This window comes from Bidens hawaiensis, unplaced genomic scaffold, assembly GCF_021521415.1.
Source record: "Bidens hawaiensis isolate Kalapana, Puna unplaced genomic scaffold, B.hawaiensis_p1.1 tig00039694_1, whole genome shotgun sequence".
Taxonomy (NCBI): Eukaryota; Viridiplantae; Streptophyta; class Magnoliopsida; order Asterales; family Asteraceae; genus Bidens; species Bidens hawaiensis.
The window spans coordinates 1-72,089 of NW_027497000.1; the positions used below are offsets into that span (position 1 = coordinate 1).

At 37.9% G+C, this 72,089-nt stretch overlaps 5 protein-coding genes and 2 pseudogenes across 6 annotated transcripts; 3 read left to right on the forward strand and 4 right to left on the reverse strand.

Annotated features, from left to right (window-relative positions):
* The first annotated feature begins 1,489 nt into the window (after positions 1-1,489).
* Positions 1,490-2,661, forward strand: LOC143591477 (non-specific lipid-transfer protein Lac s 1-like). Its single transcript, XM_077071671.1, has 2 exons — positions 1,490-1,897; positions 2,525-2,661. Exons 1-2 carry the CDS (start codon positions 1,551-1,553, stop codon positions 2,532-2,534), a joined length of 357 nt encoding a protein of 118 aa, XP_076927786.1. The 5' UTR covers positions 1,490-1,550; the 3' UTR covers positions 2,535-2,661.
* Positions 2,662-4,577: 1,916 nt separating this feature from the next.
* Positions 4,578-5,970, reverse strand: LOC143591478 (non-specific lipid-transfer protein 1-like). The gene is made up of 2 exons (XM_077071672.1): positions 5,594-5,970; positions 4,578-4,839 (listed from the first exon to the last, which is right to left on the reverse strand). Exons 1-2 carry the CDS (start codon positions 5,941-5,943, stop codon positions 4,830-4,832), a joined length of 360 nt encoding a protein of 119 aa, XP_076927787.1. The 5' UTR covers positions 5,944-5,970; the 3' UTR covers positions 4,578-4,829.
* An 8,899-nt stretch (positions 5,971-14,869) lies between these two features.
* LOC143591479 (RING-H2 finger protein ATL74 pseudogene) lies at positions 14,870-15,969 on the forward strand (annotated as a pseudogene).
* A 2,280-nt stretch (positions 15,970-18,249) lies between these two features.
* LOC143591481 (uncharacterized) lies at positions 18,250-21,768 on the forward strand (annotated as a pseudogene). Its single transcript, XR_013145694.1, has 6 exons — positions 18,250-18,379; positions 18,505-18,574; positions 20,549-20,655; positions 20,911-20,988; positions 21,082-21,265; positions 21,376-21,768. The product of XR_013145694.1 is annotated as an uncharacterized LOC143591481 (transcript).
* Positions 21,769-22,305: 537 nt separating this feature from the next.
* LOC143591482 (uncharacterized) lies at positions 22,306-23,867 on the reverse strand. Its single transcript, XM_077071673.1, has one exon. The coding sequence runs from the start codon at positions 23,770-23,772 to the stop codon at positions 22,411-22,413; it is 1,362 nt and encodes a 453-aa protein (XP_076927788.1). The 5' UTR covers positions 23,773-23,867; the 3' UTR covers positions 22,306-22,410.
* A 12,655-nt stretch (positions 23,868-36,522) lies between these two features.
* LOC143591476 (leucine-rich repeat receptor-like protein kinase PXC2) lies at positions 36,523-41,361 on the reverse strand. The gene is made up of 2 exons (XM_077071670.1): positions 39,484-41,361; positions 36,523-38,256 (listed from the first exon to the last, which is right to left on the reverse strand). Exons 1-2 carry the CDS (start codon positions 40,968-40,970, stop codon positions 36,807-36,809), a joined length of 2,937 nt encoding a protein of 978 aa, XP_076927785.1. The 5' UTR covers positions 40,971-41,361; the 3' UTR covers positions 36,523-36,806.
* A 16,950-nt stretch (positions 41,362-58,311) lies between these two features.
* On the reverse strand, positions 58,312-71,381 carry LOC143591483 (vacuolar-sorting receptor 1-like). The gene is made up of 12 exons (XM_077071674.1): positions 71,081-71,381; positions 69,340-70,023; positions 69,145-69,233; positions 68,562-68,631; positions 68,389-68,472; positions 68,205-68,281; positions 68,023-68,104; positions 67,867-67,949; positions 67,710-67,776; positions 67,453-67,581; positions 67,193-67,302; positions 58,312-58,430 (listed from the first exon to the last, which is right to left on the reverse strand). Exons 1-12 carry the CDS (start codon positions 71,379-71,381, stop codon positions 58,332-58,334), a joined length of 1,875 nt encoding a protein of 624 aa, XP_076927789.1. The 3' UTR covers positions 58,312-58,331.
* Between the last annotated feature and the right edge of the window lie 708 nt (positions 71,382-72,089).

A 72,089-nucleotide genomic window follows, 5' to 3' on the forward strand; every position in this document is an offset into this window, starting at 1 on the left:
CTTGGTGATTTCACACAAATTCGCTTGTTTGATGACAAATTAATATGTAACTGCTTGGTAATTGATCTTGTTAACATATTACAGTATTCCAAAGCACATCATTTTATTTTAGCGTTTTTAAGCTACCGTGAATGGGATGGAGAAAAGATGTGATTGATTTAAAAGAAAGAGAGGAGGTGGATGACTTTTTTTTTTCATTTTATCTTAAAGTGTAAAAAGGCGAAAGAGGAAGACGGGGGGGGGGGGGGGGGGGGGGGGCTAGACGTTTTGTAGGTTTCTTTTGTTGAGGTAGTGGGCAAAGCCCGGACACATGTGGCATGGTTATGGCGACACTTTTTAAACTTTTCCATTGAAGATATCTTTATCGGTTGAATAAGAAATTATAAACTAAATTCGGCTAAAATAAGTGATTATCAACAAGATACATGCAATAAGAAATGTATAAACTAAATTCTACTAGAACACGTGATTATCAACAAATACATGAGGGTGGAAGGGGCGTATTAGGGTAATGTATGTTAAGAGGGTAGAGGGATGGGGGTGGTTGTGAGGGATTTTTCTTCTCTTTTAACTTTTACCTAAAAAGAGGAAGATAATGGGCATTTTTAAGACATTTAATAGGCGTCTTTTGTTGAGGTAGCTAGCAGATCCCAGACATATTTCATGTGGCATGGGTATGGTGATGTTTTTTTTAACTTTTCCATTGTAGATGTTCTTGTCATTTGAATTAGAAATTATAAACTAAATTAAGGTAAAATAAGTGATTATCAACAAATACATGCAATAAGAAATGTATAAACTAAATTCTACTAAAATAATTGATTATCAACAAATACATAAGGGTGAGAGGAGTGTATAGGGTGGTGGTGATTGGGTAAGATACCCTTAGAGGGTACATGGTGCCCCCTTGTTAGGGTAGTGATTTTCTAGTTGTAGTCATATACTATACACTCCCGTAGACGTCTTGTATAGGGCGTATACGGGGACCCAATACATCACGTATAACCTTATACGGGGCGCATAGGGGGTTTTTTAGAAAAAAGGTTGGTGTCCGTAGAAAACCCTTTTTCTAGTTATAGTCATATATTAGGGAAATGGAGAGAGAGAGAGAGAGAGAGAGAGAGAGAATGTGTTGAGGGTCTTAATCTTTATAATCTTCACTTACCCAATTATCTGTTATTTTTATAATTAATTTTTTTCTAAATAAAAATGATTTTAGAGTATTTTAGAGAAGTATTATCAATTAAAAGGTTTTATGGTAGTTAATGGTATAAATAATATGACAGTTAGTATGAGTGAAACTCATGATAGCATATAGAACCACCCCTCCCATTCTAAGACTCAAGATTTTGTACTTTTATCTTTATTGCAAATACAATTTTTTTCAAAAATCTCTATGTATCGTTTATCAAGAATAATGAATAGCAAGCGGCGATTGTCAGGATTAATAAGTTTTGGCTCTATATAAACACCATATGCTCAACACCTTTCTCCTCACCCAAACACAACTCAAACCCTCTCAAGTACCTAAACCAAAACTTAACACAACAATGGCTAGCATGTTGATGAAGATGGCTTGTATGGTTGTGGCTTGCATGGTGGTGTTTGCAGCCCATGCAGAAGCAGCCATCACATGTGGTAAGGTGGCTTCCAGCTTGCTTCCTTGCCTAAATTACCTAAAGGGCCCTGGTGGGATGCCCCCTCCAGCCTGTTGTGCTGGTGTTAAAGGACTTAGTTCGGCCGCTAGTAACACCGCTGACAGGAAGACCGCGTGTGACTGCCTCAAGAAGTCCTACAACGCCAGCCCCGGGATTGTTGCAAGCACTGCTGCTAGCCTTCCCTCTAAGTGTGGTGTCAATATTCCTTACAAGATCAGCCCTAACACCGACTGCACCAAGTATGTCTACATAGCTTCATCAAAATTATGCACATGCTCGGCTTGTTTTGAAATACAAGAGCTCGAGCTCACTCACTTGACTCGTTTTGAGCTCTTTTTTTATTCAAGTTTGAGCTCATGACGAGTCATGAGTTGCCTTTTAAACTCGGTCGTTCATTATTTATTAACTAATTTATATATATTTTAATTACTGTTATATATATATATATATATATATATATAAGTTTAATTAAATATAAGATCATATATATAATAACTTTGTATATAATAAATATTATTATATAAATAATTTAATATATTATATTAAAGTTATATAAATAACAATCTTGTTTGGCTCGAGAACGAGCTTGAACTCAATAAGTAAAGCTCAGACTCGTTTATTATACAAGTTGATTTTTTTAACACTAGAGCTCAGGCTCGTTCACGAGACGGTTTGGTTCGTTTACACCCCTAAATTCAAAACACGTACGCCATACACACATCATAACAGTAACAGTAATAATAATAAAATTAGGATCACATCTTCATAATTTAACGTTTGTGAAAGAAAAACATTTTTTTGATTATAGAAAGTTATAAAGTTGTTGATAATTTAATGTTTAATAATCATTAATTTGGGAATTGCAGGATTCATTAAGTTATGAAGAACAAAGAGCATGTCTAAATAATGAAGGGAGATGAGAATCCATGTGTGTTGTAGTTTAAGTTTTGGTTTTAGCAATAAAAGATAAGAGTTCCATTCAGTTATGGCTCTTTCCATGATGTATCCTTTTAGTTTCTTGTACGTGTATTTGGATTCAAGGGTTTTTTTCCTGTTCTAAAACTAAGAGTTATATGAAAACTATATCATGTTAATAAGTTAAATAGTTTCTCGCTAGTTACTTAACTATGTTTAAAGTGATTTCCAAAATTGACGACATTAAATATGCAACGGAACAAAAATAAAACATGTTGCGTTAATATACAGTCAAATTGTCTATCAATAACTTCGTCAAGTGATACGGTGCATTGTAAAGTGTAAACTATGGATTTTAGTTTTCTATTGCATAGAAATGGAGAAATATGAATTTAATTAAGACCTGGAACATTCCAAATGAAAACGAGAGGGAAATGGTGAGTTGGTTACGGTAAAAAGATATAAATATAAGACCACAGTCACTATATATGTTAAACAAAAATAATGTATAAATGATAGGTCGACCTACAAATGTCTATATTTAAAAACAACTACCGGAAGGTGCCACGGGCGCGTTGCCAGTTTGCCACGGCTGCACGTTGTTGTAGTGACGTTGACGTGGCTAACTATGTAAGAGAGCATTCACATGGATCTCCTTATAATTAAACTACAATACAAATTTATGTTCTTTTCAAAACGGGTATTTGAATCACTGACAGACCATTACCCTACCTTCATCCCACCCTTAGAGAATCCACAACACACTCGCTTGTGATGGACTAATGATGTTAAAGAAAATTTCATAATTCATACGTGAATTCTCTTCTTTACTTTAAGGATTGCATTCTCCCAACAATGCCGAAGTTTGGGCAAGAACGTTAGGAGGCGGACTCAAAATGTATTAAAAAATACATCAATGAGAGGGGCTGAGGTCAAATTTTCGGTCGAAAACGAGTAAAATTTACACTCCACGGAAAAAAGGGGGACTAAGCTTCGCCTATGCTCCTTAACGAACTAGATGGCTAAGATTGAGGTTCTTAAGACACAAAGTCATCACAAGTGAACCATACAGTCCGTATTGCAAGCTATCAACGCTTAAGTCAAATTCAGAGTTGGAAGCCAGTGGTTCTCTCGATACGGATCGTATAGAAGGTCATAAGTTTGTATTAATTAATACAATATCATTTCTGCCAATTTTTTGTCACGGGTTAGCTAGGTGTGCACCCCTCCTTTAACGCCTTTGTCATGTACATAAAAACTAAAAATAAAATAAGCTAGTTATAAGAGTAGAAACAAGAACCCCAAATAGGAGTTTATTTTTATGATAATGGGTTCAATGTTCCGGGCCAAGTGGCGACTACGACAGCCCACAGTCCTTTTGTCTTTTGATGTCATTTGTGACCATGTGGGCTTTGTTTAGATTAAAAAAATATAAAAAAAATATATATTTCATGCGTGAGGTTTATTTGGAGGTTTGGATGAAATTAACCAAAATATTGATTTATATTGATGATGCTAATTATGTAAGTTTTTTACATTAAGAGATTACACATTAACCATTTTAGAAAATTCTAATCAACTTTGTGTCTTTATTATATCCTCTATCATATTCATTAACCAAACTTTTATTTTCATGAGCCATCTTTTGTGTTCAATCTCATATAACTTTATATACGATTGTTTATATGATTTTTATTTACTTATTTATTTATTGTTTTAATTATTTGAGCTATCAAATAAACTAAAGTTTTGATCGAATACATATTATAAATTCGAATCGGTTATCAAAATGACAAATTTAGTTAGAAAATTTAGTTTCTTGATTTCCAAATTGGAATCACTCAATTTACAAGCAATTTTTGTTTTCTTTGCTCTGACTAGTATTTGATTCTTTTTAATTTTGCGTCCACTCAAATTAAATCCTAGATTCATCACTTCTTATAATTTTATATGTCCATCTTTGTATTCAGTACCTGTTAATAATATTTGTATGCTGACCGGCTTGACAAATCAACAAATAAAGAACTCTATTTCTCATAATTTATTACTCAAATACGTAGTCCGTTAATATCACATGGTACAACATTTCAAAGATTGAAATCATGCTAGTTAACTTATAGGTGGCAAATACACCAAAAATAATAAGAAACTGGTTGTTTTTGGTCTTAGTTCACAAGTGGAGAACTATGACTTTATTGACATAAGGCATAATAATCATCACTGCTACATTTATGTTTTATCTTCAACATCTCCACTTCACTGGATCCTGTAAAACAAAATTCATAATAATAAGAATTAGGAGTTAGGACATTAAAATTAACAGTAACATTACTTTTTTTTTTCTAAAAACAAATAAATTAATTTTAACTTTATATTAAAATATCATATCAGCACCAACAACTACATAAAAAAATACTCACGTTAGCATAATATTTTAGTAAATATGAAAAAGGTTTTATTTTTGTAAATTATATATTAATAAAAAAAATAGCAAAAGCAACAAAATTAGTTGTATTGCGCGCATTTAACGACCATGAAACATGATCAAATATATTTTATTCCTAACATGAAAATAGTGGGAATTTGATGTTATTATTAGGTTTATTTTTATCGGTATTTGCTAATTTTCGATTATGAGACGTTAAAAGTATTTGTTGATTTATATTTTGTTGTTATTTTTAGATTTTTTTTCTTTTGTTTTTATAAGTATTTGCTGGTATTATTTTGCTTTTGATTTTGATTCTTTTGATATAATTTTTAAGTTTTTTTCTTTGTTATTATAAATAATTGTTTATGTAGATTGCTATTGTAGTTAGTATTGTTTCTTACATTCTCATTTTTTTTAAATTGGTATTGGTTTCTACGTTCTCATGTTAATATTAAAATGTACATGAACCTTCCCCTATCGATCATATAACATATTAACGTCTGTAATCAAATAAATGGACGCAAAATTAAAGATCAAAACAAAATCGGTCCCAAACATAATTAACGTAATAATTTTATTTCATGATTTATACCTGTTGCAGTCTGTTGAGGGGCTGATCTTATATGGCAAGTTAATACCACATTTTCCAGGGAGACTAGCAGCATTATTGCCACTAACGCCACGGTAAGACGACGAAGCACTCTTCAGACAATTGCAAACGGTCTTACGGTCAGCAGTAGTTCTTGCCTGATTCCTAAGCCCTCTAAGCCCGTTACAACAAGCGGGCGGCGGGTTCCCGCCATTCCTTAGGTACCCAAGGCATGGTGCCACAGAGCCCACAACCTGACCACATGTCACGGCCTCCGTCTTGGGCACGGTCACTGCTAGTAACACAACTAGCAATACCATCATGCAAGACATCTTGATAAACATAGTTGCCATTGCTAAAGGTTAGTAGGAAAGTAAATGCTTTGAATGTGCAATCAGAAGCATGTGATTGTGGGGTTTATATAGAAGCCTAGGTAGAAAGATCTTGGATTTTTACAATTATTGAAACTCTGTTACTTTCCTTATTTTATTTTTGATATATTATTTTGCTATTGATATTTAAAAATCATATTTATGTTAAGATCAGAAACTATATTGAAAGTTAATTACAAGTAAGACAAAATCAGAAACTAATAATTTTCCTTTTCCATATGTTTTATATATTAACAATACGTTTAGGCCATATGGGATATATATCTAGAAGGGTCATTCGTGAGTGGTGGGGTTGTATGATAGAGGAAAAATTGAGATGACGTTCACATGAAAAATGGTAAAAATAGGATAATGGTGTAGAGAACACATAGCCTTATAACTAAGTGATACACGAATACTTCATCACTACATGCATTTGTTTGAGGGGTTGTTGCGATTTGTGTACAAAATTTCAGATGGTTTACAAAAAAGTTTAATAAATGTATAAAATACATGCTGATATGAAATATATAATTAAAATAAAATAAGACGTGTCTTGACAACCAACACGTATTTGTATCGCATTTGATGCTTTTGGTTTTCTAGTGGCTGAGGTTGTGGTCCTTGTGGAGCTACTTAGTCGTGTCAGACGAGTCATGTAAAGTAGACCCCTCAAACTGTGAATGTTGTTATAAACGACTTTATTTTGCTATCCAATAAGAGCTAGTGTCGCAACTTGTTGACCATTTGCCTTTTGGTGTCACATAAACAGTATCTTTTAAATTTTAATGAATGAAATCGTTTAAGTGTTTTATTAAAATTAGGAAAAAAAATATTGTAAATCACTTCTTCAACTTTCATGTTATTAACTGTAATGTTTTTTGTTAAGCAATTATTTAAATTGTTTTATCATATTAGAGTTTGGTCTTAACTTTTACGTGATTAGTGGGTTGTTGGGGTTTAATTGATGTTAGTGATTTCAAGTTGACTTGAAGTCAATCAGATTTTGTAATTTTGTGGAATTAAGTTTTTTTTTATATGTATTTATTAGTTTATTAATTTTTATTTATTTTTGTTAAGCTTCATTGTGTAGAGGGGAAAAAAACTATACAGGTTGTGTTTATGTTTTTTTGGCGATTTTGTAGCGCTTTAATTTATGTTATTAACTTTCCAAACAGTTTCCTCTTCAGTTATGTATAAATTTATAATATAAATATTTCTATACAATATATATACGATATAATTTATTAATTATACAATGATTGAATATTTCATAATTTTAAGTTATGAAATATAAAACTAAAAGAAAATAATAAAGATATGACTCATAAACTTATACAAATTTCGGATATTTTTATATATGAGATGCTACTCTACTAAACCTTACAAAATCTTTGATGTTTTGATTACCATTTATTGCTCTTCTAGACGTAATCAAAAGTCGAAGATCGTTATGGTATTGGTGATTGCTTGTCGAAGCTAATCTAAAAGTGTTTATCGATTTGATAAATTTCTATAAGGGATTAGTTTGGTATAAACTATAGAAATAAAAAAAAAACTTGCTATTTTGGATATTGAGAAAGCTAGTTTGTTGTTGTCAGGTTATGAGGTGGTTAAGATGTGAAATATGAAGTCAAAGTTCAATCTCCGTAGAATAACAATTGTTCAAAAATAAAAGTAGTTCGTTGTATTGATCGTTAACCATTGATTGTGGACAGCTGAACATGTGTTGATTCAAGCTCATTATAATTAGTAAGTTCTATAAATCCAGCATTTAGCAAAGTATAAAATATTAATGCGCAAACACATTACAATTATAATAATAATAATGATATTAATATAATAATAACAATAAAAGAATACTCAATCATAATAGAGGTAATATTTGTCAGTGTTAAGTTATTCTACAAAGAGGAGCAAACATGAGAAGGATGAGAAGTCATAATTAGTTGATATGTGTCATGTAAGGACCAAATAAAAAAGGGTATAAAGGTAATATTACACATTTTCTCTTTCCACATGCAAGTTACATGTTAATTCCCTCATTATTTTTAAACGTCTATAACTTTTTCATATGATATTTTTTTAAAAAATAAAATTCACCATAATAACAAGCGTTTTTTTACCTTTAATATGAGTATAATTTTGTTATATAAGAATAAAAAATAATTTACGTCATTGTGTATTTTTGCTTACCATTGTGTCTTTTTTCGTCATTGTGTCTTTTTGTTTGTTATTGTGTTTTTTCGTCATTGTGTCTTCCATCTGATCATTGTGTTTTTTTATAATACTAATAACACTGTTGTGCAATAGTATATATATATATAATGAAAAATACTAACAAATTATCTAATGCATAAAACACAATGATGAATGCATATTACCCAATAACCTGAAACGTAAAACACAATAATGAATACATATAACAACACAATGGCCTGAAACGTAAGACACAATGGTAAATGCATATAACACAATGGCCTGAAACGTAAGACACAATGAAACGTAAAACACAATAATGAATACATATAACAACACAATTGCCTGAAACGTAAGACACAATGGTAAATGCATATAACACAATGGCCTGAAACGTAAGACACAATGATATATGCATATAACACAATGGCCTGAAACGTAAGACACAATGGTAAATATGTATAACACATTGGCCTGAAACGTAAGACACAATGGTAAATGCATATAACACAATGGCCTGAAACGTAAGACACAATGGTAAATGCATATAACACAATGGCCTGAAACGTAAGACACAATGGTAAATGCGTATAACACAATGGCCTGAAACGTAAGACACAATGGTAAATGCGTATAACACAATGGCCTGAAACGTAAGACACAATGGTAAATGCGTATAACACAACGGCCTGAAACGTAAGACACAACGGTAAATACGTATAACACAACGGCCTGAAACGTAAGACACAATGGTAAATGCGTATAACACAATGGTTGAAACGAAAGACACAATGGAATCTATATATTATGCAATGCCTTGAACGTAATACACAAACAACATAATACTATTTTTCTCAAATTAAGTGAATATTGATCACAATGACTAAAACACAAAGATTGAAAAATGTTGAGCACAAAGACACAATGACGCTCGAAAGACACAATGACGTAATCTTTGTGTTAATTTTTATCTTTCATGCGAGTATCAATTGAAAAACACAATGACCGAAATATATAACACAATGCATAGAAAAACCCAATTAAAAACACAATGAACAACCAAATAACACAATATAAAAAAACCCACCAACTTTTTTTTTATTTTTATATAACAATATGATATTCATATTAAAGATAAAAAAAACGTTTGTTATTATGGTAAAAAAATTTCTAAAAAAAATGTCGTATGAAAAAGTTATAGACGTTTTAAAATAATGAAGGAATTGACATGTGCCTTGCATGTGGAGAGAGAATGTCTTCATAAGTGGATTATTACCTTCATGTCCTTTTCATCTATTTTTATTCAATTTTTAATCTTCACCATCCAAATCTAAGATCAATGAATTAGATTCCTCTCATCCTTCTCATTTTTGTTGTCCTTTGTATTTTAACTTTACCCATATTTGTCAATAGTAACAGAATTACGATTATTATTATTATTATTATTATTATTATTTAAGACTTGCATTAGAAAAGTTTTAAACAAAAAAACAAAAATACAGTGACCGTGTACGACTCGCTAGCATCTTCCTAGGCGCTATACGTAGGTGAGTGGTTTTCTTCCTATCGTTGTAACTAAACGTGACTTTGCTTCTAAATTGTATGACTCAATGACCACAACATTTAAGTAAATTAAAGACTTAGGTGGCCAAGACTTTGTGGTTCTTTTGCACCCATCTTTAAGTTGCAAAGACTAGGCCCAACTTGTATTTATTATTCAAATAAAATCATGTCTATGGCAACTACACACAATTGCATATTTATAAAATTAAATAATTGCAAAAGAAATTGTTTCATGCCTTATACAATTCTTGCTTATAACTTTCACAAGTCTAAGTTGGAAACTTAGGTTTTTGAAACGATAACAATATGTGTTAGATATATAACACGAACCCAATCACCTAAGGTTAGATTATTTTTGTCAAAATTAGACATGCTAACTAGGTTTTTAATATAATAATAGTGTAATGAAGAGTTTGGCATGCTAAGAGAATTGATGGGAAATACAGTTCTTTATATAACAGATTTTTGGCATGGGTATCTAGGAAAACCTTATTCGACATGCATAATAAGAAAACCTTATTTGACACACATAACATGAAAAACTTTATCCTGCAAGAAAAATCTAGTATGGCACACATTCCAGTTTCAGGTCAAACATAAAGGCACATATACATCAATACGGGTTGTATGAGTGATAGAATATACAGGTCGTGTGGCCCCCATATGTGTCGTAATTGAATGATCAGTCAATAGCAATGAGATGTAGGAATGATTAAAGTGATACAACCTTTTTGGTAGCATATATATTGTGGCAACCGTCTTGTGTCTAAAAAGAGGTGGTGTACCAATATCACAACCCATGAGGAAATCCATCTAATGATCGGAAGCTTTCACTCTGGCAGTATCACCATTGTCGCCACCATTGTCGTCACTATGACCCCGCCAATACCCCACTACTTATATCGTCACCTCCCTTAACTCCTCACCCAACGAACACTACCACCACTGAGTAGGCATGCCTATATCTTACTTCAACCATATATATACATAATAATGTTATCCTTCGTTTGTATAATATTGTATTTTTTTACACTTTTATCAATTTGGCAAGTTCAGTTAACTGTTAACATATATCATGAGATGTCATTTAGCATTTTCAGTGTGTAATATTCAGAAATTTTAAATGTGTGAAAGTGTTAAATGAAATTATCTAGGTTTATAGTGGAGATGTATTTGATGACAATTTTTCTCCACATTTTTATTTTTTTTATTTCTGTTTTTGAGTCAGTTTTGCTCCACAATTCCATCTTTCAAATCTAATCTATTTTGTACCTGCAACAGATTCTCAACGAAAGAGGCTTGGTACCCGGTGTCCTAATGGTTCGGAATTATTAGCATCAATATTCCCATTGTTCAGCAAACAATATTTAATGTTAAAAATATTCCTTACTTTTGATAATGACTAATTAAGTTTGACCTCACATATAATTACTTGTTCATCAATGATGATTCTATGTCTAACACATTGTTAATCATCTTAAGTCATATAATTAGATCTGTTAAAAGACATCAAAGTGTTGATTGAAGGAATGAATCAAGAGTTTCACAAAATGGTTACGGAGTGAAACAACAGGGTTAAAACATAATACAAGATACCACTTATGTATTAGATCAATACTTTTGAAAAATCATTATTTCTATATTTTAATAATGATAGAATAAGTAAATGCTAAAGTTGAATCATTAAACTAATTAAAGTAAATTTAAAATTTGTTATATGTAATTCTAAATGAAGCTAATTATAAAAATGTTTACATATCATGATTCTTTATCGATCCAGGCTAGCTATAGCTACGCGGGATAGCATGTTTACATATATAACATGATTCTAAATGAAGCTAAGTTATTAACCATATTGTTGTTATAGGTTTGGTCCTTATGTGCATTAAGATAATACATATGCATAGATTATAGATATTTCTGTTTTAGTTTATATAGGTTTCCAGTTTCCTACTTTCCTTTTAGATTTACTCCAAGTATATTTATGACGGATTCATGGGATTGCATTGCGTCAATTTTGACCCTTAACTGGTCTAACGGGTCAAAATTTGCCCAAACTGCATAGATATTCATTTGTCATATCGCAAGCTTCTTCCGTTCACTGAAATATTGTAAAAAGTAAACAAAGTCCAGAATGATGGATGCGTATAAAATTTAATTCTTTTCATTTCTTACTAATTTATGCTTATTACTTAATAACCTTTTACTCAAAATGCTACTCTTAGACACTATTAGACATATGATAGCAATGTGGAAATTTTAACCCTTCAGCTGGTCAAACAATTCAAAAAGTCAAAACTTGCCCAAAGTGATAGATATTCATTAGTACATATGGCAGTCTTGAACCATAAACAATCAAATGGATCAAAAATTCAAAAATGTGCGTGTTTGATGCATTTTCATTTTAGCAGGTGTTTTTAGATAAGCTTTTTGTTTATCGACTTTACTCTGCTAATCATGAGCTTTTGTTGATATTTTTTTATTTATATTTATGCATTTTTAAAATTGCTATTTCTATGTTTTTTTTCCTAATACCTATAACTCTTCACAGGAAATCTATAGCTAGAGTTGACATCGGCAACCACCGGTAACATAAACCCGCCACTACCAGATACGATGTTTGAATCAACATGCAACTAACATTGTCAACATACATTAAAAGTCATGTTTAAGTACTAATAATGCAATATAATTGATAAACCGTATCCTAAGCCAGATATAGATTATAATGTTTTCATTATTCGACCTTGTACAATACACGAGTAACTAACCAATGACATTTGTTTGTGTCTTATAATAATTTGAAGATGATAACCAAATAATATTTGGGCACTATAAATTAATAAATTGATAAAACTATTATGTCTATAAACTACTTTAGTTAATATTATAATACTTATTTAAGCATAAATACCTTGATTCATATATTTAACCTAGCTTGTAAATATATGTAAATACTTAACCACATAGTTCAATTAAAAAAGATCTAAATACTCAAGGGAGTCCTAAACTCATTGGTCAACTTGGAAGTTTAACTATATATATGAATATATAATACACCTCCATATCTCTAGAGTTGCCAATCCCTTGCCCTAAGCTGATATCCCTAATTAACCTCATATCACTAGATATTGCCCCTCTCTCCCTCTTTGATTCGGTTATTATCAATGGAAGAAGGAAAACATGGTTCAGGTTGAATCGAACTAGCACCTTGATCCTTAAAATCGTGTGGATACGAATAGAGACAAAGATCCGTATATCTTCCAGCATACATCAAATTAGGCTTCAACCTAAGGTAAACGATTCTAAAAAGTCGTATTTATACGTGTTCGATCTTGTCGTGATTAGCAACGGTTGGATCAATTTGGGGTTTTTTTTTGGTAAGACCTACTTAATGTAGTTATTCTAATGTGTTTTTAACTAATAAGTGATTAGTTATTTTAGTTTTGAGTTTTGAACTAATTTATAGACCTTACATGAATAAGTTGCATGATAATATTACATTATGAACCAAATCAATCATATATTGTTTTTTAATTATTACAGTTATTCATAGTTTATCTAGCAAAATTTATTTTTATGTAGAACCTTTATGTTGGATGATAATAATAATAATAATAATAATAATAATAATAATAAGTGTAAAAAAATCTATAAAATATCGGTTCGCATTTACTTCATATTTATATGCCATTATGCCCTCAACGACCTCTTCATTTTGACTCTTCTCAGCAATTGTCGGCAACAAAAATCTGAAAAAAAAAACTAATATATTACATCACATTGACGCCTAAAATCATTTTTTTAGTCTCTTATTCTTAATTAACAAAATGACTTCATAACACTAAAATCGCCAGCATTGTCTTCTTAATCACAATATTCTGATATGTTGTTATTTGTTAATAAGCTTTCGTGACTGATACCTTGCTTGTTGCTAAAAACGTATGAACTGCTTTTTCTAACGGGCTTCTAGTAAATTGATGCTTTTAGGTGTTTTTGGATGAACATTTTAGACATTTTGCATATCTAAAAGGCAAAAAGCATTTTAAAGAAACAATCCTAAACACCACGTAAATACTTCATGGGCTGGTGTCAATTTCACAAACCAAAAGTTTATTAGTGTAAGTATTTACCAGGCTAGTGAATGTGGGCCATTTAAAGATTGGGTTGAGGTCACCTTTTAACAATTGGACAAATCCAAAGTTTTTCATGGCCTAAAGCGTCTGACCAGTGACCACCGATATGATATTAAACTATATAATATATGCCCGAATGTCTGATTAGCCCAAATCTATCCCATACTTGTTTAACCATGTTGGAAATGAACATATATAGTAGTTTACAGTTATTTTAGACCTGAAACTAATAACAATATACAATTGTAGCATTTTGGACTTCGAAATAAATCCAAATAAATTTTAACTACATAATATCATAAAAGAGTATGTCCAACAGACCGTTGGACATTGGCTTATCATTGATTACAAGATTAGGGTTTTCAATCTATTACCACTTCTAGTTGTTATGTATCATTACATCTTGTAAAAGCTAGCTCCTCTTGAAATATTCTTCTAACATTGTCATCAGAAAGTTGGCTTGTGGGTTTTAATGCTTTCTGCTTTCGTCGAACCAAAAATTTGGCCACCATATATTTTCTACAAAAGGTAAAGAAACATGTTTTGGAATCTAAAGTACACTTTTTTTACTTTCTTTTATTGGTTTAGAGTTACAATGATGGAATCCCAACCATGTTAAGTATTAAGTTTACTCTTGATATACATAGTCAGATCCACATCAAATTTCACCTAACTAATTATATATTAAGCGAATTAAACGTAACACTATGAAATTTGATCATTATATAGTGATTAAAAAATAACAAAAACTCACTTTTTATATAAACTTGAAAAATTACCAAATAGTATTAAGTTTACTCTGATTACTTAAATTAAAAAGTTATAAAAGTTTCATAACGGATCAATATATATAAAACTCTAGCTAACACTATCGAACTTATGATTAAACCTTGTATTTTTAAATGGTCATTTGGATCATCGAGATTAAACTTTGTTACCATTATTCTTAAAATATTAAAATTTGTGTTAATTGGAAAAAATGATTGCATTTATCATTTGGAAGTGAACCCAAACCACTAAACGTAATAAATTTGCTTGCCTAACCCTAACAACTTCAACAATCATTAGGAAAACCTCACACCCTTTACCTAATCTCCTTCTACAAACCCTAACCCATTGACTTTGCTACATTACATGGATCCCATAATAAAAAATAAATAAATACATTTTATGATTTTAAATATTATATTAAAACAAAAGTTATATTTATTTTCAATATAATTTAAAAAAGTGAGTTAAAATGCATGGAAACCCTAAACAAATTCACAAAAGGTGGTATTGGATTTGGTAGTGATTATTAGGTAACCAGAACAAAGATCATCCTATGCTTATATACATATAAACCTTATAAGTTATAACATCTTTAAAACAAAATACATCTCTAGTTCTTGATCATCTAACCATGGTTGAGTCTAACCATCGTCTTCTTTTGTCATCTTACCCCATGAACGGGGATATCACAGATGATTCTTCCCAGTCCGAGGAAACCAGTTTCGATGCCGACATGGTGGTGATGTTAGCGGCTTTATTATGCGCGTTAGTGGCCGCGCTTTTGTTAAATTCGGTGATACACATAATATTAAAACGTAGGCGTGAGTCCATGGAGGCAACAACAAGTGTGCAACCTGTTGGGCTAGAGAAACGTGCACTAAGAAAGATTCCGGTGGCGGTGTTTAGGTTGCGGACAAGTGGTGGCTCCGCCACCGAGTGCTCAATATGTCTTGGAGATTTTGTGGATGGGGAGAAGGTGAGAGTGTTGCCGGAATGTAACCATGAGTTTCATGTCAAGTGTGTAGATAAGTGGCTAAAGGAACATGCCTCGTGCCCAAATTGTAGACGGTCTTTGGTTCCGGCTAAGGTTGTTGATGGCGGAGACCGAGCAACGGGTAGGGTGGAGCACGGTAATGCAGCCATGGTTTAGCATTTGAAGGATGATCAAAATGTTTGGTTAGGTGTTGATTAGGTGTACTTTCTAGTGAACCATTTGTAAATATGCTAGTTTGCTGAAAAAGGAGTCATACTTACCTTTTAACTTTGGTTTTGATATTGAACCGTTAAAAGATGTATGAAGTTGGAAGAAAAAAAAAGGTCGATTTAAGATATTTTAGTGGAAATGAAACAAAAGCTTTTTTTCTGTTCACTTTTGTTTTATAATTAAAACAATTGCTACATACAGTAAAAAAAAAGTCAGGATAAACGTATTTCCCCTCTCCTTTCTATTTTTATTTGTCATACTCCACTCTCTGTAAAATCAAATCAAAGCTTGTCTTATTTCATCCTTTGAAGTTTCTTAAATGGTTTTCTTTTTAGAAAAAAAAAAGTTTCAAAAATACTTTATTTAAAAAAAAAGTTTAATTTATAAGAACTTAATATGCTTTATTAAAAAAAATCATTTTAATAACATGCCTCTAGCAATTATTTTATTTTTTATAAAATGCATTTAAATTATAATGATATTACATATTCATAAAAACGATTAAATCTTTTTTGTTAGATTCGGGTGCATAATATTAATGTCACATGAGAAAAAAATCAAAGTTGTTGATCAAGTCATATATTATTTAATCTTTTTTATTTATTAAACAACAATACAATTTTTTAATGTAAACAATCACTGAAAATATCTTTAAAAAACATTCTGCAAATAAATTAAAACATTTATAAAAACTTTTTTTAAATTTAAGAAAAAAATGTTTTTTAATAAGAGGAAACTTTCTTTTTAACAAGAAAAAAAAGTATTTGATTACTTATAAAAGAAATAAAAACATTTTGTAGTAAGTATAAAAAAGAAAAAATAGTAGAAAGACATTTTTAAAAAAATATAATATAAAGCATTTTTGAAATATAATAATGATAATAAAAGATAACATAAAAAAATGAAAATGTTTATTTTGTATTAATGTATAAATTGAATGAATTAATATGTTTAGTCAAAATATAAAAGGAGAAATGTATATGTAGCCACTATAACCTAGAACAACACAAGTGTAACATGTTTTTAACACTACCCGATTTCACTTTACCACTTGTGCCTATCTCCCCCCCCCCCCCCCCCAATATCGATCTATTTAGTTTCGGGTTTTTGTATTCGCTAATGAGTTGGTTATGGAATAGTAATGGAGAGACCAGATTCAAGTTTGATTTTTGTCCCCAACATTTAGTTTCGACGACACCAGGTGATGATGGAAGACCAGACGAGTTGGTGGCGTTCGCTATTTGGATCATTGAACTGAATGGGCGAGTATTCACGGTTGTAAGCCTTAGGTGAGGATTTTCCCAGATCGAAAGACGAGTGTATCCCGATGTGATGACTTTTGTTAGTAGTTCATTTGAAAAAAAAAATTGGCCGTTAAAAAATCTATAAGCAAGGCAGTTGTTATTTCCAAACTCATACCCGGTTTTTATAACTAATCATAAATCCTTATGGTATTTATCAAGTATTGGGTACCCTGGCCGGGGTTTTAACAATTTATAACTAGTGATTCACATTGAGCCAATAAATACTAACCAATAAAAAAATAACATAAATTATTATCATCCACTAGTTTAGTCTACTGACAAAAGTGCATGGATGACAATGAAACCTGAACTCGATGGGAAAATCCGAAACCTGATATAAATAGGACGGGTAATACCCGACCCGTTAGGGTTTGGGACGAGTTTGGGATTAGTTTTTAAATTTTTCGCGGGTTTGGGACGGGATTGGGATTTCTAATATACCCAATTACCCGACCCGATGTACCCGATATAGCTTATTATATTATATATATTCCAAATATATTATTTGTCAAAAAATTGTTAATGTTAATTATTTGAGATATTTTATCTTTATTGTAACCATCTTGTAATCAGTTAGTTATATTTTGTCAAAATCCGACGGGTTTTGAGCCGGGTATACCCAATGAGTATTTTATCAAAACCCGATAGGAAACCCAAAACCCGACGGGTTATTATGCTATTAAAACCCGACGGGTTTGTTACGGGTTTGAGATGGACTTTAATAATTGGGTATGGTTTGAAAATACCTAAACATGACTCATTATCATCCCAATAAAATACATGTTTTTCAATTAACTAGTCACTTAAAACATAAATATAGATAACATAGATAAAACAAAAAAATAACTATTAAAATAATATATTATCAAAAACTGATCAAATGTCTAGAGCATTTACATTCTGTTCTATATTTATAAAATTACATTTAAAATCATTATAATTTTTTCTAACTTTATAATAAAACATATATCTTTTATACATTTATCATTAATTACATTTTCTATCACAATAGTTTCTAAATATATTGAAAAATATCTCTATCCCCCACCAATTACAACAATCTAAACCAGTTATAGGATCATTTGTCATCCCTAGTTTCAAGTACCAAACCATGACTAGTTTGATGTCATCGTTGAGGTTGTCTTCTGTCTCATCCTCCTCCTGTCTTCTACCAGTTTCATTTTCATCAAACAAAGCATTTCATTCTGTCAAGTTTTCTCCACGCCGTTGGACATTCCCACGTATAATTTCTTCTTTCTTTCTTTCGCTCTGAGAAGTATCTATCTCTCTGTATGTAAATTAATAATTAGTGTTCCTATTGTTTTTATAAAAGTAAAACCCCTGTTTTTGTTTTGGGAAATGGCAGGAATACATGCGTATTCAAGTAATGATATAAAGGAACATTCAGGTTGATGGTGCTCCTTGGAAAGTTCTAGGTACATACTTCTATTCCCATTTTGTTTACAGTTGATTCATCTTTTAAGTTTATTTATGCCTATGCTTTGCTTATTAGCCTCATCCAAATTAATCCATCGGTTTTCTGTTCTGTTCGGTTAATAGCCATAATCAAATTTAGGATAAAATTTGAACTTAGAAATACACGAAATGGATGCATAAATACATGAAATGAAGGTATAAATCCATAAATTGGATATTTGGATGCATAAATGCTTGAAATGAAGATATGAATGTATGAAATTGGGGTATAAAAGCTAGAAATATATGAAAAGGAATAGTTTGGTTCGGTTAATTTCTGTTAACCGGGTTACAAAAAATAACCAATAACCACTTTTTGATTAATTCAGTTTTCGGTTGATTTTGGTTCAGTTTGACCGGTCTTGTGTTCGGTTATTGATCACCCCTATGTTCTGTACTTATATTATTGGATTCTGTGTTTAATCTGTTTAGCAAGTGATTTGACTCCGAAATAAAATGTATTATATGTTGTCGTATTTATAGTATCAAATACTATTGAATTATACAATAACTCTTTGTAGAAATGTTTATCAACAACCTTAGATAAATCATCCTGTGACAAAATGATGATCGTCTCATGACAAGTATGTATTCGGCGTCGATTGTTCGTATAACACCCTTTAGTGTCACATAATCCAATTATACTATTCACACAGAGTACTAGAATGATTTATGAGCTTACATGATATTTTATGAACACAAAATAGTCTGCTAGTCATGCGAGACTTTTAAGGAACATTAAATAATCACCCAAACAATGCTTTACGGGATTCCTAGAGATCATATGATGTACATCACAAGTAAGATAATCTAAATGCCTAATCGTTGATAATAAAGTGAGGTAGTTGCTCACTGTATACCTTTTCGTCATGGTTATAACCAATTGAATTTTCGCAATGAGGAGCACCAGGTTATGGTTAGGTGGTATTTGGTTGCTCAGGCGCACACACACACACACACACACACACTAGGGTTAGGCATTAGGATAAGGTCCGACGATATGGAATGAGAGTAGCCATAACGATGACCACATCATCCCTCTCGTCACACTTTTACAAACACCACCCGCAGAAGTGTACATCAGTGTGTCTGTCACATCATATGGGCCGTATGATATGGCGGAAAATAGTCATATGGCTGCATGACTGTTAGTGGTCACATTAGTCATTTTTTTGTCTTAAAATACATCATATGAGCCGTATGATTTGCTCCTCATAAGACCCATATTAGCATTTGTGGCCCCTCATTGGGCTTATATGACCTATTTTGGCCTGTCGTATGGGCCTTGCGACCATTTTCTCTTGTCATACGGCCCGCATAGCATGTTTGTGGTGTCTGGATGGCGTGTTAGTGGTCTTCTTTATCAGGCGTGATGCTGTGGAGGCTTGATCAAGGGAGGACGCCCTTGATTTCATTCGACTCACTTTACTATAGCCGGCCCTAAGTTAACCTTAAAATTAGTCTTTAAATACATAATGATGTACATCCTTGAGCACCTAAATAATATTAAACCATTAGTTACAGTCGTGGACGTAGGTCATACTGATCGGTAAATCTTGTGTTCCGTTTCTCCGTTTGATTTATGTCTTTTTTTGTTGTTGTGATTTGCGATCCGAAGATACATAACGTTCCTTTAGACGCAACCTATAAAAATAGTTAAGCTTTCAATGTTTGCTACTGCCTAAATGTTTTAGGGGTGTTATAACCAGTTACATAATATTTGACACGCTTCATTGTTTGTAACCGAATTGGGTATGTATAGAACTTGGTTGCTAAGTTGCTATTTAATGGTACCACCCTTAAAATATCCTCAAATACACACATTAATGTATTGAATTCTTTTACTACAAATTGCACTATACCGAATTCGGTCTCTTCATTCCCTTTTATCTCATTCTATTTCATTTTTTATGTGTTTTTTATTTGATGTTCAGAGTTTCTTCATGTGAAGCCTGGTAAAGGAGCTGCTTATGTGAGGACTACACTACGGAATCATATAACAGGAAACTCTGTTGAGAAAACTTTCCGAGCTGGAAGCAAGGTATATAGAAATGTTTTGACGTTTTGAAGTCATGTCTTTTTTTCTTTTAATTCCACAATTGATGTAGTACTGTCACTAGTTTTACAACAGAAAAAAAGTTCTTTATGCAATATTTGTTATAAGAATTGATGGCTATTTAAGACTTTCCCCAAAACTTCAAAAAGAATCTGTCATTTTGCGGTCAAAATTGATTCGTTTGACCTGAAAAGTCAAAATGTTCATTCTACTTTATTTCATCTTTGATGATATTGTCAGATTGAACAAGCTGAGATCTCTAAGGAAATGAAACAATTCACATACAAGGACGGTTCACAATTTGTTTTCATGGATCTGGTATCTTTAACTTCTTTTACTTATGAATTTTCTTTAATCGTCATTTCCTTTTTTTTTTTAAAAAAAGCTTAATATTGGTGTGCTATATTGCAGTCTTCATACGAGGAAGTTCGTCTTAACGAGTCGGATATGGGAGATAAGACGAAATGGCTAAAAGAAGGGATGGAGTGCAGTTTGCTATTTTGGAAGGGAAAAGTTATCGATTTTGAGCTGCCGATACAGGTTAAAGTGAAAATAGTTGATGTTGATCCCGGTGTGAAAGGTGACGCGGCTCAAGGTAGTATAAATGTTACTAATAATTACTATCTGTATATCCTATTAATCAAATGTCTAAAATACCCTTCATGTATGGTTTTAGAGGTTTTTAATGATTATTATTTTTGGCAGGTGGGTCGAAGCCAGCGACTGTGGAAACAGGTGCAGTTGTTTATGTTCCTTTGTTTGTGGACAGAGATCAAGAGATTATTGTGGATACAAGAACAGGGCAGTACGTGAGTCGTGTATGATTCGTTCCTCAACGGGTTATTTTTGAAGAAGATTTTTGTTCAATCATGTTTGCAGGAGTTTCTATTACAGCTTTAGATTCTTGAATAGCATGTTGGTAAATTTGTTGTGAAAGTTACTTGCATATGAATGAATCTTTAATGTACTCTTTAAAGTGATTACTTATGGGTAACTAGTATTGTTTATCTACCTCTAATTATATAACCTTCCTTGAGATATATAGAGCGTATTTGTAACACTCTATGCGTATTTCATATTGGTCATGAACATGTTTGAGTTTTGTTTTTGGTCGAGCCGTTTATTGTTCACTTATAACAGTTCTAACTTGGGCAAAGACTTGTAATATTGGTTTATAGTACGATTAAAAATTTGTTGGTCAAGTAAATTTTATTTCTTTTCAAAATTTAACCTTTTTTTTAAATAATCTCTTTGAATATAAATTGTATTTGTTTTAAACCCTTAAGCATAAACTGGTAACTAATATATTATAGTCGATCCAAAACTTTAACTACTTTCGTGTCATGTCAAGAATTGTAGCTTGTATTTATAGAAACGTTCGACCTCAAATGTTTTTTATTCGACCTCAAATGGTTTTAAGCACGTTGTTTGTGGACGTAGGTCTTAGCTGTTACGAACTTATAATTGACGAGATATCTTAAACTTTACAGAGCTTTACAAATATGTCGTGTTATAGCATTTCATCACCCCAAAACCCTTATCACTAAGATACTTGGAGCGCGGTCTAGTTACAACATTTATACGCATTCAAAACACCCCTTACTAGTTCTATGAACACTTTTATCCGCTTGAGCTCAAAATAATCCGTAAAGCACCTTGTATTACAAAAAAACTATCTCATACTACATCTGAAATTAACAAGGGTCGAACTTTTTAAGTGACAGATCATACGACAACTCATCAACTAGGCTTCTTAAGCGGGATCACTCCATTTTCTAACGCAACACAATACACGCAAGTGGCATGCGTAACCATCCCTCGTCGATTCAACTCACTAATCAAAACATCAAAGGTAACTCCCTCAAACATTTCACTTTCACCTCTACACACCAAAACCAAAATCCACATTGCTTGTTCAATCTTCCCCTCAGCACAAAGCCCTCTAACCACAATGTCCAAAGTAAATGTCCGTGGAACCAAACCCATCTTCATCATCTCACACAAATTCACAAAAGCCTTGTCCACTTCATTCCCGTTACAAAACGCCTCAATCATGAGCTCATACCCACATGGGTCAAACCCACAACCTTGTTTAGACATTTCATCGAACACCTGGTACGCAACTTTCAACAACTCCTTTTCCTTTCTCGATTTCCTACACACCCCTCTTAACAAAGTATTCATCATCCTCTCGTCAACCTCGAGTCCCAAATCCAACATCTGGTTATAAACCTTAACACCCGCCCGAACCTCACCCCATTGCAACAACCCGTGTAACAACGTGCTATAACTAACGCAATCCGGCCTGCAACCCCTCTCCTTCATTTTCTCCAACAAACCGAACCCCTCCAACGGCCTTCCTTCCTTAAAATACCCGTTAAAAACCGTGTTATAAGTCACTATACTCGGAACCAACCCGATACCAATCGCTTCATCAAGCAACTCCAACGTCTCGTCCGACCTCCCGACTTTACAAAACCCGTCCATAACCGCAGTAAAACTATAAACATCAGGCTTCAATTCACCATCTTTCAAAATCTTTAACAACAACTCATTAGCCTCTTCAACTCTACCCACATAACACAACCCTTTGAGCAAACAATTATACGTGTTAATATTCGGCGAGCATTCTCTCTGACGCATTTCATCGAACACCTTGAGTGCATGTGTTAACTTACCCTTTTTACAAAAACAATTGATCACTTGGGTGAACGTTTTAACATTAGGTGAACCAAACCCATTATTAATAAAATGTTGTAAGACCTTATTAGCTTCAATTGGGTCATTTCGTTTGCAGTGACAGTTGATGAGAATAGAATAGGTTAAGTCATTTGGGGATAAGTTGTAATTTGGCAAATTGGAGTAGAATTTGAAGGCGAGATCAGTTTCGTTAGCTGAAACCATGGTCATGAAGAGGTGATTGAACTCTGTTAGGGTTTGGATTTTATTACCGTGTTTGATTTTACCGGCGAGTTTTTGGGCGATTTGGGTTTTGGGTGGTGGGTGATGGGTGGGTTTTGGATAATGTTTTGGTGGGTTTGCAGGGGTGAAGAAGGATGGAGGTTGCAGGTGTAGTGGAGGTCTTACTGCCGGAGAATTCATGGTGGTCGGAGTAAGGTGGACTGAGGGTTGAAGATATGTTTTAAGGGAAACTGATACATGTTTTGATTTGAACAAGAAAACATTAAAACGAGTATCGGTACGGTACCGGTTCTGATAATGTTGATATCGGATTATCGGTATTGGTGTTGTCTAAACGCTACTGGTTCTTTACGGCACATGGTTCTTTACGGCACATTAGGGATGAGCAAATGATACTAATAACGGTATTTAGCGAATGTTAGTCTATGGTGCCGGCATCGAACAGAGTATTTTCGGTACCGATATCAAGTTTTTGGGAAATTGAGATTGGAATTTTCAGGATCGGTATTCGATATCTAGCTCATCCTACGGTACATGCACTTGTTATAGCGTACGACACAAAAGGTTATAGAACTTACATCAGGACATAGAAAAAAATAAATATGTTGTGACAATTAAAATATTTTAAAGGTGCTATAATTGTATGATTTTAAATATTGAAAAGGTTTATAGTTTTTCACAATGTTCTATAAAAGATTATGTAAGTAATTGTTTTAAACTATAACTAAAATGATGACTCTTGTTTTGCTAGAATTCCGTGTATCTAACTTGTGCACAATCGTGTATGAAGATTATGTAACTAATTGTTAACTATAACTAAAATGATGACTCTTGTTTTGCTAGAATTCCGTGTATCTAACTTGTACACAATAGTGTATGATTAAGTGGTATAAAAGCATAACTTAATAACGTCTTACAATCTCAAATAATAATGTAGAAATACTATCCTAGTTGAACCAAAACCCAATACATTAGACGATTAGACCTATAAGGGTTAAGTTCGTATCCCTCTGAATAGAGGACTCTCGAAGAATAGGGGGATCGAAGGAGGTTTCCATTTAACAAAACTCGGATTGAATAGCTCATCCTTATATAAAAAATTGACTCAATGTTTCTTCAATTACGTATTGTGTAAAGAGCAAAGTCTCATTATGAGGCTAAGGGTTTCAACGAGTAGTTGACCTTGACAAGCATTATATAACATACAAGAGAGGTCATGGTCAATGATAGAATTGAGTTCGGATTTTCTCAACCTATATATGCGTGTAAGGATTTTCTCTTGAGTTGTTTCTCAGTGTTGGCCTTTCTTGTCTAGGAACTATATGGTTGTATCATTTAGCTTTATGTCGATATTGTGTGCATATACGTTTATCGTTTTCAAGAAACTATTTTTTTTTTCCAAAGGATGTGTAACGATAGCTAGAACTGAATAAATTGGCAATAAAGCCTTTTGGCCAAGTTATCAAACAATTTGAGATTAGTTGAGAGTGTGGTGTTATAAAATGTTAAGACGATTTAGTATTATCTGAAATGAGAAACGATTTAATTTATGAACTATTGATAAAAAAAAGTGTACTATTTTGTTTGGTAGCTGTTATTAAATGAAAAACGGAAAAGTGGATTTTAATTATTTCAACTTAATGTCATTGGCGATAATAACCCCAACTAAGAATATTCATGTTGGTGATCTCAAATTTAAAAAAAAAATCTACTCTCATTAGACATTCGTTAAAAATAACTTAATAATGTTAACCTTTTTTTTTTTGAATTTCAACTGACGTTTTAGTGTTTTTGGTTAGAAGGAGAATACCAGTCGATTGATGTAAACTTTCTCGAAATGGTGCTCTAAATGACGACACAGTACTTAGTGTTAACTTTCAATTGGCAAAAATCAAGCCGTTTGGATCACCGTTTCTATATGAGTTTTACATCATTCGACTCGTATCCTTTTTCCGATCAAAAGCCCTAAAACTTTAGTTTCAAATTTGGAAAAAACTTAATGCCGTTAATTTTTTTAACGTAGGCCCAATGAGAGTAGATTTTCTAAAATTTGGGACCACCTGCCGGTATATTTTCAATTTGGATTATTATCAGTGAATAACATTAAGCTGGTATTATAAAAATCCAATTGGTAAATGGAAAACTAAATGAAATGATTAATGTTGTATGGGGTACAAACTCTAAAAATAGATTACTTGTAGGTAGAGCCATTGATTGTTAGTGAGGACATAAAGGCATTTCAAGCAACATTGAATAATAACCATCATTATAATCTTAAGAATTCCAAGTAGTGATTATGATGTTTGAACAAATGTTTTCATTAGAAGTAAACATAAAGAATTGCCCTTTCCAACATAAACATAATAAGAATCAATTTTCTAACTAAATGATAATTTTAAGTTTCATTATTTATAAATTATTAGAGTTGTATAAGTTTATCAATACTTTTGACAAATAGACACATATATGTAATGTCTAATTCCTCTATTAAGTGTTTTCAATGTATGAAATGTATTCTATTACCAACATGCAACACATGTATTTTGATATACATATTGATGTTTTAAATAAAATATAACTAATTATGAGGTTTGGGATCTGATTTTACTCTCATAGGCTTGGTTCACACATTGAAATGCTTGAAATTATCACGATTACCAGACTCACAAGTCACAAGGGCGTTAACATGGGAGGCTCCAAAAGCAAAAATCAACTTTAATGCCACTAAACATCAAAATGAGAGGTTAAAGAAGGATGTTAGCCCTTTGGGCGGTGTCCCCTTGGCGCCCACTCACCAAAAAAGTGGGTAGGGTCCACTTCTCTCCATTGATCACATGCAAACAAGCATATATTTATTGTTTTTTTATTAAATACTAGTTAAGTTATAATGTGTTTGTTAAATATAAGTTACTTAAAACCAAATGTCTACATTACAAGAAGTTATACTAAAAATTAGAAAACTAATATGAACACACCTATACTTTAGTGTTAGAATAAATAAACATATTTATCATGTGAAATGGTCTTGTGCATGTTTTATTCATTAGGCCCCTTTCCATTTAAAGCTTCCAATACCATTTGATCGTACCAATGACTTCAAATTCAAGCAACAATTATTACACCAATTAAAATACTACCCAAATTTAAGAGTACTATTGTTAATTAACACGTCATATAATTCTAAATAAAACTTTAAGCTACTCCACGCCACCTTATAACATCCTCAACCTATATTCCATCCTCATCCTTAAAATATATGGAACTCATATAAAAACACTAGTCTATCTCATATAGCAGGGGTGTATTTTTAACCGTACCTGAATAACAAACCCGAACCGAAGCGACTCAAGACCAGAATAAACCGACCCGAAACCGATTAAACTTCTTACCCGTATTTGGGTTGAAATACCCAAATTTGGATCGACTCGAATAACCCAAAGTATAATACATCGATGCATGTATCCCTAATTTTTATATGGTAGTTTAGCGGTGAAGTAACAATGTGACATTATATATTTTTGTTCGGTTGTTCTCAAAACTCCAATTAATATTAGATCTACCACATTTGATCTCAATTATTAATTACCATAAAGAATGTTGAGAATGTACCTTCAGTTCAAAAACTAAAATAGTATAGTATTTAAACAAATATGTATTGAAAGTTTTTTCAATCTACACAATGACTGATCCACATGCTACAACACTCCATCCCGTCTAATGCATTCTTGTATGATAATTTTCATGTTTTGCTAAATAATATATGTTATTGTTGAATATGGTTGTACATTATGGTTTTATAACAGCTTGGAATATGTTTTTTTTTAATTTATGATATTGTTAAAGGTGGATAATTTTTTTAATTTGTTAAACCCGACCCGAATTTACTCGACCCGTTTAACCTGAAACCCGAACAAACAGAACTTATTTGAGTCGTTTCTTGGGTCAATTTGTTTTAAGCTCAAACCCGAACAACCCGACCTGAACAACCAGAAACCTGAATAAATAACCCGAAGAACACCTCTACCATATAGGAAACCACTATTCACTCTTTATATTTATTCCTCATATTTTTCTTTTTATGAATGATAGTGTGACTGAGTAGTGAGTATGGAAATATAAAAAAAAATAGAGAAAAATATTACATCTGAATAGAGATATATATGAAAAATCTGATGTGAGGCCTTTTAAAATGTGAACAAATTTTTAATTGAAAGTTCATTTTACTTATATTTAACGATAGGGATGAAGATACAAATGTGAATGCTCTTGGCGACGGGATCGTAACATGAAAATATCCAAAAACTAGCGGAATGCATATCATGGTCAGATAGTATTATCCAAATTCCAAAGTAACTAAGTTATAAGTGTACACTATTTATCTCGCTATTATCCAAGTAACTCAATTGTACACTATTTATCTCACTTATCTCAACAATTATTATTTTTAACCATGTATACTGTTTCACATTTGATTTATATTTTTATTATGCTGATTTGCATTGCTCAAATATGTATACCATGACTATATATATAAAAATTAGTGTATAGGTAAATAGTATATCATTTTTTTTAAGTAAAAGATTTTTTTTTTCTGATCTTGATTTTTTATATAGAAACAAAGATATTACATCAACATAGCAGGTAGGCGGGCAACAAGCTGCGCCGCCACCCCTTTCTGAATTGCAAACCCTAACCTGCTAAAGACATACCACTGCCCCTTTGGAGTCGACACATTGCTATGCACAACCCGTTGGACCCTGGTTAGGAAACGGATAGCTTCCAGTGCCAAGGAGCCAAAGGTATCAAAAGCCAGATGGACAAAAACATGTTGGTTCTCTTCGCAGGCTTTAGCATGTTTTTCCACCTTCTTTGTTTCAGCCCTTTCCATTGCTTGCCCAGCTACAAACCCATTATCCCTCAAACCAGCTAAAGGAGATACCCCTGTGAGATCAACACAAGCGTGTTTTCCCCCGGCCCAACCAAAGACGAGCAAATCTGCCGGTTGTAGAGTAGATCTCCCTTCCGTGGGTCTATAAAGAAGTTTACGGGGGCTTCCTTTTTAGCTGATATCCCAGTCCGCCTTAAGATGTCCCAAAGAACGTCCCGCACCCAATCATGTCGGTATTTGAACCTAGGAATCTCCTTGCAATGAAACGCATGCTCTCCGAATTTATCCAGGCAAGCCTTACGGCAGATCGGACATGTTTCGTCTTCTGGGTACATTGGGACCATCAAACGGTACTTAAGAATGGCCCTATACTCGAGCGCAGACATGCTTTGGCCCAAGCCATCAATCATGTGACACTCGTCAATTTCAGGTTAACTCCGTTAATCCAAACTCCGTCAATTCAAACTTAAGATCACTTGATCTATAACGCACATCTCATTACATTTAAACTAGGGTTTTAAATGACGCTTGACAATCACTACACATGTAGTCCTTCGGGATTGCACCGAAACGCAAACGAGTTGACGCAAACCATTGGTGAATAAACGACAAACATTAAAACAATAACTATTTGATAATTATGTGTTAGGCTTATATGTTATTTGATAATATTGTGTAGAACATTAACTCAAGATGCGAAAAGCTACTTTATGCTAGAAAAGTAATAACTAAAAGTTGAGGGGCCATTGTGTAACATATTATTATTTAATAATAACAAAAACCCTAACCTCCTATCTCCCTCTCAAACCCGATCGGCCCCCCTCCTCTTCTCCCTTGGCTGCCGTCACACTACACACACATACACACAAGGATTTTTCAAGTTTGGTTGAAGAATTAAGGTGCTAGGAAGGTATTAACAACTACTCTATGCATTCTTTGTGTTTAATTTTGATATTGAATGGGTTAATCAAAACCCTAGACTCTTGAAAGTGATGATTAAGATGAGTTAGGGTTTGATCATATACTTGATGATGATTTGCTAATGAAATTGATAACTAATTGTGTTATTGTTGTTGTTAATCATAGTTCTTTGATTTTAAACTTTCAAGAAAAACCCTAACTAGGTGTGAATGTGAGATTGATATGCATGGTTGGTAAATATTGTGTCTAGAGTGTTATATGCATGGATTATGGTTCATAGATTATTGTTATGTTGAGTTTTGATGTAAACTGGTACTGGACAGATTGTTAAGTTTATGTTTAGACGACTGTAACTGAATGTTAATTTGATAATTGGTCGAAATTATTAACACTACAGTGTACTAGGTTGAGTCTAGTTTCTATAAAGTCCAAGTTTGTAATTTTTGGACGCGTAGAAGTTAACTTTTATTATTTTACAAAACTGAAGTGCGAGTCTGAATTGTGAGGTCTGCTGTTAGGCTGTTTTGTAATTATCATATCTCATAAACTACAAGACCAAATGGGTTGGTTCCACTTCTGGAAGTTAACATGTTGAGTTAAGAACCTAACCCAATTGGTCTTGCATTAATTGAATTTTTCATTTAACGGGAATAACAAATAAAATTCTGTTGCGCATGATTTTGACTGCTGTGAGTTTACTGTAATGTTTTGGTCTTTGTGAGAAAACTATGTGGAATAAAAATACAATAAAAATAGTTCTGGAAACCTAACTCATGTGTGCTTTTGTGACGATTTTTAGTGAATTAATTGATATGTTATGATGTGTTGAATAGAGAAATCTTTCAAGTAGAAATCTGTCTTGATAAAACTAGCTGCTGAACTATGTGAAAATACATAAAACGTACTTGTTGTTAGATAATTGCCATGTTTTTGACTAAATTACCCTTGTGAGGAATAATTGCTAGTAATGTACAATATTAATACTTGACACGTAAGTAGTTGTTCACACATGTAACGTATCACCAATGTGTTTGTTGAGTCACGCACAATTCACAAACGAAACACGAAACGTATCTTATGCATAGGTATTATGTGCCGAGTCTAGAGACTCAATAATAGTTCCAACACTTAGAAAATCTCATTCTTGTTTTAGAACGCTAGTGAGGATTTTCTGTGACGCGCATCTCTTGGTTGACTTGTTTTTGAATTCTTCGCAAACAATGAGTTTCACGTTCCCCTTTTTCTCTTTTAAACGCTTTACACTTGGGGGAGATAACATACTCCAAAACGCTTTAGATTTTGTTATTAGTTATATATCACTTGTAAAGGCTAAGTGGCAAACGAACCAACTAAATTCCTTCATAACATCGAACCGTTTAGTATTTGTATAATAGCGAGTCATTGTTGAGTAGTACTACTGGGTTTGGCAAACCCCACCCAACGCTAAACTCGACTGGAGGTCGAGTGGGTGTAATCTTAGCTAACACATTTTCCATGGTCGTGGTAAACATGGTGGCAAGGCAATTGATAAACAGTCAGCTTCGGTGTCGAACACTTAGTAATACTTGTTTTATAGGCTAGCTACCTATGGATATATAATTGATTTAACATTATCTGGTAACGCAAACGCAAAACGTAAACGCAAACGCAAACGCTTTATTTATATAAACTTGTGAACTCACCAACCCCGTGTTGACACTTTTAGTATGTTATTCTCAGGTAGCCGATGCGGGTGCGCAGTATAGGAACATGCATTACATTGAAATCTATCGTTTTTGCAAACTTATTTTTAAACTGTTATTAATTGGGTTTTAAGTCGTCCTGCGTGACGCAACACTTGGTTTATGATTTTACGCTTCCGCACTTATTTACACTTAAATGTTTCGTGGTTTGAAAACTCTACTTATGGTTTGATTATAACTAATGATTCCGATCCTGTTAGTTCACACCCTCTGACGGTAAAACTCCGTTAGTGGATTTTGAGGGTGTAACAAATCGGGATAACGGTCAGAAAATCTTGGGCATGAGGACCTTGTAAGCATTTAATAACTGCCTTCTGTCGGGGGGACAATCCAAAAACTTCTCCCAGGCGCTGAGCGATTTTGCCAAAAAGGGCATTCGCCCAAGTTTTTTGAGGCTTTGGTGGGGCGGTGTCCTTATTAGAGAAACCGCAAATGTCAAAGTCTGGGAGAGCGCCATTTAGGCGTTCCAGGGCCTGCACGTAGTCTGAGTCCAGGTCGACAACTCCGCTATTCCTTAAGATGTGATTCTGTAACTTCCAAGACTGAGCCCTCGACGCTACAAAAGCGTAAACCCCAACATCATGAGCCGAAAGAAGGCCTAAACCCCCAAGCGCATCGGTAAAGATGCAAGTCGCCACTGAAGATCACCAAAGAATGGGCCTCCACATACAACTATGTCTTCGATGGCTTCTCGAAGCCCCTTATCAAAACATGATACCGCATCATCCATCATATGGGGGTGGCATGTTCGTAACCCAAAAAGCAACTTAGCAACCCCCATGCAAGACCTAAGAAAGAGGAGTTCGCTCTGGGGATCCCTAAGGCAAGGTAAGAGTTTCATAAGATCAACCGCACGAGATGCTCTCCGCCTTGCCAACTCCTTAATAAAGTAGGGATCTCGACTAACAGCCCCTCCAAGGAGCTTAACCCCTCTCTCTGGTCTACTAATCCCACAAGGAAAAAAAGCCCATCTTTAACTTTCACTCCATTACACGTTGGCCAAAAAACCTCGGTTTTCTTAATATTAAGGTGAAGCCCCAATGATGGCCCTTCCAAGCTGATAATGTGTAGGGCTTTGGAGACTTCGTTGGCACCACCAATGATAGTCCCATCATCCAAGTACCAAGCATGAAATGAGAGGTTACAGTCATTTTATACCCGGAGAACAAGAGGGTGTAAGGCTAAGGCAAAGAGGAAGGGCCCAAGGGGGTCTCCCTGCTGAACCCCAGCAGTAGCCCCTATACAGTCATCACCAACGTACAACCTAGCCGGCTGGGCATAAAGGAACTGGACCCATAGATAGATAGACGGGCAATGATGATGAACCTCCCGGAGAATGTTTGTGCGGTCGACCATATTGAAGGCGTTGGACAAGTCCACGGTAAGCATAGCTAAAGAACCGTCCGCGTGAAAGGAGTTAAGAAACCGGTTCGTGCTGTGAAGCACCGCCTCTGCCCCATCAGGGGACCCCAAACTGAAAGTCCCCTAAATACTAAGTCATTTCCTTCCCAACCATCTTCATTGCCACTTTAGAAACCAACCTACGCCAGATAGCCCCCACAGCAATGGGCCGAATTCCATTATCCGGCTTTAATAAAGGGGTAAGGGGGTTGAAGCAATAAACTCAGCGAGCACCTTGGGGCACAGACCCCCTAGCCATAAGTTGACGACTTCAGTGATGGCTGAGAGCAGACCCATGGAAGTCACTGATCCCTCACCGCTAAGAGCGTCCAACAAGTGTTGCGTCCGCATCCCGTCTCTCCCGCATGAGGTCCCTTTAGGAAATGATCGGATACATCTAAGCACACAGTCCCCATCCACGGAGAGAGTAGGCAGGGTGACAGAACTAGAAGGCAAGGACGGAGGCGGCACCACTGGGTGTTTATCAATGAGGGCTTTCATGGTTGAATATCCGAGAGGGGCAACCCCACTTGAGCATAATATCTTGACTGCAGCTGTGAAATGACCATCCCTGACTTTCCTAATACATTGTTTAATATTGAGGCTTTTTTCAGAACCCTCCTCCCCTCCCACCTCTCTTTTAGAAAAAGTGTTTCCCCCACCTTATCAAAGAGAGAAAGAACCATGTCAGCAAAACCAGATCCATCTTTTCACACCGCAAGTGCTTGCTGAATGCTACTAAATTGCAAAGACTTTCGATTCCCTGACCTGCGTTCCTGCCTAGTGGAAGGTTTCACCACCCTTAAAGTACAACGCGGCAACAATAGTAATTTGACCCAATTCTCAATCGAGCCTGGTGAATCCACTACCCTGCGTAAAGCACATGCCAAAGTCTGAGCAAACGCCAAACGAAAACTTGGGGGGATGCTCTTAACCGTTTGAATGGGAAGGGAGAAAACCCGTTCCAAAATGGATACATCACCAACCACTCCTACAGATGGACATGGGTCCCTATCCACAGGCACACGATTAGGTTCTGGATCCCAACGATGAATTCTCCAACATCTCCAGAATCCACAGAAAAAGAATAGACACCATCAACATGCTTGCACCCCCTGCTAAGGGCATTCAACGTCATGCACCTCCCACATAACCATTTATCCCCCGCCCAAAGGGCTTCCCCAACATCTATAAAAAGGTCCAAATCCTTGGAGATAGCATCTTTTAAAAGGTTCTTCCAAGTATCCGTTTTGAAATGAGTACTTTGCATGTGCTCAAGTAGGCGGAAAAACCCCGAGGACACAGGTTTACCATCCTTACACTCGTGGAAATGCTTAAAGGGGCATGGCCTTAAACCGTAAGTGGAGCTAGAACCAAGCCCTCCTGTATTAACATTTCGAAATCTTTTTATGGTAGCCATGTACACACGAGAACAGAAAACAAACAAATCACAAAAGACAACGGACCCCTAAAGACCCCGACTCGAGATGAGTTAGAGCAAGAATCAAAGACCAAACCCTTCACACTCGAAGGAGATGAGCAACAACGGGTTGCTCACCCCCCATCTAGCACCCCACAACAACCGATAAGGCATAAGAGGAGGAATGTATAACTCCAAAATAAAGCAAATTGGGTAGAATTCCAACTCAAAATACCCCCTTAAGCACCCAAATGCAAGTAAACAACCTTTAACTTATCCGAACCTAAGTCGTAATTTCGTCGAACACCTGGCGTGCAATACGTATTAACCACCAAAATAGATAATCTGAATAGAAACCAAAGAATCTAGTGGCTGATGTTGAGATGTTTGAGGATGAATCAGTAATCGATTCGAGGATATGATAGCAGTGAATTTGCACAGCAGTGAGTTTGTTGAATTAGGTTTGAATGAAAGAGTGTTTACCGGTTAGAGAGAGCAAAGGCGATTTGGTTGTTTCGCCGATTAACCTGTAAACGGCTCCGATAGAGAAGGTGTGGACTTGTGCGAGAAGATGGAAGGTTCGTGATTGGCAGGGCTATAAACTACTCACCAAGGCCCGGGTGGATGGAAGTAAAAGATAATTGTAAATATCAAATGTTTGAAAAAAAAAATAGAAAATGTTGGTTAATACGCATTGCACGTTGTTATTACATATGTTTATGTACTTAGTTGCTTTCTTACGTATAGAAAAAGTAAAGTAATTTTCTTAACGACGACTCACACACTTATCTAGTTCCTACTCCTAAACAACTACAAGAAAACAATGTACACCAATGTTAGGATTTAAATCACAGTCTTCTCCCAAAGATAAGAATCATATAACTCCCTCAAAGATGGCAAGAAAAGTAAATATATTAACAAAAATATATAAGTAAAAGTAAAATTGTTTATAAACATTTATTATAATAAAAAATAGTTACTCAAAAGACGCAATGAGGGATGTAAGAAAGATGTGAGTATGCATTTAAAGTTCTCTAATTGCGATGTGCAATGACAAAAGATATCCCTCACTTCCAACAAATTAAGGTTAGAGTTGCTTGTGTTCAAATTCAAAATACATTCATCCACTATCAAAATTATGGGACCAATATTAAAGTTAAGTGGTTAAATTTCATATAAAATTAGATTTTTTTAAAGCAATTTTTTTTTTCATATAAAATCTACCTAACATTGTAATTGCAAGGATTTTAACCAATCAACTTATTTTTCAAAGGCAAACATCATACTACTTGACCACGTGGTCATGCATGGGTATCAAAACAGTATGTCCGTTGTAAGTTATTAATTTATGGTTTGAAATATTTTGTTATATTTAACTTGTGTTTTTTGCAAAACTTTTCAAAAACATGTATTAGTATGTACTTGGAACCTGAATATTAGAGGGCATGATTATATTCTCTTCCCAAACCAAGAAAATATAATAAAAATATAACGATATATTTTTTTGATTATTATCTCTCATTTTGTGACAAACCTACTCTCAAAAAATCTATAATATATATAAATGAAAACATAAAAATCCTATGTGTCGTGATGTGGTAGCTCCCCCCTTTTATGGAGTCACCAGATTTGTTTGATTTATAAATGGAGGCTTCTCATGCATTTGACCCGAATTAATGGGTATGGGTCTTACCAAACCCAGATATTCCTTAAACGGGTTATAACATTTCATTAAATTAAAAATTATTCTCATCAAATTATTGATGTAAAAATCCTATAAAATAGGATATACTAAAAATTAATATCTTATTTATTTTAAAAAAGATATACATATATTATTTAAATTAAAAAACCAATTTTATAGTAAAAAAATAAACGGGTCTTAGGTATCATCAAACCATAAGTATATTATTAACTTTCATAAATATTATTTATAATTAAAAACCAATTTTATAGTAAAAAAAATAAACGGATCTTGAGTCTCATCAAAACCATATAGCTTTTAAACCGGGTTATAACATCTTATTTATTTGTGAAACAATTTATCAAACCATAAGTATATTATTAACTTTCATATAATAAAAATATATAAATTCAAAAAATAAATAAATATTCGAACAAACAATATAAAACAGCCCCGTAATACGAGGGATAAAAACTAGTATCACTTATATATAAATAAAATACATGAAATTATGACATTACCTTGATCTTATATGTGTGTGTATTTTATTGCTTGGTATTTCCATATTAGTAAGTGATTTAGAAAATTGATAAACATAATATTTTCTTAGAATTTCACCGTATATATCTTCCCTTTTTGTTCTCTACTTCTTTATCCTTTAACCAGGTCCCAGTAGTGAGTCAATAAAGAATATAAGTGAGTCAATAAAGAAGAGAGTATAGCAAAAGACGATTTTGCCCTTGTGATTTTTAAACAAAAAAGAATAAAAAAACGGATAGTATTAATAAAAGACGAATTAGCCCTTTAAGTTTGTAACCTAGAACAAATATCCAAAAAAGGAGTTAAATGGGAACAATTATAACCCGACCAAAAGATTTTCTTTTTTCACCAATACAAATCACATAAAACATTAATTTAGAACCAAAAAAACAACCTTAAACAACACAAGTATGATCCTAACCTATATCAAACAAAATCTACCACCTTGCCTTCAAAGCACAAAGGCAAAATGCTCTCACCAAAGACCCCATGTCATGTGTACCCTTTTAAGATCATATACAACATCATACCGCGCATTGCAGTGTTGTACTCTCCGCGTTAACAATCAAACCCGAGATGGATCATCTTTGCCAGCAGCATTTTACCAATTTACCCTTCTCATTCTATCTCCTCTTGACCTTCAGAAGGACACTGAATCAACTCCAAAATCTTCACCACTTCTTCCATGTCGGGTCGGTTTGACGGGACCTGCGATGCACAAACCAACCCGAGCTTGATTACCGAAATAGCCTCCTTAGTCGAGAATTCACCTTTCAACTTTCTATCAATACATTCATCGGCCCGACCGTTATCCAACGCTCCCCGAACCATATCGCACAAAATTACCACGTCGTCTTCCATATACTCCACCGGTTTCTTCCCCGTAACGACCTCGAGCACCAATATCCCGAACCCGTAAACGTCACACTTTTCGGTTATTTTAACCGTTTGGCACGCGAACTCAGGCGCCATGTACCCGAGAGCACTCTGAATCTTCCCGCTTAGCACGTGTCGGTCTAACGATGGTAGAAGTCCCGCCAACCCGTAGTCTCCGACTTTCGCTTCACCCGAGCAATCGATTAAAACATTTGTCGATTTAATATTATAATGAATGACCTTCATTTGATGCAAATGAGCCAAACCCTTCGCGGTCCCTAGTATGATCTCGAACCGTTCTCTCCACGAGAGGGTATTTTCATCATTTCCTTCGTGCAAATGCTTATACAAGCTCCCACTCGACACATACTCGTTAATCAACAATTGTAACGTAGGAGTCCAATAATACCCTTCAAGCAACACGAGATTCGCGTGTCGAATCGTCCCGAGTTTCTTAACTTCCCGATCGAAATCCTCTTGGCATTTTGACATGCTCGAGACGTTTAACTTTTTTATCGCAACCGACCGCCCATTCCTGAGAGCAGTCCAGTACACCACCCCAAACCCACCCCGCCCAAGCTCGCATTCCTTATTAAGCAACGCATTGGTCCCAGACACAAACTCGGCATCACCAGTAAACATAACAAGTTTTCCATAATCCGAGCTCGGTGAGCGTGTGTGACTGAACTCATCTCCACCGGAAAACGTGAGCGCTACCGCAGCGGATCGGGACATCGAGTTCCTAACATGGAGGTTAAGAATTGTGACCACAATTACACCCAAAGCTATAAACACTGCAGCTGCAATAGCTATAATGGCAGATATGCTAAGAATGATTCTTTTGTGACTCATGTTTAATGCTGTTGACCCGTGGTTTGACCGAGACGGGTTCGGGTTCAGGACTATTGGCTTTGGGTGTGCGCCGGGGCACGATTGGTTGACTATTGACCCGCATAGAGACGGGTTATCGCAAACCGCAGAAAGTGGGATCGTGTTGAAGAAACCACCGAGCGGAAGCTCGCCTTCAAAGTTGTTATGCGAGACGTTAAATGTCACGAGGCTTGAGAGGTTTGTTAGTTCTTTTGGTAAAGTTCCCGAGAGGCGGTTGAATGATAAATCAACGTACTCGAGCTCGGTTAATTTCGCGATAGATATCGGGATAGTCCCCGTAATGTTGTTTTGAGACAATATCCTGCATGCGAAAATTTAAAAAATGAGTAAATTAAATTTCAGCTCGCTTTCAGATCAGAGGTTTACATGAAACCGAAGTAATCGAACTGTAGCAGGAATAACTGAGGTGACCGAACAGAAATAACCAAAGTATTACCAGAATTACGGACGAAAGCAAATAGAAATAACCGAACCTAATAAAAAACTGATGGTTTTGTTTTATTTTCTTTTTAGACCGACTTTTCGGTTCGGTTTGGTACAACTAAAAATTGAAAAAAACTGCAAGGAAAAATCAATAAAAATCCAACAGTTTGGTTTTATCTATAATATATATAAAGCATGAGTTAGGGACCTCTTAAATTTTAAGAGGTACCAAACTCGTTGCTTTATAAACAACACCTAATGCACCAAAATTTAAAAAACTAGGGGTAATTAAGTCTTTACTTACAAATCAACTTTCATTCTTTCAAAATATACTTACAATTTTGGTCCCTCAACTTCACTACCTTTTTTGTAAAGTTTAATAATAGTTACACATATGCCCTCTAATTCAAAACCAACTACCCCACGACTTTTTAACGGGCATAACTTCTTCACACGTTAATATTTTTTCAAAAAAATTACGTCATAAAAACGAGCATTTTATTCTCTTTAATTTGGGTATAATATTGTTATGGTTTTTAGTTTTAAAAATTTAGCATGTTACGCGCTTACCATTTAGAACCGGGTAACAAGTCAAGTCGGGCGAGTTCGGGTCATTTATAAAAGTACAATAGGGTCGGAATGAGTCGATACAAAAAAATGGTTATGGTTCGGGTTCGAGTAGAAATGGGCCAGATCAGAACGTTGTCGAGTCAGAACGGGTTTGGGGCCAAAATGAGTTCAGGTAATTTATTTCAAGTTACCGTATATTGGTTAAGCATGTTTTAATGTCGGCAACGTGCATTCCCGTCCGGTTACACGTGTTCAATCTTCGATTACACGCAACTGGCTTTGCACGAGTTACACGCCCAATTTTAGGCTATGTGCTCACAGTCATCAGGTGACGTATGTACCGACACAGACTATGCGTTAAATATTGAGTTGCGCGTGCACCCCGCTGCATTGCGCGGGCACCATGCTAGTATTTATAAAAATAACACTTTTTTTACCAAAAGATTCAACCCCAGATGGTAAAACTAAAACCGATCCCATTGTAAAAAACGAACAAAGCTAAACAGAATCATATCCAGTAATGATCAAGACTTACAGAGTGGTTAAACCCGAGCAATTTTGGATCTGGTCCGGGATCGAGCCAGTCAAGTAGTTACTCTCGAGCCATAATTCTTCCAACGAACCCGCACCACCGATCTCATTAGGAATGCCGCCATTTAGCCAATTATGGCTTAAATCAATCACACTCACACCTTTCAATCCACCCAAACTCCCCGGAAGCGAACCGATCAAACTGTTTCTCGACATGTTCAAAACCACCAACCGACTAAACTCACCAATCGACGACGGGATCGGACCCGACAACGAGTTCGAAGACAAATCCAAAACTTCAAGACTGTCAAAACCCGCACCAGTTTGACCAAAGTCAACATTCCCAGCAAGCTGATTACCCGAAAGAAACACGCCCTTTAACCTTAAACCAAAAACCCAACTCGGAACATCTCCTGTGAACAAGTTAAAACTAACATCTATAACCGAAAGGTTAACACATTTCGCTAACGAATCGGGTAAGCTGCCGGTGAACCGATTCAACGAAAGATTCAAACTTTTCAACGATTCAAGATCACCCAACGCGTTCGGAACCAAACCCGTGAAATTATTAACCGAAAGATCCAAATTTTCCAAACTTTTCAAACTTCTAACCCACTCGGGTACGTCACCCGCGAAGTAATTCCCCCTTAAATTAACCACATTGCACAAACTAAGCTTCTGTAAAGACTCAGGCAATGTACCCACCAAATAATTATTACTAAAATCAACAGATTTCAATAACAAACACTCACCAATTTTATCAGGCAACTCACCACTGAAATTATTACTGCTTAGATTAAAAACCCTTAAATCAAATAAAGTTCCAATCTTTTCATGTGGGATTTCACCATCAAGAAAGTTATTAGAAACATCAAGTGATCTTAACGAAGTTAACGACCAAATGTCACTGGGTAACCCACCTGACAACTGATTTGACGAAAAGTCAACGTTTTGCAAAGTCAAACATGACGAAATTGAACTGGGTATTTGACCGGTCAACTTATTATTCGCCAAATTAACGGATCTAATTGACCCGCATTGGACGAACAGTTGTTCGGGTATTGACCCGGAAAACCCGTTTTCACTCAAATTAACAAACTGGGTGTTTTTAATTACTTGAATTAAAATCGGGTTATTGATTTGGCCCGTGAAATTGTTTCTAGAGAGAGAAAGTGTTTGAAGATATTGCAACCTTAACAAACCCTTGCTGACGTGGCCGGAGAGTGAGAACCCCTCTAACCGGAGCTCCGTGACCCGGTTGGAATACGGGTCGCACATGACTCCGACCCAGTTACACGGGTTGTCGTCTTCTTCTTTCCATGTGGAGAGTTTACTGTACGGGTCTTGGACATCGGCTTTGAACACCATTAACCCCAAAACGTCGTCGTTTAACGCTATGTTTAGTGAGTTTGTGAGAACAGTTGGTGTATCCGGTGAGAGTAATAGCAGGATGGTGATGAGTATTTGAAACGGCGTCGTGTGGGTCCGCATTTTGTGGGGTTGGGTGGTGGGTTTGGTGTGGGAGTTTGTGGATCTATTTGTGCAGGCCAGGTGTTCGACGAAAAGCGTGAGTGAAGGTTGGGTGCTTCATTGGGAAAACGAAGAAGTGGGTTTTGATGGGTTTTGGATGAAGATGGTGAAATGGTGAAGGTTGTGGGTTTTGGCCGGAAAATGAGGTGGGAAATTGGAAAGAAGAAGTGTGAAAGTGAAGAGAATAATATAAGAGGTGTGTGGGAGTGTGCCGTCTTTAAGGCTGGTGTTGGTGTTGGTGATGATGGTTGCCGGAGAGAGAAGAAGAAGAAGAGAGAGTGGAGACATGTCTTTTTCTTTTTTACCTTTTTCTGTTTTTATTTCTTCTCATAGGGGTCTCCTTTATTTTTACTCTTCTTTACAAAAAAATTATTATGTTGTTTTTCTAATTAGTAGTCTGGTTCGGTTTGGATTAACGGTTTTTATCCTTAACCATAACCATAATCGCTAGATTCGGTTATGAGATTCTCTTAAGCATAACCATAACTGAACTTTGGTTTTGGTTATTTGGTTATGTTGCTCGGTTATAGTTTGGTTTCGGTTTTATGTGGTTAACTAACCAAGCAAAGTTTGAAAAAATTAAAAATTAAATGAGCATGAAAAAATAATGGATGATATTAAACGAGAGTTGAATTAAGGTTAATATATGCATATACTCAAGGTGTTTTGTAATAACATTAACACATAGAACCAATTCACATAAATACATATAAATATATTTTCATCTCATCAACAACGTAACAATGTTTGAATTTCTTCAGTTCAATTCGGTTAACATTCTGTTATTAGGCGTACTTAATCATAACCATAAGCCATCAATAGGTTAAAATGTCTCTTTCTTTACTTATTTCATTCCATATATAAATATTGTTTCCTCATTTATTCATTTACATGATTAAAGTTTAAGAACTTATTACTTTTTGTTGATAATAGTTAGAAGAAAACAGCATTAATAATATGACAAATTGATACGTTTATTGAACTTTATCGTAAGCATGAAAATGATGTGTATTTTTTTTTTCTTTTGTTGTGTATTATATGGCTTTAACTTATAACTAAAAAATATTGTATTTTATAACTTTAACTTATAACTAAAAGAACTAACATGCGGACCATAATTTAAAAATAAAGTGGGAATTTGATTTTGAATTCATTTAGAAAAAGGGTTGGAAAAAGTGAAGAGGGAGTAATGAGCAATGAGCGTGTCTGGTGGGACTGCATTAACTCCACCCCATTAAAACTTTAAACTTTACTCAACCTCGTTATCTTTTTTAAATTATTTTGTTTTTTTATTATTTTATTTACTCAAACCAAAGAAATACAACATGATTATATTTTTGGTTCTTTACACCCTCATGCCATGCCTATTTCATTATGTTGTCAAAATATTCGACATAACATGCTTTCTATGTTTTATAATCCAAAAGTTACATTTTGTTTTCTATTTATAATTTAAAAAAAAAAAACAAAACCAGGGAGACAATCTTATCCTGTGAAAGCAAGGTGTTAAATGAATGAGTTATATGTTGTGACGGATTGCCAGTTTTTAATGTTGTCACTTTTAATACATATTCGATTTTTTTGTGCCACTTGTGACTTGTGTATGATGCAACACATCAAAGAGGTTATTATTCAAACGAGTTATAAGTTTATTTTAAAATTGTATAAAAGGTTTACAATGAATTTGTTCGTTCTTTTGTAACTTTTTTTATAAATATTAGATTTACCAATTTGGCATTTAAATAATACATAACTCCTTACTTGAAGAAACACTAATCGACCCCGGACAGATTACGAATAATCTGGGGGTTAAATAGATGTTTCCCACGAGGGTTAGTTCCGGCAAAGATGGTTGTTCTTCTGATGACCTGCAAAACAGACACCGTGAGCTCGTCACTGAGAAGGGGGGTACCTCCTTGTGACCACCCTCCGGCGTGAGAATCAGACTAGATTGCTCTTGAATATAAGTGTATATTAAGAGAAATGACTAGAGCAGATATCAGATAATATATGAAGATATAAGATGATGATACCGTTCCAAGGTGTTGGAGTATTTATAGCCGAATGTAGGTTTCCAAGCAGGTACAGCCGGCTGAATAGTATTCCTGTTCTACCAACTGTGGGCTACGCACGTGCCATGCTGATGGTTGGTGGGTAGGCAGCGGCTGATAGTGACCAGGCCGGCTGTGTACTATTCCTTTTCCACCAACTGCAGGCTATGCACGTGCTACGACAGGTTGGTGAGTAGGCAGCGGCTGATAGTGACATTAAGTAGTAGAGCGTGCTGCTCGTCGTACTATTGTCAGTGAGCTGTCGCAGCTTTGGTCAGATCTTTTGTCCATACCTTGGCAGGTACAGTACAAAAGATCCTCCAGTAGCGTACGGACTGGCTTATTTGGGTGGGAGTTTTCCCGGCTTTGGGCGGGAGTATTCCCGGCTTGCTCACTCCTTCTTCAGGTAACATTGCTGAATTATTTAAGAGTTAGTGCCTTGTGCGTGTAGCCGTGCTGCGCGGGTAGCCTTCCCTGATGGCTAGTATCCGTTGTTGCGGGAACAGGCGGAGTACGTCGACCATTGGGAGGCTTTTCCTGCGGGAACAGCTTGCGTACTGCGCGTAAGAACGTCACGTCTCTGAGCATGGTGGGTCCTGCGGATCCAGTTGGTTTTTGCGCAGACGTCTCTCTTCAAGGTGAATCTTGCGAGTTTAGTCTTTGCGCAGACGTCCCTCTTGAAGGTGAGTCTTGCGGGTTCAACTGCGCAGACGTCCCTCTTTGAGGTGAGTCTTTCAGGTCCAACTGGGCTCTACTGGGACCTACCTCTTCAAGTCCCCCCAGTCCAATGTTCTTCTCATGAATTGTTAATAAGTGAGGTGAACTTTTGGACTTAAGCAAGGGGTTTTGAAAAGGGTTTAGTTTTAAGGTTTTCCATGGGGATTCTTCCCGCGGAAGTCCTAATGTCACGTGCAGAAATTCCCGACTTTTCTGCTTGATCTTTGGGTATGATGCGGGTAGGTCTGTAACCTCCTCGCAAGTCAGGAGCGTTGAGTTCCACTTGTGTAGATTCTCCATGAGGTTTTGGTAGTTTTAAACATAGTGATCAATTATGTTAAACCACCAATTCCATCTTGGAGCTTCAAACAATCTAGTTCTCAACGTTCCCGCTATGCGGGGATGTTATTTCCGTTTCCGCAAGCATGGCCCAGAAGATCCTTCTTGGTTTCAATTCCCCGCGGAGTGCTAAGTATGTGAAGGGTTTTGCCTTGACACTGTACCCGCACTCGTCTTATAGTTACTTTACTTCCAAGGTATTCCTGGCGTCAATTCCCTGCAGGTGCTAAGTATGTGAAGGGTTTTGCCTTGACACTGTACCCGCACCCGTCTTATAGTTACTTGGTTGTCGATGTATTCTTGGCTTCAATTCCCTGCATGTGCTAAGTATGTGAAGGGTTTTGCCTTGACACTGTACCCGCACCTGTCTTATAGTTACTTGGTTGCCAAGGTAAGGTGGTAAAGTCCCGCTTACTTTTGAATCTTTTTGAATCTTTTTGAAATTCGAAGAGTTGGTGAAAGGATAAGAACAATTCAACTGTTGAAGGGACGTCAGCGTGGTCTGACGGTTTCTTCTGACAGTTTCAGGACGTGCATGAAGTTATGGCGACGTGACAGTATATGGTCATTCCAGACGCTTTTTCAGGCGCGTGGGCGCGAGTTTTCGGGCGCGTGGTCGCGAAGTTTACGGCGCGCGTCCTGTCGACAGTTGTTGCCAGCTTGCATATTCCACGTGTCATGGTTTCATTGCACCTGCGCTTTTCCGTCTTTCCTGCATTAAATTCATCGCATTCATTGCGATGAGTATATAAAGGGAGGAGAGGATGCATCTCAACTCATAGTTTCACTTCTTCTTCTAAGCGATTTCCGGCGAATACTCAACTTTTGTCGAGCATTATCCTGAAATCGTTCTTTCCATCTTCCAAAACATGTCTTCCATTCGTGATCCTGAGGCTATTGCCGAGGAGTCCGAAGTATACACCGAGAATCCGATGTCCGCGTCTGATAAGGATGATAAGAGTACTGATGGCGAGTGCCAGTGTGCTCTTTCCGTCGACCTGTACCAGTACATCGTCAAGAAGTTCATGCTCGAGCCTTTCGAGCCTGAGTTTCCTGAGTCTCACCAGACGGTGTATGATGCCCCCAAGGGCAAGATAGGGGTGTATGCTGCATTCTTCGTCTATGGGAATCTGAGGTTCCCATTGACGAAGTTTGTGTACCGTGTTTTGGAGAGACACGGTGTACACCTAACGGAGGTGCACCCGATGGCGATCGCAAAGGTTCGCCATTTTGAATGGGTGTGCCATATTCTGGGCGTTGAGCCCCGCGTCGACCGCCTGATGACCTTCTACTCTTGGAGGTGCATCCAGGGCTGGTATACTTGGTCAATCGGATCAAGGGTTTGAAGATCTGCGCTACCGAGCGCAGTCTTCGTTCTTGGAAGCGGGAGTTTTTCTATGTCTCCGCTCGCGTCGTCCCCATTGCGATGACGTTCAAGAACGGGAGGGCGCTCCCTAGCCTTCACGCCTCCAATTACCAATAGGCGGAATGGTTCGCCAAGATCTTCCAGATCCAGACTCCGGTTTACCGCTTTGCGGAGTCTGGGATGGTGATGCCTGGGATGAGCCGGGTATGGAAGGATGCTGGGGCAGAGGCGCCACAGATTCCCATCGTCCTCGAATACGGTTTGAACTCTATCCCTTACGGTATGCTTCATATCTTTTTGCTGATTTAGGGTTTTTCTTCTAACTGCTTCTGTTTATTTTCTGAGGGGAACAATTTGCAGTCGCTTCTGCAACCGCGTGAGAGCGGTGGTCCCGCTCGGCTGGGTACTCGTGCTCTCGACGGGAATGAGTTGCCCATCTTGGAGCAAACGGCGGATAGGTTCGTGGAGGTCTACCCGCCGGGCCACAAGATTTTGAGTGCCACGCGGCCAGGTAAGGGTTTCTTTAACCCCCGTCCTCTCCATGCTCAAACCTCTGCTGGAATTCCTCTAATTTTGTCATCTTCTGATGAGGAATCCGCAGACGGTCCTTTCTTCGCGAGGAAGAAGGCAGCTGGCGCGAAGGGCAAGGCGAAGGTTGCCTCCACCGCTGATCAGGGGAACCGGTCTGACTCGGAGACCGAAAGTGAGGAGGTGGCGGGGAACCCTGGTGGTGGTGAGACAACTGTCCCGGAGGTTGAGATAGCTGTCACCTCTGATCCGCCAAGTACGACGACGGTGACCGGCGTGAAGAGGCCGGCTCCATCGGGTTTGTCCCCGCCTGTCAGAACCTTCAAGCTCAAGAAAACTCGTAAGTGTAAATTAATCTTACCCGCAATTCTTTCCGCCATTGTTTTTAATATCTCGTCTTCATGCAGGCGTGGATGCTACCGCATTCCAGAGTGGAGCGGGGATGAGCGTCTCTCGACCCATGACGGTAGGTTTGGTCAACCTACCCGAGGCGATGACCCAGGCGGCCGCGCCTGTTTCAAGTGTTGGTTCAGTTGCTCACCCGGTTGAGGCAACTGTTCCAATTGTGATGTCATCTCCGCCGGCTGTCAGTGCCATCTTCACTGCATCCTTTACTGAGCCGGCGGTGATTTTTTCTGCGGGCTCCTCCGCAGCGGCGGCCACGGTTGTGAGTTCACCTCCCGTGAGTTCACCTCCGATGGTCTCTACCGCGGCGGCTTCAACCGTGCGTGCCTCCGGCACCGGTGACTACCTCGTCTCCGGCCGGTTCAGCAAGTATGTTTGGGGCTTCTAGCCAATCTCTGCCTCCTTCCCATCTGCCTGACCTCTTGGATGGATATCCCTTAGGTTCGGGTGATGGGTTCGGCGGCTACCGGTTTTGATACTTTGTATTTTTTCTTGTTGTAGGTTGTGCATCGGATCTTCACGAACACATCTTATGACGATGCCATGAGCGCAGCCCTCAACGCTTCCCATGAGGATGGGGAAAAGGCTGGTTTTCTGCTTGGTCTGGGGTTTGTTGAGAAGGGCATCCCGCCTTCCAACTTCCCTCTTTATGATGTGGACACCGAAGCTGCCTATGACCAAGCAGTGAACCAGTATGCTGCCTTCCCGCATCCGGTGGTGGAGAAGGTGAACGAAATTGCTGCTGCTGATGATGGGCTAACCATTCTCAAGACTTTCCTTGAACCGCCACAGCCAACTGATGGTGCGGGGTACAAGTGGGTTTGGTGGGAGTGGTCCTGAAGTTTGAACCTTGAGATCCCTTCCCACCGTTAGGATAGATTTATATTTCTGTAGGCGGGTAGATACCCGGCCATTCTTGTAATGTTTGAATTTTTTATGAAATATAAATGTTTGTGCGGGTAGGACCGCCAATTTCACTGGATGACTTGCTTTATAAACGTTATATGACTTGCTCATGCATATTATAGCTTAATTTGGCACTTGTTTTGCCGCATAAACAATATATGATTCGCTCGTGCATACTTTAGTTTAAAAGCAATTTTCCAAGTGTTTTGAATAAGTTAACCGTTCGACGCGCGGTTGTCAATAGGTTAGTGTTCAGTTTCCTCTATCATGATTGTGCGGGTAGGACCGTCACTTTCATTTAGTGGGATGACCAAACTTTACCTATAACTGATCTGCGTGAAGGTTTGCCGTTTTTTGTGTTTATGCGGGTTTTGCCGCCGTCCACACGCAACGACCTCCTTTTTACACTTATATATGCGGTGAATACCGGCATATCAGTGTGGAAAGTTCATAAGTATAAATGTAAGACCATCTGCGTCAATGTGATAAGGAGAATCATTTCCATTATAAGTGGCTCTGGGCCTTTTCTTTACAAGTTTGGAATTGATCTACATGCAACCTGTGTAATTAAGCTCCCTTCCCTGTTCTAGGGATGGGGGTGTCATCGAGCCTTTCGAGCCGACATGCACCTGGTTCGGAATCTCGTTTTTTACGCAGTATGTAGTCTCCAATATTGAAGCTGCAGTTTCATTCGTGTTTTCCCCAACTGGGGTTCTACACGCATTAGCCTGCTCAGCGTTCATTACGCCACGAGGTGCGTGAGCGTCCCATCTCTGACAAATGCTTCGACGACGTCCTTCAAGTCTAAGCATTCCTCGGTGGTGTGGCCTCTTGTCCTGTGGAAGTCACAGAATTTGCTTTGATCAGCGTTTGGACGCTGTCGGATAATTGGAGCCTCTGGCCATGGGAGCCTCTCGGTGGCGAATATCTCGGTGACGCTTTTGGTGAGTGGCGTCCATCTGGAGTTCCGGTTCGACGACTGCATGTTATCCTTTCCGCCTAACCGAGGGTGCGAGCCGGATGCGGTGTCAAAGTTTATCCTTGACTGCCAAATACCTAGCTTCCTTTTTTTGTTCAGTCGGGCGGTAAGGACGTTGTTTTCTCTTGTTTTCTGGGTGTAGAGGTTTGTGCTCTGGGGAAGATCTCTACCCAGTTGCTTTTCCGTTTCCGCGAAGCGTTTAGCTACTATCATGATGGCATCCCATGTGGATGGCATGCCGTCTTTACCCGTTAAGGTGCGGATGAGCTATGGATCTTTCGCGCCCTGGATGAAAGCAGCGCGAACAAGATCTTCGCTAATAGTGCCCAGACTCAGCTTCTTTGAGTTGAAGCGAGTGATGAAGTCTAGCAAAGATTCATCTTCCTCTCGGATGCAGTTGAGGATCGTCCATTGCTCTTCGGTGTACTTTCTTTGCTGACTGAAGTGTTGGCTGAACTTCTGATGGAAGTCTGCCCAATCGTAGATGTGGTGGACCGGTAGACGGTCGAACCACGCTCTGGCTGCCCCAACCAGCGTCATTTGGAACATGTAACACCACGTGGGTTCCGTCCAATTGCTGACGGTTGCCCCCGCTATGAATCTGTTCAAATGATCGTCTGGGTCAGATATACCATCATAAGTGCCGATGTTGGACATCTATTTGGCATTTCTCGGGGCGATTGCTTCCGCAATGTCCCTTGCAAACTTGGACGTTCCCGCATTTGCAGCAGTTGGTCTAAAGGTTTTGGAGAAGTCACGTGGGTTTCCCCCCGCGCTCCTTGGTTTGAAGGTTTCTCCGAAATTCCTTCTCGGTTGGAAGTCCGTTTCCTTACGCTTCCCTTTTGCCCCATGGCGAGGGTTTGCGTCGGTGTCAGATTCCTCCTGATCGTCGTCCGAGTACTCGCACTCACTGCTCATGTTGAGCTGTTGAGTGCTTCCGAATTCGTCAGCCTGTCGGAGTGAACGCAAGCGTTCATCCAACTCAGCTTGGAATTCCTTCTGACGTGCTTCGGCCCACGCTTTAACTTGATCGAGTGTTTGGCGGGGGAGCCTCGCCTGTTGTCTCTCCAACTGGGTATCGGTGAATCCCAGTGAAGGATTGTTTACTGCACTTGCCCCGGCTTGGGTAACCGGGGGTAGTGTTCCTAAAATTCACTGCACTTGCCCCGGCTTGAGTAACCGGGGTAGTGTTCGTAAAATTTGTGTACTCGTCGGTGTTCCTCCCAGTAGCTGGGATTGTGATTACCGGGGTTTCTTGGTCACTCGCTGGTCTTGGGACCGGAGTAACGTTAACCATCTTTCCAGAAGTTTTGAAAAAAACTGAAAAAGATTCAAGTTCTAGCTTTTGTCCCACGGATGGCGCCAATGAAGAAACACTAATCGACCCCGGGCAGATTACGAATATTCTGGGGGTTAAATAGATGTTTCCCACGAGGGTTAGTTCCGGCAAAGATGGTTGTTCTTCTGATGACCTGCAAAACAGACACCGTGAGCTCGTCACTGAGAAGGGGGGGGGTACCTCCTTGTGACCACCCTCCGGCGTGAGAATCAGACTAGATTGCTCTTGAATATAAGTGTATATTAAGATAAATGACTAGAGCAGATATCAGATAATATATGAAGATATAAGATAATGATACCGTTCCAAGGTGTTGGAGTATTTATAGCCGAAGGTAGGTTTCCAAGCAGGTACAGCCGGCTGAATAGTATTCATGTTCTACCAACTGTGGGCTACGCACGTGCCATGCTGATGGTTGGTGGGTAGGCAGCGGCTGATAGTGACCAGGCCGGCTGTGTACTATTCCTTTTCCACCAACTGCAGGCTATGCACGTGCTACGACAGGTTGGTGAGTAGGCAGCGGCTGATAGTGACATTAAGTAGTAGAGCGTGCTGCTCGTCGTACTGTTGTCAGTGAGCTGTCGCAGCTTTGGTCAGATCTTTTGTCCATACCTTGGCAGGTACAGTACAAAAGATCCTCCAGTAGCGTACGGACTGGCTCATTTGGGCGGGAGTTTTCCCGGCTTTGGGCTGGAGTATTCCCGGCTTGCTCACTCCTTCTTCAGGTGACATTGCTGAATTATTTAAGAGTTAGTGCCTTGTGCGTGTAGCCTTGCTGCGCTGGTAGCCTTCCCTGATGGCTAGTATCCGTTGCTGCGGGAACAGGCGGAGTACGTCGACCATTGGGAGGCTTTTCCTGCGGGAACAGCTTGCGTACTGCGCGTAAGGACGTCACGTCTCTGAGCATGGTGGGTCCTGCGGATCCAGTTGGTTTTTGCGCAGACGTCTCTCTTCAAGGTGAGTCTTGCGAGTTTAGTCTTTGCGCAGACGTCCCTCTTGAAGGTGAGTCTTGCGGGTTCAACTGCGCAGACGTCCCTCTTTGAGGTGAGTCTTGCGGGTTTACAATGAATTTGTTCGTTCTTTTGTAACTTTTTTTATAAATATTAGATTTACCAATTTGGCATTTAAATAATACATAACTCCTTACTCAAAATTTTATGATTAGTAGCTCAAAGTCTCAAACGCACTAACTTTTTAGGAATCACAAATGGTAGTGAGTGTTACATACTTACATTCTACAATAAAGTGGTGTATTTAATACTTATTGATATTCTTCACATCAATTAATATTATCTTCATTTATATTTTGCACCGTGGATTAACATTTTTTAATGTTGATTATTAGCAAGTATACTTATTAAATCACTCGCAAAATTAATCAAAGATCCTAATTAACTTTAGATTATTTTTTTAAGTTATAACGGCTAATCATTCATTTTGATTCTACTTTTAAATTTGTACCAATGTTCATTATAGGATTCAACACCTTGCATCTAGTATACAAGAAGGCAGAAGCCCTTTGGTTAATTTTAGATTAATTGACCACAATATCTTATATAACCTCACATGAATGTTTCATTAAATATTCTAATTAAAAAAAGGCTATCCAAAATAAAATAAATCTTATACCAAAGTTGTATTTTTATAGATGAAATTATTGGATGGTGTGTGAAAAATAAAATAAGAAATCACTTTGTTTAACATGATCCAAAGGGGTAAAAGACACTAAAGTGACAAACACAGTAACGAAATTACCAAAGCTAAAGTCAAATAAAATCTCACTGACCTCTTTTGGTTGTTTCCTAAATTACACTTTACCTAGATAACTAGATTCAACTATACTAGAAGCACTTTGGTTAATTTTTATTAACTCACCACAATCTTATATAATCTCAAATGAATGTTTCATGACTTTCTTAAATACTCTTGTCAAAAAGAAAAAAAGTAAACGAATATCTGAATTAAAATAAATTTTATAACAAAGTTGTATTTTTATAGATGAGATTGTTGGATAATGTGTGAAAAACAAAACAAGAGATCACTAACATGATTCCAAAGGGGTAAAAAACAGTAAAATGACAAACACAGAAACGAAATTACCAAAGCTAAAGTCAAATAAAATCTAACTGCACCTCTTTTGGTTGTTTCCTAAATTACAAATGTATTTGTAAATGTGGTTTTTGTTTTTATTTGTCAATTTTTTCTTTGTGGTTGTTGTACTTGTATCTATATTCCTCCTATAAACAAATCACACATTATTTTGACTTTTTTTAATATTTTCAAGTACTCTTTGTCCATTTTTTACATTTTTCATTTTATTTGTCATTTTCAAATTAATATTATTAAGAATTTTGAGTTAGAATTGACATAGAAAATATATTAAAAAAACCTTGCTTGAAAAAAGATTTAAGCCTAAGTTTCAACTTTCAGTTATATACAAGGGTAAGTTTTATTTATTATTTTACTGGATAGCTATGTTTTCATCTAAACGAAATTTATATGTAAGATTTTTGTTACATGGTTGTCTAATTTAATCATAAGTCTCTTCATAATGATTAAAAAAGTTTTTTATGAAAATAATCAAAAATACATTAATAATTGTTATATCGATGTTTATATTAGTTTGTGTAATCTTAACTACGAAAATACGAATGTATGAAGTGTGCAAATTCAAGCGAATTAGTGTTTGAGTGTATGTTATCTATACTTTCAATATGTTTGTTCATACATAATATACTGTTTTGCTCTGTCAATGATGAGTTTCACTAAAAGTTCTTATGTCTTTCATTTCTGTTAATGTTGTCATTATTCTGTTTCTCTTTGTGAAGAAACACTAATTGACCCCGGGCAGATTACGGATAATCTGGGGGTTAAGTAGATGTTTCCCACGAGGGGTTAGGTCCGGCAAAAATGGTTCTTCTGATGACCTGCAAAACAGACACCGTGAGCTCGTCACTGAGAAGGGGGGGGGGTACCTCCTTGTGACCACCATCCGGCGTGAGAATCAGACTAGATTGCTCTTGTGTATATTAAGAAATTGCTAGAGAAGATAAGATAATGAGATGATAAGATAATGTGTCCATACCATTCCAAGGTAAGGAGTATTTATAGCCGAAGGTAGGTTTCCAAGCAGGTACAGCCGGCTGAATAGTATTCCTGTTCTGCCAACTGTGGGCTACGCACATGCCATGCTGGTGGTTGGTGGGTAGGCAGCGGCTGATAGTGACCAGCCGGCTGTGTACTATTCCTTTTCCACCAACTGCAGGCTATGCACGTGCTACGACAGGTTGGTGAGTAGGCAGCGGCTGATAGTGACATTAAGTAATAGAGCATGCTGCTCGTTGTACTGTTGTCAGTGAGCTGTCGCAGCTTTGGTCAGATCTTTTGTCCATACCTCGTCAGGTACAGTACAAAAGATCCTCCAGTATCGTACGGACTAGCTCATTTGGGCGGGAGTTTTCCCGGCTTTGGGCGGGAGTATTCCCGCCTTGCTCACTCCTTCTTCAGGTGACATTACTGAATTATTTAAGAGTTAAGTGCCTTGTGCGTGTAGCCTTGCTGCGCGGGTAGCCTTCCCTGATGGCTAGTATCCGTTGCTGCGGGAACAGGCGGAGTACGTCGATCATTGGGAGGCTTTTCCTGCGGGAACAGCTTGCGTACTGCGCGTAAGGACGTCACGTCTCTGAGCATGGTGGGTCCTGCGGATCCAGTTGGTTTCTGCGCAGACGTCTCTCTTCGATGTGAGTCTTGCGAGTTTGGTCTTTGCGCAGACGTCCCTCTTCAAGGTTGGACCCGCAAGACTCACCTTCAAGAGGGACGTCTGCGCAAAGACCAAACTCGCAAGACTCACTTCGAAGAGAGACGTCTGCGCAGAAACCAACTGGATCCGCAGGACCCACCATGCTCAGAGACGTGACGTTCTTACGAGCAGTACGCAAGCTGTTCCCGCAGGAAAAGCCTCCCAATGGTCGACGTACTCCGCCTGTTCCCGCAGCAACGGATACTAGCCATCAGGGAAGGCTACCCGCGCAGCAATGCTACACGCACAAGGCACTTAACTCTTAAATAATTCAGTAATGTCACCTGAAGAAGGAGTGAGCAAGCCGGGAATACTCCCGCCCAAAGCCGGGAAAACTCCCGCCCAAATGAGCCAGTCCGTACGATACTGGAGGATCTTTTGTACTGTACCTGACGAGGTATGGACAAAAGATCTGACCAAAGCTGCGACAGCTCACTGACAACAGTACAACGAGCAGCATGCTCTATTACTTAATGTCACTATCAGCCGCTGCCTACTCACCAACCTGTCGTAGCACGTGCATAGCCTGCAGTTGGTGGAAAAGGAATAGTACACAGCCGGCTGGTCACTATCAGCCGCTGCCTACCCACCAACCACCAGCATGGCATGTGCGTAGCCCACAGTTGGCAGAACAGGAATACTATTCAGCCGGCTGTACCTGCTTGGAAACCTACCTTCGGCTATAAATACTCCTTACCTTGGAATGGTATGGACACATTATCTTATCATCTCATTATCTTATCTTCTCTAGCAATTTCTTAGTATACACTTATATTCAAGAACAATCTAGTCTGATTCTCACGCCGGAGGGTGGTCACAAGGAGGTACCCCCCCCCCTTCTCAGTGACGAGCTCACGGTGTCTGTTTTGCAGGTCATCAGAAGAACCATTTTTGCCGGACCTAACCCCTCGTGGGAAACATCTACTTAACCCCCAGATTATCCGTAATCTGCCCGGGGTCAATTAGTGTTTCTTCACTTTGTCAATAAAGGTTTATATTTTGCTGCATTCTCTCATTTTTGTAATGCGTATATGTTATGTTTTTGGTTTGTAATACTGTTTTCTTTTATATATTTAATTCACATATATTCTTGTTACGCATCTGTGTTATTTTGGTATACATTTATTTCCTTTTCTCTAGTTCCTTTTTAATGTATGTTATTAAGAGTAGAATGTATGGTCAACCAGTCACGTTATTGCATTTAATGTAGTGCATTTAATGTTTCACTCCTGCCAGTAGTACTCTCTTCATTTAATAAGTCAAGACGCTATCGATGTTACAAATATCATGCGACTTGTAAGAAAAAATTTTAAAAATAGGAAAAATGAAAGGTAAGAAATGGTTTAAAGGATAGAGAAATTTTTTTTGTGTTTCTAGGTGTTTCGCTATTTGAAATGGCGGAACTCACACTGGTTGTCGAGCGTGTCACAAATTGTCTGGTGACTTGGAGGTTTTTCTGGTGTTCCGCCATTTCAAATGGCGGAAGTCACTTATTTTCCACGTGTTCCGCCATTTGAAATGGCAGAGGCGGAAGTGAATAGTAATATACGCGTCTGACGAGGCATTTGGCCACACTATTCACTTATGCAATTTCAAATGACGGAAGTGAATAGTACTGACAATTATGACAATTGACAAGACTTTCTCTCCTTTTTTACTAATATTATTCACTTTTATTATTTTCTTTTATAGTATTTTTTTCTTAAATTTTTGTATTTGAAAAATATATTTATAAATTTTAATACTAATTTAAAATATATTAAAGTTTAAAAATATATTTTTCATATATTTTTTTAAAAAAAATAACTATAAAATCAAATAATAATATATATTAAAATCTCAAAATATATATTTTCAAATTAAAATTTTCAAGAAAAGTAATATTAGAAAATAATAATATAAAGTACCGTTCACTTCCGCCATTTGAAATGGCATAAGTGAACAGTGTGGTCAAACACTTTGTCAGACACGTGTCAGAATATTACTATTCACTTCCGCTATTCAAATGGCGGAAGTGCATAAAGGGGTAAAAGTGGTGTTTCGCCATTTGAAATGGCGGAACACGTGGAAAATAAGTGACTTCCGCCATTTGAAATGGCGGAACACCAGAAAAACCTCCAGGTCACAAGACAATTTCTGACACGCTCTACAACCAGTGTGGGTTCCGCCATTTCAAATGACGGAACACCTAGAAAAACAAAAAAAATTTCTCTCTCTTATAAACCATTTCTTACCTTTCATATTTCTTATTTTTAAAATTTTTTCAAACTTGTAAGCTATCCGAAAGGATTAGATGATGCAAATATCCTAACATGACTCCAACAACACTAAATTAAGCTTGACTTTTGTTATTTGCAACCCATCCGTGTGTCTAATATGTAGATATGTACGTACTTTATTCATTTTTAACCAATTTACTCAATATTACACCTTTTGCAAAAACATAGACGAATATCTCGAAATTTTGAATAGTGTGTCTGGGACTGGTAGAACATCGAAGTTCTGTCGAATCATCTTACATCACTGTCAATAAGAAAATCATACAAACACATATCATTAAACGGTCGTGAAATATATCATATTTTTTTTAATTCTTTATACGTGACTCATATTTTTTTACATCAGTATAAAAAGTGAAATAAGATTTAAAAGAAAACACCGATTGGATTAACGAGTGTGACTTGGATCTGTGATTCATCGTTATGAACTAAAATACAAATTGTTACTATTATATTATAACAAAAATGTCATAAAAATCATTTAAAGTGAAAAGAAACCCTTTTGCATATCATCACAAATGTTATTTTATTGATACTTGTAAAATATGGGTGGGGGTCTCGATAAGTACATGGGGTTTTAGCGTAAAAACCGGTGACAAAGAACACAAGAATAACAAACAAATTAATTGCGTCGTAACGTTGCAGTTAATTTGGTTTTTAATGAGACCCATCTACACACGTAGTCAACACCTCTATTCTCTTTTCCCACGGTCAACTTCCCAAATATATTATCCTTTATTTTTTAACAACGCCAAGTAAGCCTTTTTTTTTAGACGGATGTTAGCCGTCCGTATTGATATTGATATTTCGGACTTAACTCACTCAGGAACATCATTATAGATTAAAGAGAAAACTCATCACTGTGTCGGAAAATCCTCTTGAATCAAGTTTCAAACCTAAGACATTAAAATCTCAAGCCTTAATCATTAACCCCTGCCATTGAGGTATTGAACCAGAAGCTCAACTACATGAAATATATTATCTATTAACTTAAGGGTGGTGTTTCAGCTAAGATAAAACTTAAAATTTTAATCTCATATTACATCTATGTAGTTAGATCGATTATTCTTGTATAATGAGTTATCTGATTAGTTTAACAACTAACTAGCCATTGTTTTGTAATTTTATGGTTTTAAATTCAAAACCTGACTCAATGGTGTTTTTTTCACACTGGTAGATTTTTTTCTTTGATAATGTTCCTGGTAGATTGAAGCATGCAGTGTTAAAATTAGTATGGACGATTGACGTTATGATTCAGAAAAACTCATTTGGAAAGGGTCGCTTTAATTATAAAAAAAACAATACTATTTACACTTAGACCCATGCTCTATTACAACTTGACATTTTTCAGCTAAACTATTATTACCATAACAATGCTCCTCATTCTCAAGAATTAAAATTCCTAGTCTCTCACTTATTCACAATCAATTCAAAATGCTAATAAAAATACATAAGAAATCAACACAACTATTGTATGATACTGAAATTCAAATTAACACCATTAGTGCAATGCATCCCACTAGTTGATTCTTGTTACTAGGGGCGGGAAATTCTGTCACAACCCGAAACCTGACATGAAAAAAATATAGGTTTTGGGTTGTCTGAAACGACCCTTTTCCCGAACTCGACTCATTTAAAAAGTGTGTTGACCCGTTTAAAAATCTAGAGAAGTATATATTTTGATTTTGGAGATAGGAAGTGTTAAATTTCCAAGTTAAATGCTTAATTTTTAATTTTCCATATATCTATTCACATCCAACATTTTTTTAGTTCTAAATATATATTCTTTGATTATTTTAATTCATTTGTTCTTATTTTTAGCTAAATATACAAACCAAAGTTTGTTAATTGAAAATGAGAGATAAGTGCCAAAAACAATAGAATTTGTCACAAATTATTAAAATGTTTTATATGTTTAAGACTTATATGAATGGTGTAGAAATGGTTACAAGTCACAACTGACAACTATACAACATCCCTCAACTTCTTCACCATGAAATTTTGGAAACTCAATCTTACAAAATCGATTATTGCTCCTTTTATTCTGAGTGATCTTCATGATTTGAATGTTGATTGTCATTGTTATTGCTTAAATCTTGTAAGCTTCGGATTACCTTAGTCAAGGTTGTACGGATTCCTGCCATTTTCATAAATTCTCTCTCAAGTCGCTCGTGATTCCTCAAAAGACTTTTTGTGTTTACTCAACTGTCGATTCTAACCTCAATTGTCAACCTCATGATCCTTAGTTATACACCACTAAGACTAATCTGACTTGAGCTACGAAAAATGTATCTAAAACCATAACAAACTTTTAGATAAAGATAAATGAGCACATTAGCGAAGGTGCCTTAATAGTAAGAAATTGATGCATTTCAATGCATGCATATCATATGCTATTTTTCAGATTTGATGCCTCAAATACATATACATATTCAAGTAGTAACTTTTGTTGATTTTATCAATGGAAAACAGTCAAATATATATGGACCAACTCACACAGGTATAGATTCAGCATTATAATCGTAAATTGACCAAACAAAAATCTCAAAACCAACGGTTCTATATACATAAGAGATAGTATCGAACATGCATGCCATCCCCGAGTGTACGTTGTCTAGATTTCTCCATGAGACCTGGTAATAGGAACCTCAGCCTCATTATCCAGTGGCATATATTGTGCCATAATAGCCCGGATCTCTAAATCCATGTATCTCTGCATTAAAAGTTCACAAGTATACACAAATATTGATTATATAGATGTTAATACAAAACCAAAAGTAAAGAACAATAAACAAATTAATCAACACTTACACCTACCATATGTGATTCTTGTCTATTCACTACGTACGTATAGTGATTATGTGGTTCTCATAGTTCTTTACATAATGAGCATGTCTCATCTCTTTTTTTTATCATATAAATTGACTATAATGCATTTGGATTTTTGGATTTTCTCACACACACATAGGGTTTCTGAAGAGGTAGGTCCCCGCAAAGCCCAGTTGGACCCGCAACACACCTTAGAGGTCCTTCTGCGCAAAGATCAACTGGTTCCGCAGGACCCACCATGCTCAGAGAGATGAAGACCTTACACGCAGTAAGCCAGCTGTTCCCGCAGGAAAGCCTCCCAGTGGTACAGTATCCCGCCTGTTCCCACAGCTGCGGATACAAGCCATGAGGGAAGGCTACCCGCACTAACAGTAAAGCTACACGCATAAGGCACTAACTCATACTTCAGTAATGTCACCTGAAGAAGAAATGAGCAAGGCGGGAATATTCCCGCCCAAAAGAGCCAGTCCGTACGCTTCCAGAAGATCTTTTGTACTATACCTACCAGGATATGGACAAATAGACAAGATCTGACTAAAGCGACCCATGAACCAATCACAGGGTGACAGCTCACAGACAATAGTACCAGGAGGAGCACGCTCCAGTACAAAATGTCACTATCAGCCGCTGCCTATCCACCAACTCCCATCGTTGCACGAACATAGCCCGTAGTTGGTGGAAAAGGAATATTATACAGCTGGCCGTACCTGCTTGGAAACCTACCTTCGGCTATAAATACTCCAACACCTTGGAACGGTATCATTATCTTATATTATCTTATCTTCTCTCTAGCTATTTCTCTCAATATACACTTATATTCAGAGCAATCTAGTCTGATTCTCACGCCGGAGGGTGGTCACAAGGAGGAACCCCCCCCCCCTTCTCAGTGACGAGCTCACGGTGTCTATTTTGCAGGTCGAGAAGAATAACCATCTTTGCCGGACCTAACCCTCGTGGGAAACATCTACTTAACCCTAAGATTATCCGTAATCTGCCGTGGTCACTTAGTGTTTCTTCATCGGCGCCATCCGTACATTAAGCTAGAACTAATTCACACTCAGTTTTTTCAAACTTCTGGAAAGATGGTTAAGGTTACTCCGATGCCAAGGCCACCGAGTGACCAAGAAACTCCGGTAATAACAACCCCAGCTACTGGGGGGAACACCGGTGAATACACGATTTTTACGAACACTACCCCGGCTACCCAAGCCGGGGCAAGTGCAGTAAACAATCCTCCCCTGCGATTCATTGATACCCAGGTGGAGAAGCAACAGACGAGGCTTCCCCGCCAAACGCTAGATCAAGTTAAAGCTTGGGCGGAAGCACGGCAGAAAGAATTCCAAGCTGAGTTGGATGAATGTTTACGTTCACTCCAACAGGCCAATGACGAATTCGGAAGCACTCGACAACAGCTCAACATGAGCAATGATTGCGAGTATTCGGATGATGATTGGGAAGAATCTGACAGTGACGCAAACCCTCGTCATAAGGCGAAAGGGAAGCGTAAAGAAGTAGACTTCCGCTCAAAAAGAAATTTTGGAGAAACTTTCAAGCCAAAGAGCGCGGAGGGAAACCCACGTGACTTCTCCAAAACTTTCAGACCGACTGTTGCAAATGCGGGAACGTCCAAGTTTGCAAGAGACATTGCGGAAGCAATCGCTCCAAAGAGTGCCAAACAGATGTCCAACATAGGCACTTACGATGGCGTATCCGACCCAGACGATCACTTGAACAGATTTATAGCGGGGGCAACCGTCAGCAATTGGACAGAACCCACATGGTGCTACATGTTCCAGATGACGCTCGTCGGGGCAGCCAGAGCGTGGTTTGATCGTCTACCGGTCCACCACATTTACGATTGGGCAGACTTCCAGCACAAGTTCAGCCAGCACTTCAGTCAACAAAGAAAATATACTAAAGAGCAATGGACGATCCTCAACTGCATCCGAGAGGAAGATGAGTCTTTGCTAGACTTCATCATGCGCTTCAACTCAAAGAAAGCTAAGTCTGGGCACTATTAGCGAAGATCTTGTTCGCGCTGCTTTCATCCAGGGCGCTGAAGACCCAGAGCTCATCCGCACCTTGACGGGTAAAGACGGCATGCCATCCACGTGGGATGCCATCATGACGGCAGCTAAACGCTTTGCGGAAACGGAGAAGCAACTGGGTAGAGATCTTCCCCAGAGCACAAACCTCTACACCCAGAAAACAAGAGAAAATAACGTCCTTACCGCCCGACAAAACAAAAAGAGGAAGCTTGGTATTTGGCAGTCAAGGGTAAACTTTGAAACCTCATCCGGCTCTCACCCTCGGTTAGGCGGAAGGGACAACATGCAGTCGAACCGGAATCCCAGATGGACGCCACTCACCAAAAGCGTCACCGAGATATTTGCCACCGAGAGGCTCCCATGGCCAGTGGCTCCAATAATCCGACAGCGTATAAACGCTGATCAAAGCAAATCCTGTGACTTCCATGGGACAAAAGGCCACACCACGGAGGAATGCATATTCTTGAAGGACGTCGTCGAAGCATTCGTCAGAGATGGGAAACTCACACACCTCGTGGCGTAATGGATGCTGAGCAGGCTAACGCGTGTAGAACCCCAGTTGGGGAAAACATGGGCGAAACTGCAACTTCAATGTCGGAGAGTACATACTGCGTAACAACGAGGTTCCGAACCAGGCGCATACCGGCCCGAAAGGCTCGATGGCACCGCCATCCCAAGAACTTGGAATGGAGCTCAATTACGCAGATGCCACATGTAGATCAATTCCAAACTTGTAAAGAAAAGGCCTAGAGCCACTTCTAATGGAAATGATTCTCCTTATCACATTGATGTTGATAGCCTTACCTTTATACTTATGAACCGACCACACTGTTCACCGCATAAATAAGTGAGGAAGTAAGTAGTTGCGTGTGGAAAGCGGCAAAACCCGCATAAACACAAACGGTAGAAAATTTCTAAAAAGATGAGGAAAACCTTCATGCAGGTCAGATATAGGTGAAGTTTGGTCATCCTACTAAGTGAAAGTGACGGTCCTACCCGCACAATCATGATAGAGGAAACTGAACATTAACCTACTATCAATCGCGCATCGAAAAGTTAACTTATTCGAAACACTTAGAAAATTGCTAAGTTAAACTAAAATATGCATGAGCAAATCATATAATGTTTATAAAGCAAGGCAATTGCAAGTTAAACTAAAATATGCATGATGTTTACAAGGCAAGGCGTTAACAAAATATTTATATTCACAATAAAAATTCAAACATTACAAGAATGGCTAGGTATCTACCCGCCTACAAAAATACAAATCTATCCTAACGGTTGGAAGGGATCTCAAGGTTCAAGCTTCGGGACCACTCCCTCCAAACCCACTTGAACCCGCACCATCAGTTGGCTGTGGCGGTTCAAGGAAAGCTTTAAGAACAGCTAGCCCGTCATCAGCAGCCGCAATTTCGTTCACCTTCTCTACAACCGGATGCGGGAAGGCAGCATACTGGTTCACAGCTTGGTCGTAGGCAGCTTCAGTGTCTACATCGTGTAAAGGAAAGTTGGAAGGCGGGATGCCCTTCTCAGCAAATCCTAGACCAAGCAGGAAACCAGCTTTCTCCCCATCCTCATGAGAAGCGTTGAGGGCTGCACTCATGGCATCGCCATAAGATGTGTTCGCAAAAATCCGATGCACAACCTCTAAAAAAAGGTATATATAAAGGAACTGTTCTAAGTATAAAGAAAAGCGTAAAGAAATTAGGGAGCTACGCGTACCTGCGGCATCGCTTCTCGTAGAAGCAATTCCTTAGTGATCAGAGCTTCTCGGAGGGTAGCTTGAGCTTGATCGCGGGCGCGTTCGGCTTCATTCTTGTTGAGGTTGGCAAGCAACACATCCTTATCAGCAGCCTCTTCAACGCCCTTGAGCTTGCGCTCAGTGCGATCAAGCATACCCTTCTGATCCATGAGCTCTTGGAGCTTCTTGGCATCTTCTAAAGCCAAAGCATCATGAGCCTGCTGAAGCTTCTCTAGTTTGGCTTTAAGCTCTTCGTTCTCAGTGCGCAGAGGCTCAGCAACGGCTTCAGCTTTGGTGGCCCTCTCGGTCGCATTACGCGCAGTTTCCTTGGCCAACCTAAGCTGTTCGTTAACAGTTTGGCTAGCCTTGGAACGGGCCTCATGCCTGGCCTGAATCTCGACTTTAAGGTCCTTGAAGGCCTTCTCTTTCTCCGCAGCAATGGCGGCGAGCCTCTTGTTTTCCTCCAGCAGCGAACGCGCCTGAGCCACCTCCAGGCTAGGCGCCGTCTTTAACTTGTCGTTTTCACGACAAAGCAACTCGACGCGCGGCTGCATCTGGGCAAGAACAATTCGTAGCTCATTGGACAGCCTACCCTCCTGGTAGCTAGCCATTGCCTCCCCCAACGCACCGCTTGGAGCAGCATGGCGCGCCCAGTCGACACAATCCACAGCCGTCCTTAGGGTTGTTCCTCGGCGGATATTCCACCTTGGAGCATACACCTCATTGGAATCCGAAACTGCAAAAAACAAACAGTTAGGAAAAAATGATAAGAATAAATAATAGGCCAAAGTAACCCCACGCACCTATAGGGTCGATAACAGGCCGGTAGCCGCCAAACCCATCACCCGAACCTAGGGGATATCCATCCAAGAGGTCAAGGAGATGGGGAGGCAAAGATTGGCTAGAGGTCCCAACCCCAAACATACCTGAAGAACCGGCCATGGACGAGGTAGTCGCTGACACCGGAGGGGGCATAGTAGAACCACCGTGGTAGAGACCATCGGAGGTGAACTCATTGGAGATGAACTCACAACCGTGGTCGCCGCTGCGGATGAGCTCGCAGGAAAAGTCACCTCCGGTCCAGTGAAAGATGTAGTAAAGATAGCACTGACAACCGTCGGAGATGACGTCATAACCGGAACAGTTGACTCAATAGTATGAGCAACTGAACCAGCACCGGAAACAGGCGCAGGCGCCTGGGTCATCGCCTCAGATAGGTTGACCAAACCTATCGTTGTGGGTCCGGAACTGCTTCCTCCCGCACCGCTCTGGAAAGCGGATACGTCCACTCCTGCATAAAGAACAAAACATTAAAAACAATGGCGGAAAGAAATGCGGAAAAGGTACACTATACTTACGGGTTTTCTTAATCTTGAAAGACCTGACGAGCGGAGACGAGCCCGATGGAACTGGCCTCTTCACGCCAGTCACCGTCGTAACGCTTGGTTGCTCGGAGGTGACAGTCGTCTCAACCTCCGAGGCAATGGTCTCGCCACCACCAAGGTTCCCCGCCGCCTCCTCGCTTTCAGTCTCGGAATCAGACTGATTTCCCAGGTCGACGACAGAGGTAACTTTCGCCTTGCCCTTCCCGCCAGCAGCCTTCTTCTTCCTCACAAAGAAAGGCCCATCTGCGGATTCCTCATCAGAAGATGACAAAATCAGAGGAATTCCAGCAGAAGTTTGAGTATGAAGAGGACGAGGATTAAAAAACTCCTTACCTGGCCGGGTGGCACTCAAATTTCGTGGCCCGGCGGGTAGACTTCTACGAATCTATCCGCCATTTGCTCCAGAATGGGCAACTCGTTCTCATCGAGGTCACGAGTACCCAACCGTGCGGGACCACCAGTCTCCCGCGGATGCAGGAGCGATTGTAAGTCGTTCCCCTCTGAATAAAAAAGATAACAATGTTAGAAGAAAAACCCTAAACCAACACAAAAAATGGAGCATACCGTAAGGAATAGAGCTCAAACCGTATTCAAGGACGATGGGTATTTGCGGCGTCCCGGACCCGGCATCCTTCCATACGCGGCTCATCCCGAGCATCACCATCCCAGACTCCGCGAAGCGATAAACCGGAGTCTGGATCTGGGAGATCTTAGAGAACCATTCCGTCTCCTGGTAATTGGAGACGTGAAGGTTGGGGAGTACCCTCCCGTTCTTGAACGTCATCGCGAGGGGGACGACGCGAGCGGAGATATAGAAAAACTCCCGCTTCCAAGAACGAAGACTGCGCTCAGTAGCACAGATCTTCAACCCCTTGATCCGAGTGACCAGGGTATACCAACCCTGGATGCACCTCCAGGAGTAGAAGGTCATCAGGCGGTCGACGCGGGGCTCGATGCCCAGAATGCAGCACACCCATTCAAAATGGCGAACCTTAGCAATCGTCATCGGGTGCACCTCCGTCAAGTGTACACCGTGTTTCTCCAAAACACGGTATACAAACTTCGTTAATTGTAATCTGAGATTCCCATATATGAAGAACGAGGTGTAAACCCCTATCTTGCCCTTAGGGGCATCATACACCGTCTGGTGGGGCTCCGGAAACTCAGGCTCGTAAGGATCGAGCATGAACTTCTTGACGATATAGTGGTATAAATCGACAGAAAGAGTACACTGGCACTCGCCAGTAGTACTCTTATCGTCCTTACCAGACGTGGACGTCGGGTTCTCGAGGTATACATCGGACTCCTCGACGTTAACCTCGGGATCATGTGTAGACGACATTTTTTAGATGTTAAAGAGAGCGATTTCAGGAGAATGCTCGACGAAAAAGTTAGAGTATTCGCCGGAAATCGCTTAGAAGAAGAAGAGTGAAGTGAAGGTATGGGATGAGATGCACCCTCTACCCCCTTATATACTCATCGCAATGAATGCGATGAATTTAATGCGGAGGAGAGAGAGAGCGCAGGTGCAATGAAACGGCGACACGTGGATAAAGCAAGCTGGCAACAGGTGTCAGAATGGCGCGTGACGTGAAACTCGCGCCCAAGCGCCTGAAAAAGCGTCCAGATTGACCACATGCTGTCACGTCGTCATAACTTCCTGCACGTCCTGAAGCCGTCAGAAGACGCCAACGTTCCTTCAGCCGTTTGGACTGCCCTTATCCTTTCACCAACTCTTCAAATTTCAGAAAGATTCAAAAAGATTCAAAAATAAGAGGGAATATACCCCCTTACCTTGGAGAACAAGAAACCATAAGACAAGTGCGGGTACAGTGTCAAGGTGAAACCCTTCACATACTTAGCACTTGCAGGGAATTGAAGCCAAGATACCTTGGAAAACAAGGAACCGTAAGACAAGTGCGGGTACAGTGTCGAGGCGAAACCCTTCACATACTCAGCACTTGCAGGGAATTGAACCCAAGAAGGATCTTATGGGCCATGCTCGCGGAAAGAGAAATAACACCTCCGCATGGCGGGAACGTTGAGAACTAGATTGTTTGAAGCTTCAAGGTGGAATTGGTGGTTTAACATAACTGATCACTATGTCCAAAACTACCAAAACCTCGTGAAGAATCTATACAAGTGAAACTCAACGCTCCCGACTTGCGAAGAGGTTAAACACCTACCCGCATCATAACCAAAGATCAGGCAGAAAAGTCGGGAGAAATTCTGCAAGTGACATTAGGAAAACTGCGGGAAGAATCCCCACGGAAAACCTTAAAAAACAAAAACCCCTCTTTAAAACTCCTTGCTTAAAGTCCAAAAGTTCACCTCATTAACAATTCATGAGAAGAACAATGGACTGGGGGGACTTGAAGAGGTAGGTCCCCGCAAAGCCCAGTTGGACCCACAACACACCTTAGAGGTACGTCTGCGCAAAGATCAACTGGTTCCGCAGGACCCACCATGCTCAGAGAGATGAAGACCTTACACGCAGTAAGCCAGCTGTTCCCGCAGGAAAGCCTCCCAGTGGTACAGTACCCCGCCTGTTCCCGCAGCTGCGGATACAAGCCATGAGGGAAGGCTACCCGCACTAACAGTAAAGCTACACGCATAAGGCACTAACTCATACTTCAGTAATGTCACCTGAAGAAGGAATGAGCAAGGCGGGAATATTCCCGCCCAAAAGAGCCAGTCCGTACGCTTCCAGAAGATATTTTGTACTATACCTACCAGGATATGGACAAATAGACAAGATCTGACTAAAGCGACCCATGAACCAATCACAGGGTGACAGCTCACAGACAATAGTACCAGGAGGAGCACGCTCCAGTACAAAATGTCACTATCAGCCCCTGCCTACCCACCAACTCCCATCGTGGCACGAACATAGCCCGTAGTTGGTGGAAAAGGAATATTATACAGCTGGCCGTACCTGCTTGGAAACCTACCTTCGGCTATAAATACTCCAACACCTTGGAACGGTATCATTATCTTATATTATCTTATCTTCTCTCTAGCTATTTCTCTCAATATACACTTATATTCAGAGCAATCTAGTCTGATTCTCACGCCGGAGGGTGGTCACAAGGAGGAACCCCCCCCCTTCTCAGTGACGAGCTCACGGTGTCTATTTTGCAGGTCGAGAAGAATAACCATCTTTGCCGGACCTAACCCTCGTGGGAAACATCTACTTAACCCTAAGATTATCCGTAATCTGCCGGGGTCACTTAGTGTTTCTTCAGTTTCTTTGTGTTTAATTAGCCCACATGCCCAAGTTAGGTTTCATTACGGTTTGTTTCTGGTTTACATCGATGGTTCGCTCTCTACTCTAGTTATGCAATTCAGTTAAATGCACTTCATAACTTTTACAAATTTCAATAAGCTACTTAACTGCATTATGTATCGATCCCAGTTAAATCACTTCGTACAACTGCTTATTCAAAAAGAGGGAAAAAGTTAAAAGGCGTACCCGAACTCTATACTTGTAGAATATGTATCCAACAACTCCAATAGCAATCAAAACAAAAATCACCCATCCAAAACCCCAGCCGCCGCCGCGTGTATTAACGTCTTTAGTACCTGTCCAAGATTCATTAATTAATCAAATCAAGAAACATTCTACAAATTTTGTAGATCTGCAACAATGTCTTTTCAGATAAACCGATAAATCTTTGAGTTTGGAAAGTACCATGAATAAAATCCTAGAAACATATATTCAATAATACTCACTTATGCATATATCATGTTCTTTAAGGTAGAACAAGTTGGCTGCACAGCTGCACTCATAACTTCCCCAAGTATTCTTGCACTTGCATTTAGAACACTGACATGCGCTCTTCTCTTTGCATTCATCGATATCTAAAACATAATAAGGTAAGGATCATAAAACAAGTAGCAAGTTTGACTTTCGTCCCGAAAAGAACAACCCAAATTCCAAAGTAGACTCATTTCATAAGTAAATGGATCAAAATTGGCACTTGTCGTACCTTCACAAATACTAACTCCGTCTCCCTTGAAACCCGGTGGACATGTGCAACCTTTTGTTTGGCCATCCTTAAGGAAGATGAACAATATACATTCATACATATACATACACACATATACTGATACAAACAAAGAGAGATAGATTGAGAGAGAACTAACAATACAAGCAGTGTAGTTCCTGCCGTCGTTGGTGCCTTCCCAACAACCTCCATTTTTAACTTCACAACGGAGGGCTGTCGAAGCTACAATGAAAATAAAAGGGGGCGTTTTAGATATTTCATTATGCTAATTTATTCTCAAATGGAAGCAAACTACCTTCACAATGTGTATAACCATCACCAACAAACTTCACACCATTCACAACCGGGCATTCACACACTTTCCCGCGGAAAGTATCCTGCATCATATGAATTAAAACATGTTTATCGGATAAGTCATAAGATAATCTAAACCATGAATAAAAATTGGGACCATGTGAAATAGAATTATCGTGCTACCTTGCAAGCGGTAATATTAGCAACTTTGTCAATCCAGCAGCCACCATTGTCGATCAGACACTCGTTTGCTTCTATTTCTGCAAGCATTATATTATTCGAAATCAATGCATTGACCCGAGCCACATTGATAATTATATAGCTGCCCGTTTTTTATATGAACTCATTTTGCCAGGCTTATACTGACCGTTGCTTAAACATAAGGCTGGTTCTGTGTTCTCCTTAAATCCCGAACAAATGGCTTTCAAAACGGCCTTGTTATCAAGTCTACCTGCAATTGTTACTAGACAGTTTTATTTAAAAAAATTGAGATGAACTTTAACATCAAAATATTTACTGTTGTAGTTGTAGACAACAGACCTCTATATTGTTTGTTATTTATCACAAGAGTCGGTTGCATTGTCACATCCCCACGGGTACCATCCCCTATCTGCAGATTTACAATATTATGCATATTATCATGTCAACAATATGCAAATTTGCAACTTAGAGGTGAACAAATGGGCCAGCCCATAAAATCCTATAATGGGCGTAATTTTAGTTTATAATTTGAGGTATTTTTGCACAAAATGATTTACATTATTTATTAAAATTTGTTATTGTGTTAGAAGAACTTTATGTTATTATGTCACTTTTAAGTAATATTATCATTCAACATTTAAGTTTTGGACCAAGCTTTGACCCAATTAAAAGTTGTACATCTCTAGTTTCGTTCCATTTATTTACAAATCGGTCATTTTGGGTTACATTTTATCTTAAGCTTGAACTAGTCGATTGGTATAACAAAATAAATAAATAGAAAACGTCTCGGTTGTTGGTAGTTGCCCAAAGTGTATTTATAATGCATATAACGTGCCAAGTCGTTTTGTAAATTTACATAATTATATAATAATGAAATAAAAATCATATCTGACACGCTATTAGTTAATAAATAATCACAAACCTGTGCGTCCTGCTCAGCCTTGAGGACTGCGTTTTCGGTGTCTTCTTCTATATTACCCACACATTCATTTATTTTCGCAATATCAACTCCTGGTTATACCACATAAAGTCAATATTAGCCAAAGATTAATCAAGCATAAACCAAAAAAAGAGATGATTAAAAGAAATAACCATATTTTATAACACATTAACTTACCAAACGTTGCGATAACTTCATACGCGCATTCTATGTTAAACTTCTTCTCTTTCATTTGACAACGATTTGAAAAATCCGTCACATAGTCCCACCAAAACCATGGTTTCCCGTCTTCACTCGCTACCTTATAAAAACAAGCCTGAATCAAATTTTGAACAACTACTTCTTTCCCAGTATACCCTTTACTAAAATCTTCCTCAGGATCCGGAGCACAATATCTCCCATGATTAATACACTGAGACTTGCACCTATCGCTTGATTTATAATCCTCCGGACAATACCAAGTTATATAATGTGGTGTGAATTTCGCGTGTCCTTGTTGTTCAAGCATTTTTGCAACATGTTTAAACGTTTTAACAAAGTTTAATTGAGTGTCACACTTGGGCCCACATTCGTCGTTGCTATTGGTCCAAAATGCATATTCGACACGCTCATCTGGATGAGGGAGAGCTTCGGTCCAATCAAGAGTTACAAGGACAAGATCATTGTTTTCTAGGGATTTTTTTATTGATGTTCCAAGTGATTGTGTGATGAGGACGGATGAGATTGTTAATTTTTGCAAGTAAGTGGCTGCTGGATCTTCTGGCTTTTCCATGGTTATTAATTTATCGGAGTCACTCTCGACGAGTATAGCATCAGCCCCGGCGTTTTGTGCGTTCCATGCCTTCTTTGAGAAGAAACAACCTGTCAAATAGATAGATACCAATGATTTATGCCTTGTATGTCAAGAAATGGTTTTGGACAAGCGGGACAAAAGGAAACATGACAGAAATAGCCCAAACTTCACGCGAGTGTAATTTGGTGTATAAGTTGAGTTACTATGCCTGTACGTAAGCAGCGTTGGAAAGGTCTCAACGAGCGAGATCATGTGGCAAACTGTCTTGGACAATTTGACCTGGCTGGCTCTCTGACCCAAATTCCGTCAATTAGGGCTTTGGTTTCGTCACCCAAGATTTTTGGCAAATGACAAATTTTAGCTCACTCGTATTCTTTTCTTTTTGGTGTAATTGATTGTCTCAAATCACACATTTATTAGTCTCGTTAACCTCAGTATTTATTACCATCTTGTAAATTCGAATATTTGGCAATAGCTACCAAATTTAGAGTTGTCTTTATAAGGACACCTCATGTAATGGTTTAAGTTAGGGGTGTTCATAAATCGTTGAGACTGACCGAACCACGCAAACTGAAAAAAAAAACGATATGGTTTGGCCAGTTTATAATATATACAGTCCGGTTCACAGTTTGGTTTTGCATTTGATGGTTTACGGTTTAGACTTGAAACATGCCGTGTAAACTAAACTGGCCATTTAACATTAACCAATTGTTCTATTATAGAAATATGAAGTTAGGCTTATATATTGTGTTCATAAACAACCCTTATATTTTACTTACGAAATTTAATACAAAAGTATGTTTTTTATAACATATTTTTGTCTAGGATCATTTTTTCAAATGAACGATTTGAAGATCTAATGATTCTAAAGACCGTGGATCGTTGGGAGCTTTCAATTCATAGATGTAAAACCAAACCGTAAAAACAGTGATTTGAGAACGTTTAAACGCAAATTTAGTTTTACATCAACCTTTTTTCAAGAATTCTGTGTATGTTATTTTTCATGCTTCCGCTCTGCGTCAACTTTTAACTTCAAACTCAAATTTCAACAAAATCACTTTTTAACAACTTTAGTTGGATCAAAAGATCATTAAAACCAACAATCCCAAAGTAAAGTGTTCTTACCACCGCGATCCGCAAGAAGAAACACGGGAAGGCCACCGGGCTTCTTCGGTTTAAAAGATATATCATTGTTGAGTTCGGTGCAAGCTTCAGGATTCGCCTTTCGATATCTAACCACACCGGTTAGTGTTCCTCCGTATCTAGGAATACCAAAATTAGCAAGTGCACATTTATAAGTGTCCTTCAAACTCTCAGGTGATGCCACCTTTAAACTGATGTTTTCCACCACAAATCTACACAAACAAGATTCAATGATAAATAAAAACCAAACACAAATCACAAAAACCAACTTTAATGTTCTCATAATATCAAGTTTTGATCAAAACTCAACACCCAAATTCTAATGGTTTGTATGTAGTTAAAATATAAAGTGTCGTTTGTGGTGTTTGATATGTACTAAATGTATCGGAAACTACGAGGAGACAACGAGGCCGGCAATTAAATCAAAGTGGTCATATAAATCCAATAGCTTCGGAACAATACTTTTAAAATAATACATTCTAATTTAAGTGAAAGATCCAATACACTAATGTCTTAACGTACATTATGTACGTGAATCCATTTTTTCACGAATTGATCTATGAAAACACATTCAAACATCTCGGAATCGTCAATACATATCCAATCAATCATTTGTTCACCGAAAAAAAAACAGTTTTGGATGGTTAATCGATTTTTTTCACTTTTTTCACAAAGACCGTTTTTGAGCGTTTGCTGAGCGTTTAAGTTTTGTGAGCGTTTTAGTTTTTTTTGCCTTTGAGCGTCTCGTGTACCTACCGCACGTTAAGGCATTAGCGTACAGTAACTGCACCCCAAATTTAAAGTTAACTAATAATAATTTGTAAGGCTCCATTACCGGTAGCCCTACATTTGGTGTTGGATTTACTCATAAACGCAGTTCTAAATATCAGAGTTAATTAAATCATTCGTGGAATATTAAAACTTCAACCATAATATAATACATAACCTTCAAATCTTGTCTTATAAAACATTCATAGTCATTTAAAACAAA

What these genes read in the sequence shown, in the direction of transcription:
- LOC143591477 (XM_077071671.1), top strand. Translation starts at nt 1,551, where the DNA reads ATGGCTAGCATGTTGATGAAGATGGCTTGTATGGTTGTGGCTTGCATG.
- LOC143591478 (XM_077071672.1), bottom strand. Translation starts at nt 5,943, where the DNA reads ATGGCAACTATGTTTATCAAGATGTCTTGCATGATGGTATTGCTAGTT.
- LOC143591482 (XM_077071673.1), bottom strand. Translation starts at nt 23,772, where the DNA reads ATGAATTCTCCGGCAGTAAGACCTCCACTACACCTGCAACCTCCATCC.
- LOC143591476 (XM_077071670.1), bottom strand. Translation starts at nt 40,970, where the DNA reads ATGCGGACCCACACGACGCCGTTTCAAATACTCATCACCATCCTGCTA. An exon ending in TGCTCGGGTTTAACCACTCT is followed by an intron (nt 38,257 to 39,483) that starts GTAAGTCTTGAT and finishes TTTCGCATGCAG; the next exon opens with GATATTGTCTCAAAACAACA.
- LOC143591483 (XM_077071674.1), bottom strand. Translation starts at nt 71,381, where the DNA reads ATGAGAACATTAAAGTTGGTTTTTGTGATTTGTGTTTGGTTTTTATTT. An exon ending in AGGCTGAGCAGGACGCACAG is followed by an intron (nt 68,632 to 69,144) that starts GTTTGTGATTAT and finishes GTAAATCTGCAG; the next exon opens with ATAGGGGATGGTACCCGTGG. An exon ending in AGCCTTATGTTTAAGCAACG is followed by an intron (nt 68,282 to 68,388) that starts GTCAGTATAAGC and finishes TAATGCTTGCAG; the next exon opens with AAATAGAAGCAAACGAGTGT.